Source organism: Tasmannia lanceolata, unplaced genomic scaffold, assembly GCF_043159265.1.
Source record: "Tasmannia lanceolata isolate RefF3 unplaced genomic scaffold, GAP_Taslan_0.1 ptg000006l, whole genome shotgun sequence".
Lineage (NCBI taxonomy): Eukaryota > Viridiplantae > Streptophyta > Magnoliopsida > Canellales > Winteraceae > Tasmannia > Tasmannia lanceolata.
This window is the reverse complement of record NW_027518683.1, coordinates 7,805,221-7,877,309: the sequence shown is the minus strand read 5'-3', so window position 1 is coordinate 7,877,309 and position 72,089 is coordinate 7,805,221. Positions and strand designations below refer to the sequence as shown.

Here is a 72,089-nt window from a genome sequence, read left to right as displayed (position 1 = left end):
GAAGATGAGCAATAGAAATCACATAGAAGAGAAGAGGCCACAAATGAAAATCATCAATGATTTTCAGTATTGTTGACTTCGACGAGTTCGTTGCCAAAAAATACGTCATTCCTGTCAAACTGTCAAGCGTCATCAAGAAGATCCTCATCCACGACTATCCATGCATTGAAATCTCAATAATTTTAAAAAAGCATGGTGTTGGAGCTTTGGTGAACAATACGGTCAGATCAGTTTGAAGAAAGAGCCGCCTCAATCGCTGATGACAACATATGAAATGGTGACTAGTTGCAAGACGAAGAGATGACAACCACTGAGAAACAACTAGTTATTGTTTCTACACAATAACAGTTACTAAAGAAGAAAAACAAGTGATAAAAGATGAACAAAAACTTTGGGGGACTTTTGAAATCAAGTAGAAGTGTTTGGTCCCCACAACACTTCTACTCCCTTTTTCAGAAGGCATCTTTTTCAAAATAAACCAACCGGATCCTTTGTCTTGAAAGAAAACTACCAGTGAACAAAATTGACACAAATATATAGTTGGAAAGCTTTCTCAATGTAAACAAATTGCTCAAAGAGATGAAGAGAACGACAAAGATCATATTTGTGTACCAAACTTAGAATGAAAGAAGTGAAAATGAGGAAATCTTAAGATTGAAACTGATTTGTTAGCAATGTTCTTTTTCCACATTCTATTTCGATTAGAGAAATTTATAAATATGGTAATCGTTAAATCGTAAAAAAAAAATATAAACGAAAAAAAAAAAAACTCTGAAAAACGGATAATCGAAAACCCCACAAGTAATAGGTCCATTTCGAGACCCACAAGCTCTAGAACCTTAAAACCATCCATGTGTGGCATGTGTACATCGTAAATGACCAGATCAAATTTGCTTTTGTTGTCTCTCAACAGCTCCAGCGCCCTGATCGCTTCATTAGTCGTTGTAACTACAAAACAACATCGCCCCAAGTCAAATCATGTAAAATTTAACCTTCTTCGCTCAACCAAAACGAAATTGAATATGAAACCATGAAAAACTGATTGGGAACTTTGATTTTTGGAAGGTAAATAAAAACATAAAAGGTCTACTGCTCTATGCTACAAAGGATCTGAAATGAAACCAAGAAAAAAGAGACAAATGCTGAAGTAAGAATGATTAAATAAGCTTTTGGAGTAATTGGTTGTTTCAGAATTAAAAAATTATTCAAGGTAAGAGTGGACCCACTTTCTAGGTAATCTTCACCTTCACATAGATTATAAAGAAGGGGTCCACCACTTTCTAGGTAAGAGTGGACCCCGCCAAACATCCCAGCTTCGAGGGCTCCACTCCCGAATGTGGAAAAGAAGGTCATGCATGCTAATTTCTATTGGCAATACACGCGTATTAAGAAAGAAAGAAATCACATGGAAGCTAAACAAGTCAATGTCGTTGAATCATAAGATAGAAGAGTCAGGTCAGTCGTTAAGGTGCATTGGTAAAGAAATTCGTCAATCATTTTGCACATTGTTCGATACTTTTACAATTGTTTTGTGATACTGGGAGATGATATTTTCACCCTCTCTACAGTACACCGTTGCCCCACTGATAACTTTGAACTATCAGCGGGCAACTTACGCTTTTGAAGTCAAATCACGGCAGGGGGTGAAAATATCATCACCCTTTGTAAATAACCGAATTCATGCGGCAAGTTGTCAATACCCATCCAAAGCGTTTGGTAGTGTTTGGATTCGGATATGGGCCCACATTATTTGGATGATCCAAAGTGTTCATTTGATGGTCCTGACATAGATATGGTGTGCCCAAAAAATCAGCTCCATCGGATCATCCTAACCTTTCAATCTATGGACTAACCTTCAGCTGAGGGGGCAAACCTTAAACAAATTGAAACTAGAGGGGATGTCTCTGTCACGTTTTAAACTATAGGGGTTGAAGTGGATGTGTCAGAAACTAGAGAGGGTGTAAATGTAATTATCCCAATAAATTAAGATAGATTTCTGCAAGTCACATCCTAAAGTTGGAAACCCAAGAAGATCAAACTCTAAATTTGCAATTTGGGAAATCTAGACCTTAATTATATACATGGTTTAAAATTTCGACCGAAATCTGAAATTTCGGTTACCGGTGGGGACCGAAACCGGAATTTTCCGAAATTCCTTTTTTCGTCCTTTATCGGATTTCGGTCCGAAATTTCGCTTTAATGACATTATTCATAAAAATAAAAATAAAAAGTGTTCCAAAATTTCGGCCGAAATTTCAAAATTTGGGTCCGGAATTTGGAACCAAATTACCAAATTTTGGACCGAAATTTTGGCGAAATCCGAAATTTCAGTTTTTGGCGGGGTCCAAAACGGTTACCAAAACCGAAATTTTAAACCTTGGTTATATATGATATGATATGAGGCCGCTCACAAAAAGAGTATAAGAGGCCACCAATCCTAATTTTCATAGAGCATCATCTGGAGAACAATAAATGTAGGGTGCAAAGAGTGAATTGATAGTGGTAATACCATTGGTACTCGTAATAGAACATTATTGAAATCTGAAAGGCTGAGTTGAGATTTCAATATACTCTGCCCCAATAGAACTTTTAATTTGTCAAAACAGGGATGATCCCATAATATGAACCCTACTAATCGTCTCCTAACTCCTAACTATGAGTCCTTGCGACCAAGCCACAGGTGACACGCTCAAAACTGACCCATTCTCCTTACATTAGACCGGTCTCACACTATCATTACACAATAGAAAACGCACTTCTTTAATAAGCGCACATGAGGCAGTCGCACGCATGTTTGTTCCCAGTCCTAACTGAACTCCTAAGAACAAAACTGGAAGTGGGCCCACACGTCTACGAAAAGCAGCAAGGAATATTCCCCCCAGAACTCGTCTAACGTGTTTTCCAGCTGTGCTTATATCAACTACACCGGGGCCCACTTTTCCAATCAATCACACATCGAAACGTGTCCTTAGTGTTTGCCTCGTAGGAAGCTCCATAACAGAAAACTACTGTGAGGGAAACAATACCCTCAGAAGCCTAACTATTAACGATTTTACCAAGCAGTTTAATCTCCCTCTCGGGACTTTTAAAATATTTTGTGGGAGACAGCTTGTCCTAAAAAGTAAATGACTGCCCCATTATTAGTCTTTTGAGCAGATAAAATAGGGAAATGTTATCAGCACAACGGTAATTTGATGAGGGCACTCCTCACTTTTAAAAGAGTGAGGAGTGCGTGCCTTGATAAATGAGGAGTGCATTTGAAACTCCTACAGTTCCCCCAAAACAAGCAACCAAAGTTAGGCTGCTGAGGGTATTGTTTCCCTCACAGTTCTCTGTTATGGAGCTTCCTAGGAGGCAAACACTAAGGACACGTTTCGATGTGTGATTGATTAGAAAAGTGGGCCCCAGTGTAGTAGATATAAGCACAACTGGAAAACACGTTAGACGAGTTCTCATATGCAAAAGCCAGCCGCAAAATGGCTTTCCGCAAAGTTGCCTAGCAAATCTAGCAAATCCCTTGATAAAATATTTATATCAAAACATAGTTGAGTTCACACTTACGAGTCCAAAACGGATGGGGATAATATTGATTATGTCTCCTTATTAGGCTGCGGATTTCATTTTCTGCATCCACTTTTTCTATGAGATAAGTGTGCAACATTATTTACCCATTTATAGTCTTTGGTCATCACCGATTTCCGACGTCAAAGTTGTACAATGATCCCTCAGGGGGCAGCCCCCAGGTCTCAAGAATGATTACATCATGGAGAAATAACAAGCCCTAAAAGAGAAAACAATATCAATGAGACTTTCATATCTAATACTATCATATCTAATACTAGAAAGTAGGGCTGCAACTCGAGCCGGGTTTTACCCGACCCGCATCCACCCGACCCGAAAATAACCTGGGTTGGGTTCAGGTTTCATGGGTTTCGGGTCGAGCCGGGTTGAGCATTCAAAAGCCCGCATGAATCTCGGGTCGAGCCGGGTTTGAAGGGGCCCGACCCGACCCGACCCGAGTTACATAAGTTATAGTATGTACATTTTTTTCTATTGTTAGTTAAAAGTTAAAAGTGAAAACCCACGCACCCACTGTTATTGTATGTGAGTGTAATTTCTGCTTCTATGAGTTGAGTTGATTCAAGTGTTTGACTCAGCATTGTTTGATTGTAATTACAACATTGTGTTGATTCAAGTGTAATGTGAGTGTAATTGCATCATTGTTTGATTCAAGTGTAATGTGAGTGTAATTTCTACTTCTATGAGTTGAGTTGCCTTGCCAAATAAGAATTTTCCTTAAAAAATTGCGTCAAAGTGAAAAAACCCGACCCGAGATTTATCATGGGTAGAGCCGGGTTTGGGAATCGTGGGTTTTCCGAAAAAAAACCCGACCCGAGATATTTCTCGGGTAGGGTTGGGTTCTCCAAAACCCGACCCGCCCGACCCGAGTTGCAGCCCTGCTAGAAAGGATGAAAGGTGAAAAACCTAATTTGTCTTTGTAGGGCATTGACCACTAACAAAGACCCTCTTTACTTCTCTTCTCTCTGCACACTAGAAACCTGTGTTGAACAACCCCTTTGTCCACACAATCATAATCATCAAACAGCTGTTTTGTTGATATGGACAAGTAATAAAAAAAATTTGAACAAGACTCCCTCATTCACCTTTCAATTAAATAGAGATGACCTGATCAATTGTTTTGTGGCCATAGATAAGGTGAGGCCCACCATCATGAAACGTCCAGCTTCATATATTTTTCTTTATTACAATGAGTCAAATACGTGGACAATTACCATAGGATCAATATCTCAATCACACATGGAAAAGAGAAAATTAAATGTAATTGCGACTGATGGTGAACTTGTAGACCACGAGGCATCCCACGTGCTCATGGTCCAACCCATAACGAGCATCTAATAAGTAACTTAAAGCCTTATAAAATCATTGATTAAGCTTTTCTTAGTAGAGATCTAAACGAGTCGTGATATATCATTTTGACATGGGGTCGGTGGGATCCAAAAAAATGGTTGTTAAGAAAGGGCCCAATAGCTACTTGTCATTTTACGTAAAGATTGCATGCATGACGGTGGCACACTTAAATTAAAAAAATTATGACAAGTTTATTTAATAAGTCCGGTTAAATTAAACGCCCTATGCTATGTTATGCTAGCAAAACGTCAGGTTTATTTTTGTTAAATAAGTTTTATTTTTATATTTTCTTACACAAACATATTATTGTCCTTTTTTCAATATGACTTAAAAAAAGTACTAAAGTTTGAAAATTCTTAAAAGACTTTGTTTTATATTCAAATTTTAAAAATACATTTCGAAAAAAAAAAAAAAAAAAACTTCCAAGTGGGCATATATCTCTCCTCTCATTTTTTAAAAATTTTCTCATTTCCTTTTGTTGGTTTTCTTTATGTTGCTCAATTTCCTATCAATTGGGCTCTTCTCATTGATAAACTTAATTATTATGATGAAGAAAAATGAGCCTATTGTATTTAAACTGGCCCTAACCCCTTGATCCATCAGGCTTCACCTAAGTTTCACTAAGGGCCCGTTTGGATACCTCATGCATTTGTATTTTGATTTGGATTTGAGTTTTGGATACAAAACACATCAATCATCTTCATGATCATGTTTTAAGAGAGAGAGTGAGGGAGGGAGGGATGTCTTGCTGCTGCCGGAGCAACGTCGAGGAGCAGCAATGGTGAGGGAAGTTGCCACAAACGTTGATTTCCAAATAATGTCTCGCAGAAAAGATTTGAAAATCAAAATTTTTTGCACTGTTGTAACTGATTTGTAAATTGTAAGGATCTGATCTAGTTCAAAATATCAACTAAATCCAAATCTAAACCTTGTTGGTATCCAAACGAGGCCTAAAAGAAGTTAAAACATTGATTTTTGTAGTCCTTTACCTTATAGTTGAAATGTGATCTTATAGAGACTCATTTAATTTAAGTTAATTTGATTAACTGAAATGTGAAGTGTAAAGACGCACAACCGGTACACACTCTCTGGGTGGCCAATGGGCACATGCTACTTGTCGTTTGATTGTTCATTAAAGCAACTAGTACATGTGAGGGATTAATCTTTTGAGAAAACCAATTATAATTACCTGCTCCATCCAGTCAACCAACATAAAATCACACACATAACAAATAAAGTGTTAAATAAATGAGATGAACTAGCATGGAGATCATGTCTTATTAGAGAATATTAAAGAAAGATAACGTTACTAAATTGACTCTATCTTTCCTTTTATACAAGAAGCATGTAATCTTTTGTAATTACACTCAACGGTCATTTATTTCCAAGCTGCTATAACCTTTCTATTTCTCATCTATGTAACGGTCATATTCCTCTCCAATCAAGGAATGTGATGAGGGGATTTATGATCATTTTTCTTGTATATATATTCAGGCACAATGTAAATACAATACAACTTTTCCAGAAGGTTCAATTTTATATGGTATCAGAGCCATTCTTGGTTTCTTTTCTTTTTTTTTGATCGGTAATTTGGGGTTAGGCAGACCCCCACCAGATATATTAAAGAAACAAAAGGATTACATACGAAAATAAATAGCTCCAGAGGAGTCTTCTAATACAATAGAGAGCAGATCCTGAGGAAGGTCGATAGCATTTATAGGGTGGCCTTTGAGAGGGCAAGTAGTCTTTGAGAGATAATCTGCAGCCTTATTCCCTTCTCTCCAGATGTGAGAAATGGTCCAGGACCTGAAGCTGGTTAGCAAAAGCTCAATTTTTTCCAGGGTTATGATTTTCCTCCATGGGCATGTGATTTCCTTCTGCAGAACTTTGACAGCTACGAGGGAATCAGATTCTATCCATAGGAGATTACAGCGATTCGGATCAACGAGTTGGAGGCCCCTGAAAATTGCTTCTATTTCTAGTTCAGAGATGGAGGACGAGCAGAGACTTGCTGCTGGATAATCAATAGAGTAGAGGCTCACATGGTTACCATTACTGTTGCGAAGAAGCCCTCCAATGCTTCCTTCACCATTAGCCAACGAAGCATCAGCATTTAGCTTAAGGGAGTCGGGTTGAGGAGGAATCCATGAGCATGATTTCAGTTGAGGGGATCTGGAGAAGCATGGCAAGTTCCAAATTTCTGAGATTTTGAAGTTTTCTTCAGTTGATATGTCATCCAGCTTGAGAAAAAGGATTTTTTCTCTAGCTACTCTGAATATCATGTTCTTGATGTTCTGCTTGTGAGTCTTCTTATTTTCATGCACTCTGCTATTTCTTTCCTGCCAAATGAAATGAATGGCAGAGGTGAACATAATTCGGATGAAGCTATATGATTGTCCTTTCGATCTGAATTTCCTTCTGAGCCATAGTTCTTCTTCAGGTGGGGATCGTTTCTGCTTCTTGCAATCAGATATACGCCTAAGGATTGCCCTCCATATCCAGGCAGTGAAACTGCAGTTGAAGAAGAGGTGATCAGCTGATTCGGGTTCAATATAACAGAGGGAGTAGGATTTGTTCCTCGATGGACCTAGGAAGTGAAGGTTATCTTTTGTGCTGAGCCTATTTTGCATAGCCAACCATTCTTGGTTTCAGTTTGTGCCTTAGAAAATAAATCTGATGGCTTCTTCAAACGAAACGATAAAGATGGGGTAAGTGATGCAGTTCCAACATTAGATATAGATGCATGTTGTCCATTGGGTAGTGAAACAGAATTAGGAGAAAGAGATGGTGAGATGGATGATAATAAAGAGATATTAGAGACCATACGATCAGATGCACCTGTGTCTATTATCCAATTATTTGAAGTATTGGACGTGGGGGTTAAAATGTTACCTCCAAAATTGACAGTGGGTTGTGAACTACCAGGAGAAAGGAAAGAGAGGAGTCGTGCATACTCGTCTGGAGTGAATTTGGGAGTGACGAGAGTTGGAGAGTCACCACGAGCTATAGCAGCAATAGCCTCAGTTTCATGAGCAACGTGATTAACATAAGGTTGAGCAGGACGTTGTTCAGCAGAGGGTTGACGCCCTTGTGATGCAACACGATTATTGCCTTGCCGGGGTGGATGAAAGCCATGGATTTTGAAACATTTGTCAATTGTGTGGTTGGTTTTTCCACAATGGCTGCAACCACTTTGTGGGGATGAGATGGAAGAAGTTTTGGGGTTTGGAGTAAATTTGTCTCCATATTGTGCAGCAAGGGCTGTTGTCTCAACCAAAGGCTTCGGAGAAATTTGTAGAAATTGTTGTCTTTCTTCTTGAAGCAAACAAGTTATATGCCCTGTTAACTTGAGGCAAAGGATCTATTAAAATTATATGACTTCGAATGGAAGAGTACGAGTCATTGAGACCCATAAGAAGTTGCATTAGCCTCTGCTGGTGTTCAAAATTAGACAGAGACTTGGAAGCACCACAAGAACAAGCCTCAATATTGGAAAGCATAGAAAGTTCATCCCAAAAAGATTTGAGCTTACTATAGTATACGGTAATGGACATATTGTCTTGTTGCAAAGTAGCGATAGAGCGTGCCAATTCGAAGATTCGTGGAGGATCATTGCTTTGGGCGAATCTTTCTTGAAGGTCAATCCACGCAACATAAGCAGTGGAACCGTGATGGATGCTGTCCGCAATATTGCCAGAGACGGCATTGAGTAGCCAAGACGTCACCATGTCATTGGCACGATCCCACCAATTAAAATTTGGAGATTTAACATCAGGCTTTGGAAGAGATCCATCGATAAATGCTAATTTGTTTTTGGCATTCAAAGCCATCCGCATAGCCCGAGACCAATTGTAGTAGTTGTCTGCACTCTGCAGTAAGAACTTTGGAGACAAGTATAGAACGAGGACTATCAGAATGGTGAATATAGTAGGTCAATTCATGCAAGAACCTCGAAAACCAATTCATGCAAGAACCTCGAAAACCACACATGTGAATAAGGTATTTGAAAGGCACACCTGGTCAAGGCATCTTATTATCTTCAAATAGCTCATTACACTTGACTGCTTATTGTGACTCTGATTGGGCCAGTTGTCCCATAACTAGGCGATCAACTACCGGTTATTGCAGTTTTCTTGGTCATTCACCAATTTCATGGAAAACCAAGAAACAAAATATTGTCTCTCTTTCCTTGGCTGAGGCAGAATACCGGGCTATGGCAAATGACTACTTGTGAGCTTCAATGGCTCAAATATTTATTATATGATCTTGGAATAATTCACACGGAGCCAATAATTCACAGGGAGCTAATGACACTTTTTTGCGACAATCAAGCTGCAATTCATATTGCCAACAATCCAGTATTCCATGAAAGGACCAAACACAGTGAAATGTACTGCCATTTTGTTCACGAAAAGATTTAAAATAGGCTCCTTCGTCCGCGATACATTTCTTCATCCAATCAACTTGCCGATGTTTTCACAAAATCTTTAGGCAAAGGCATTTCAAAGTATTGTTGGCAAGTTGGGCAGTTTAATTCTACACTCTCCAACTTGAGGGGGAGTATTGGAGAATATTAAAGAAAGATAACGTTACTAAATTGATGCTATCTTTCCTTTATACAAGAAGCATGTAATCTTTTGTAATTACACTCAAACGGTCATTTATTTCCAAGCTGCTATAACCTTTCTATTTATCATCTATGTAACAGTCATATTCCTCTCCAATCAAGGAATGTGATGATATATATATTAACAGTCATATTCCTCTCCAATCAAGCAATGTGATGATATATATATATATATATATATATATATATATATATATATATATATATATATATATATATGAGTTAAGTGAAGCTACACATACGTATAGCTAACTAAGCTACACCGACGGCTAAAAATACAGTGGGCCCACATTATTTGGGTGATCCAAATCATTCATTTGATAGGACATTACATTGATAGGGTGTGCCCAAAAAATCAGCTCCATCGGATGATCTCAACCCTTCAAACTGTGGAGGCAAAAATTGACAGATTTGTGAAGCTTTTTACACGTCCATATTTGCCTCCACAAATCGTAGGGTTGGGATGATCCTATGGAGCTAATTTTTTGGGCACACCCTATCTATGTGAGGGCCCATCAAATGAATGGTTTGCATCACCCAAACAATGTGGGGCCCACTGTATTTTAAGCCGTCGGTGTATATATATATATATATATATATATATATATATATATATATATATATATATAGCTATATGATGGGCTCTCATATAGATAGGGTGTGCCCAAAAAATCAGCTTTATAGGATCATCCCAACCCTACGATTTGTGGAGGCAAAAATGGACGCGTAAAAACCTTCACAAATCTGTCCATTTTTGCCTCCACAGTTTGAAGGGTGGGGATGATCCTTTGGAGCTGATTTTTTGGGCACACCCTATCAATGTGAGGGTCTATCAAATGAATGGTTTGGATCACTCAAACAATGTGGGCCCACTGTATTTTAAGCCGTTGGTGTAGCTAAGTTAGCTATATATATATATATATATATATATATATATATATATATATATATATATATATATATATATATATATATATATAGGGAAAGGTGTGCGTACTCGGTCGAGTAGATAAGCTTATCTACTCGGTCGGGTTAAAAACAGTGGGGGCCCACATTTTTGGGGTGATCCGAACCATTCATTTGAAAGGCCCTTACCTAGATAGGGTGTCCACAAAAAATCAGCCCCATAGGATCATCTTAACCCATCAAACAGTGGAGGGGAAAATGGGCAGATTTGTGGAGAAGCTGTGTTTATCCATTTTTCCCCATTTTTTCCTCCACTGTTGCATAGGTTAGAATGATCCTATGGGGCTGATTTTTTGTGGACACCCTATCTAGGTAAGGGCCTTTCAAATGAATGGTTTGGATCACCCCAAAAATGTGGGCCCCCACTGTTTTTAACCCGACCGAGTAGATAAGCTTATCTACTCGACCGAGTAGATAAGCTTATCTACTCGACCGAGTACGCACACCTTTCCCATATATATATATATATATATATATAAACCTTCACAAATCTGTCCATTTTTGCCTCCACAGTTTGAAGGGTGGGGATGATCCTATGGAGCTGATTTTTTGGGCACACCCTATCAATGTGAGGGTCTATCAAATGAATGGTTTGGATCACCCAAACAATGTGGGCCCACTGTATTTTAAGCCGTTGGTGTAGCTAAGTTAGCTACACGTATGTGTAACTTCACTTAATTCTATATATATGAGAGAACGGTTCCTACACACATGCTTAAAATACTTATCTACACACTAGCTTAAAATACAATGGGGGCCACATTATTTGGGTGATCCAAACCATTCATTTTTAAGGCCCTCACATAGATAGGGTGTCCACAAAAAATCAGATCCATAGGATCATCCTAACCATTTGAACTGTGGAGGCAAAAATTGGACTAATTTGTGAAGGTTTAAAGACATCCATATTACCTCCACCAATCGTAGGGTTGGGATGATCCTATGGATCTGATTTTTTGTAGACACCCTATCTATGTGAGGGCCTTTAAAATGGATGGCTTGGATCACTCAAACAATGTGGGCCAACACTGTATTTTAAGCTAGTGTCTAGAGAACTCTCTACACATGTGTAAGAACCGTTTTCTATATATATATATATATGAGCATGCATTTGCTGCGCTCGAGCACAGAAATAGGATGGGGCCACATTTTGGGTGGGATCCAAAGCATTCATTTGATGGGGCCCTTTCATGGGCAGGGTGTCCACCAAAAATCAGCTCCATTGGAATCACCTTAGGGTGTCCATTGGTGGGGCCAAAAATTGACAGATGCTGTTTGTCCACAAATCTATCCATTTTTGGCCCCACAAATGGACACTCTGAGGTGATCCAATGGAGCTGATATTTGGTAGCCCCCCCATCCATGATGGGGCCTTCCAAATGAATGCTTAGAATCAACCCCCCCCCCCAATGGCCCCACCCCCCTGTTTCTGTGCTCGAGCGCAGCTACCCTTCTCTCTCTCTCTCTATATATATATATATATATATATATATATATATATATATATATATATATATATATATGCACAATGTAAATACAATACAACTTTTCTAGAACGTTCAATTTTACTTATCTTTCTTTAATATTCTCTAATATGTCTTGATTGCCGAAAATGGCTATGACGCAGTGTGGCATAAGTGCTTTGTGATTAGGACCGTTGATCTGATAGTCCATCACTGAACTGAGATCTCATTTGCAAGTTTGAGGCATCCAAAAATCAATAGCTTAAAGATATCTTAAAGGATTGTCTTTTTTCATTATGCTTGATTGAAGGTCTTGAATCATTTGATTAGAGTGGAGACCAAGTGCAATAGGCCGGATTTGATTATCTTAACAAATAGATGCTCGTCACAAAAGATTTCCTAAACAAATATACGTCTACTCCTCTTCTTTCATACTTGTTTTATTTTTCTCCCAAACGGAATGCATTGTGGTTTTCCCTCGAGAAGCTTTTGAAAGAGGATCTCTTGATAGTCCAAAAGGATTCTTTCTTTCCCAGTGATAATTTCGAAGTGGGCCTCTAACTACCCTCTGATGTTAATTTGCATAAACGACGTGAGAAATCATTGGCTTTGATAGAAAAAAATATATTTCAAGTCTAATAGTGGGTGTGCTCATAATCATATCTTAATTGATATTCATTATCACTTTCTAAGAGATGATTAATCCTTTTGTTGTACTGGATGAAAAGGAAAAGTAAAATCATCAAAAGATGGTTGCACTACAAACGCATTAGGGACTGAGTGGAATTACACTATTTCATAATCTAAGCATGGTAAAGAAACAAAAATACCCCATCTGAAATGGGAATTGCATGGGGGCAAAGGGGGATAGATCTTGGAAAAGTACATGGAAAATCTGATGGAAATTCATGGTGGGAATATTGGAATATTGTGATGAAAAATAAATCACTTTCTGTAAAACACCTTGTAGCAAAGTAGGTGGTGGGTGGGGCCCAACCTCCGGTTGAAAAAAAGAAAAGAAGGAAAAAAGAATAATGGAATTTGGTTTCGGCCCAATCTGGCCCAGGACAGTAAGGCCATGTCTGTTGCCAGGAACTTTTTTCATGATAAATTAGTGTGTGATCGTGGTGAGAGAGGGGTAGGGCGGTGGGTGGAGACTTGACAGGGCACAGATGAGTTAAGGGTGAGAACTGAGAAGTGGCTAAACAATCAGGAAAAAAGTCGATCATATTGACTAGACATTGAAATTGAAAAGGATTTGAATCGGGCATTACAACTCTTGAAGATTCATCTGGGTGAATAGTATTCAAAGATTCCTTGAATTTTCAAAGACGTGCACACCATTCTCTATATGTTTATCCCCATTAGGATATCTATCCCTCTACATAAAAAACATAAACCACAGGGCCGCTCCTCGTTCCTCACATGCTTCCTTTCTCTTATTTAATGCTTGAAATCTTCCATAACATCCATAAGTTCCAATTCACAACCCCTAAGATACATATATTCTAAAGAGATGGCCATGTGAGGATTATAAAGTTATGGGTTAAAAATTATCTTTTCCATCATATAAACTGATTTGAAGGAATGATATTTATCAGTCGCGTGGCCATTTTTAGCAACACAAGAGCCTTGCACTTGGCGTGTAGTGTGGGTCCCCTCACGCACACCAACCACTGGGCATGGTGAATGTATATTTTTCTATTTGCTCTACAATTTATATTTTAATAATTTAAATTCTGCACGATATTTACAAGTAATATATGAGAAATTAATTAATTATGCATAAAATTTGCATTTAGTTGAAAAATGTAGAGATATTTAATTATTTAAGAATTTTAAGGCTTAAAAGGCATGGTTTTAAATTTCGGCCGGGACCGAAACCGAAATTTGCCGAAATTTGGAATTTTACGAAATACCAAATTTCGGAATTTCGATAATTTCAGCCGAAATTTCAAGAAAATGTATATATTTTAAAAAAGAAGAAGAAATATTTACAAAATTTCGGCCCTAAATTTTGAAATAAATTCAATAATATTTTTTAATTATTACCTAATTTCGGCCCGAAAGTTCGGATTTCGGTGGGGTGCGAAATGGGCACCGAAACCGAAGTTTAAAACCTTGTTAAAAGGGTATCATAAAGTCGGGATTTTTAAAGAAATTTTCATTTTCCGAAGAATTTTGTAACTATGGTTTTGTAGACCCGGTCCACTTCCCTTTTCATGGGTGAGAGAGATGGGATAAAGAAATATTCATTTTCCAGAGAATTTTGTAACTATGGTTTTGTAGACCCGGTCCACTTCCCTTTTCATGGGTGAGAGAGATGGGATAAAGAAATATTCATTTTCCAGAGAATTTTGTAACTATGGTTTTGTAGACCCGGTCCACTTCCCTTTTCATGGGTGAGAGAGATGGGACACACGACATTAAATGGGACAAATTGGCCTGTAAGTTTGGAAGGAATTAACGATTAAGGATTTGTTTCGGCAGTTGAATTTTAAGAATCAGAGTTTACTAATCGAGATGTGTTTGAATTGTGCTCCATTTCTTCAGTAACACGATCTCACCCATTTTGAGAAATGTAAGTAGCCTTGTTTTATGTTCGATGCATACTTTCTGGCAGCAGAAGGGTAGGATATGAAGGAAGAAACATAATAGTAAAACAATAGGTTCAACCTCACTCCCTTTCTAGCACGGAGTAGAAACAGACAGGGGCTGAGACATGGGACCCATCTATGGAGGGATATTTTTAGCTAAACTTTGATGATCTAGCTTGGGAAATCCTGGGTCGGTAGGAGTAGACTCTCTTTTTCGTGACCATGGAGGTAGTACGTATTGGGAGTTCTCAGGCCTCATTGGGATTGCAGACTCTCCAATGAGGCAGAGATTAGAGCCATTCATCAAGGAATAAAGTTGATTGATGATAACATCCTTAACCAGGTCATTGTGGAAGGGGATTCACTTAATGTGATAAAGTGGTTGAAAGGGACTCCCACGTCCTTAGCAGTTTGCACATTGGATTGATGAGATCTTGGATCGAGTGGAGGGTTCCGCAATCTCTTTCCATCACGTAAGAAGATTGACAAATAGTGAGGTGGATACGCTAGCGAGGGAGGGAGCCTCCTGTGTGCGGCATTGGAAGCATTTGCCTTTTATCCCTCCTTCATGAGCTTTATCTTGTACTTCTGAATTTTCTTCTCCATCTGGGCTGTACATTGATCATCTCGATTGCCCCCTGATCTTATTTCAATCTAATCCAATTCTATATCATTCAAAAAAAATCCTCCCTCCCTTTCTACTGCTATAAAGTATGCATCGAACAGAAGACAAGGGTACTTAAATTTCTCAAAAGAGACAGAAAAGAGACGGGTACTTACATTTCTCAAAAGGGACAGAGAAGAGACAGTATCACCTTGTCAAGGCCAAAAGAGACAGTTTCCAGGGAAATAAGACATTCAATTCAAGAATGAAGAAAGAAAATCCATATATTTGATTTGGAATCGGTGAGTTTTTACAAAAGCGATAACTCTGGCAAATTATACATCACAATCAGATTTAAGACCACATAAATTAATATCCAGCAATGATAGACATTGCTGACATTAACACTTTCTTGGGTGTAGATGTTGAATTTGAGTCTCTCTTGGCCCTTGAAAATTGACATTTGAACCCATATGGAGCAAACACCTATATCATTCCTATCTCTATCTGTACTCTTTAAAATCCATTGCCAAAGAAGCTTGTCTGTCCAACAGTGCAAGCAAGTTGCTTACCTTCTTGAATATGGCTACCTTATAAGGACCCAAGCTGCTTTTGAGCATCCTTTCAGAGATAAAAACTAGTTATCTCTTGCTGAATCTCAAGCATTTGTTATGTTTTGCTTCAGTAATGCTCGGGTTTGGTGGGTTGCTTTGCTTTTCCTGTTTTATGAAAGAGAGTTTCTCCATTGCATTTACAAACTTACGCAAGTGCTTGATGTATTCAGGGAAAGTTTCCAAGTTGCAGTGACCACCGCCCTTGACCCATAGTGGGTCATATTTTTCCTTGGCCAGTTCCCAAAGGCGTTTCCCGTGAGACAAATCAACTATATCATCATCTGTTCCCTGCAAATTATCAGTGTAATAAGTATTGCATAAAAATGTGAGTTATGTGTAATTTCTACAAAAGGAGGATGAATCTAATTTCACTTGGAACATGGGATAGAGCAGACCACCTCTATTTAATATACACTTTCGATAATTTAGAATAAGAGCATTAATTGAATCATTCAATGCCTGGTAAATAGGTCAGCCTTACAAAATGAACATAATCCCGGTGAAAAAACAGGGCCAAAAGATGCAGTTGACAAGAAGAAAAGGATTGAGAGAAGTAATAGGGAAAGCAAAAGGAAACCGGTGCCATGGAGAAGATTGTTGTGAAGTGTGTTGTCGAGAACTCGAAGAAGGAAGGGGAGAGGAGACGAGTCATCGATGAGAGGGGCAGGAGAACCTGGTAGATATTTTTCGGCGATGCTGAGATGTTATTTTCAGGCAAAGCAAATCCTAGTCGATTCGTTACGACATGGTCAAGTATTCAGACAAGAACGCAAACTCAGACAAGAAAGCGGCCAAGGTAAAAGGGAATCGATTTGGGGGAGTCCACAATGACGCAGGGGAGTTTTGAAACTATGTCATAAACCATGGACCATCAGTCCATCCTGGCCTAACCATGACCATAAACCATGGAACATTGGTCTACGTTAGTCAACCACAACCAAGTAACCATGGATCTTCGGTCTTCTACCATGGTTAATCTATGAAAATGTAATCATGACTGATAATCAAAGGTCTTTTCTTTTTCTTTTTATCTAATAAATGTAATTAACAACTATTGGTGGGAGAGTTATAGTGTCGTACTTATATCATGATTTATATCAATGAAATGCAATCCACTCTAAGGAAAATTTGTCGTCTTCTTTCATTGTGTGAAATTTTATTTTTCTTTTATGTTTAATGTTAGGTAACAGAGGGTGAGCCAACGGTAAGGTTGCTCCATTGTGGCCTGGTGGTCACGGGTTCGAGCCACGGAAACAGCCTCTCTGCAAAGCAGGGGTAAGGCTGCGCACATCTAGCCCTCCTCAGACCCCGCAATGGCGGGAGCCTCGTGCACTCGTATAATGTCAGGTAACATAATCTATACAAACACAATCATAATTAATAGAAATAACAGACACTAATTTATTCCATTAAGGTATACCCATTAAAAAGTTAAATTCTGCTTCTTTTCTGGTCTTGTCTAAGGCTATAAATTCCAATTCCATCGCGGGGAAGGGAGATATGATCAGATTCTGGACTGATCCCTGGATAGGGGATATCCCATTGTATATGAAATTCCCAAGTCTACAGGATAGCGATGAATTGCGATGCAAAGATATCGGAGTATTTGATCAGGGCGTGGATCAAGGGCGGGTTTTTTGGAACATTAGACTGAGAAGGAATCTTAAAGACGAGGAAATTGAGTGCCTTACTGATTTGCTTGAAACATTAAATGCCGCTTATTGCCTAGTTTTTGTACCGGATGGAAGAATCTGGGTCCCAGACCTGGGCGGTTGCTTCTCGGTGAAATCCTTCTTCAGCATCCTCAACAACGGAAAAAGGAAAGCCAAATGGAGGGCAATCATATGGAAATCACGTGCGCCACCAAGAGTGGTAGCTTTTGCCTGGATCGTGGTATTTAAGAGCACACATACTTGTGAAAGATTAAAACAGAGACATTTTCACCTGGCAAGTTGGTGCATACTTCGTAAGCAAGCGGAGGAAAATTTGGATCACCTTATGTTAAAATGCCCCTTTGCATTTCACATTTGGACTAGCTTTTTGAGTTCGTTCGACATCTCTTGGGTATTTCAAAAAGGTATCAGATCAGTTTTACTGAATTGGTGAGGTGGGATCTTTGGGAACATGGGACAATCGCTATGGAAACTACTTCCATTCGCGGTAATATGGAACATATGGAAGGAAAGAAATAGGATGATCTTCGAAGAAGAAAAGGAAAGGACAGCGGCTTGGGTTTCACTTCAAACTAAGATTGAGTTAATTTCTTGGATCAAAGCAACAGAAGATATCCATCATGGAACAGGGGAGATACTGAGAAATTGGAAAGAAATCGATTGCGAGAGGAAGATTAAAGAAAATACCCCAAAGTGGAAGCCCCCACCTGATGGATGACTGAAGTTGAACTTTGACGGGAGTTCCATTGGCAATCCAGGCAGAGCGGGGATGTGGTGCGGTTCAGGATTCAGGTGGAATGCTATTAATGTCATACTCTGAACTGGCTAGAATTTGCGACGCTAACGAGGCAGAAGTGAGGGCACTCCTCTTCGGACTCAAGTGGTTCGCCTCGAACAAAAGGGAACCACTTATCGTCGAGGGGGATTCATCAGGCACTATTACTTGGGCATCCTCCAGCTGGAAAGGGCCTTGGCGGATTCGACACCTCATTTCGGAAAATTAAAGATCTTGTGGGGATTGTTAAGCCTGTAATCGAACATAGAAGGAGATCTGCAAATGAACTGGCAGACCAATTGGCCAAGGAAGGTGTCTTTAGGGATTCAGTGTCTATTTATTCGGTCAGTGTCTATTTATTCGGTAAGAGACATGGGGGATAATGGAATGTAACACTTTTATATTCTAACTGTAAGCCTTCTGGCGGATGTAATCATGGGTAATGGGGACATCTTGTCCCCTTCCTGTTTTTGAATGTTCATTCAATAAAGTCATCTTTCAAAAAAAAAAAAATCCATAGTGGATCAAGTAAAATGATTTTGCGTGGTTGACTTCTAAGAAACTGTAGTAGAGTGAAGACATTCACTCCTGAAGTAATCATTGGGATGCTTTAATTAATGTGTTTAGTTACATATCACTCTTACTAAATACACCTATATGAGTATAGAAGTAGGGTTGCTTCCTATGAGAATTTAGCCTAATTCTCCATAGCGCTCACAGAAACAAGGAAAAAGCATATGGCCAGAAAATGTTAACCAACGAAAACGCTTATACATTGAATTTTTTATAAATGTGATGGGTTGACTTGGTTTATTATTCAAAGTTCCTTCTACATTGAATTTTTTTTATAAATATGATGGGTTGACTTGGTTTATTACTCAAAGTTTTTGGTTCACGACTTAGTTCACTAAGCACTTAAATAAACCTGGCACATCTACACTAAGTATAGGTTCACATCCACAAGACACCTTTGCTGATGCACAACAAATTCAATATCTGCCCGTGACATTTGTCTGTGATTTCTATTTTACATTTTGAAACCAGCGGGGGATTGCAAATTTAAAAGCCTACAATATATTAAAAGCTATAAAATATAGTTTTAAAATTATAAGCATTTGGAAGGGACTTTGAATTTTTCAAAGTCTTGTGTTTTTAATGCATGGTAAAGTGTTTCATTAATAAATAGCAAAGGAGAGAACCCCACAACTGAGATGGTCATTACATAAATAAAAACAATAAGAAACAATGAAAGAAGCTCCAAATCTCACAGGAGGAGAAATTCAAAAACCTTTAACAGGGGCCTACCAACCTAGACCGAGGAATCCTATCCGCATCATTATTAGCAGATCTCCTCACATCCTGGGAGGAAACGGAAAAGTCTCCTATACAATCCGGGATCTCATCTACCAAATGAGCAAATCCCCAAGGGCGAGGATGGATCTCAAGCATCCACCTTATGACATTTTGGGAATCACCCTCCACCACCAAAGAAGGCAGCACTCTCTCCTTTGTAAGTCCGAAGTCCAATACCCTGAAGAACCACCCTTAGCCCTCCTTCATTAGAGTCACTTATCCCTATAGGGCCAGTAAAATCCCACTTAATGCCACCCATCTCATCTCTAAGAACATCTCCTACCTCAGCCAGCCCCAGATTACCAAGACTCAAGGCATCAAAATTCAACTTGAATAGCCTCAGGTGGGTGGAGTCCAAGTGGGCCAAAGGGTTTCCTTCGACTCCTCACAATGGTAGATCTCTCTCCATCGGCGCCATAAATCAGAGCTGGAAATGAATCTAAAGTACAGAAGGGATTTAACCCAAAAGATTGATAGGGGTGCTTTTTGTGAAGGATGAGTAAGCGCTTTTAACCGAACTGCGGAAAACCCCGTCATTTCTTTCCTTCAATTAACAATATCACTTTCCATGCGATTCTTCCCTTTTCCTCCAAGGAGCCATGAACCAACAATCCAGAAGATCATCCATCCGATAAGGGAAAACGCACAGGATCCCAAATCTCCTGAGGATATGACCCGTGATATCTCTAGCATACTTACAGTGGATAAAAATATGGTCCACTGTCTCCCATGTCTCTATGCATAGTGAGTAGTGATCTATGATTGTGGTTTTGCTTTGTATCGCTCAAAAGTTGTCTCACATTGGAATGGAAGACTGAACTTCATGGTTATAAAAATGGAGGATTTTTCTATGGGTTTTAACCCATGAGAGAGACGCTTTGTCAAGTGACTCTTTAGTCTTTTACAAGTGCGTGCGCTGATCCATGCCAAGATGTGGTATGGCATGGTGTGGGCATGTGCATTCTTGGGCACATTCTTCTTTTGTGTTTTTACAATTTTATTTTAAAATTTACTTAATGTGATTTATAGTTTTACCACTATTTAATTATAGTCTTAATAGCCTAAGTAGGTAACCCTACTTCCTAGTCATTTTATAATGTTTCCTAATCCATTCCATGCAAGTGGATTCAGTTACGATACAAGATTAGGAGTCTATAAATAAAAGACTCAACTCAACTCAACTCAACTCAACTAAGCCTTTGTCCCAAACTAGTTGGGGTCGGCTGAGTCTATAAATAAAAGACATTGGCAAAAAAATGATCGAAGACAGAACATCTTCCTTTCTGCAGTGCAATAGACAACATTTTCTTCTTCCTACAACTTCTATTTTCAAGTGGGCAAATAATGTGTACGTGCTCTCTGCATGGCAGATTCATAAGTGCAAAATTCCAATGCGGCAAATTGATGTATCTTGTGAGATAGAAGCAGAGAAGCTCTTCTGCACCGAGAACCACTCTTTCTAAAATATTTTTCCCTTTATTATGGAAAGTGGGTTTATGCATGTATTTAGGCTTCTTTTCGGAGCTGATTTCCGCAAGGTTTACCTTCAAAACTAATTTAGATACATGAGACCTTTTGTGTCTGGTTCTGTTTCCTTCTATCTATGATGAATTATGAGATCCTTAAGTGGCATCAGACTACGTTCATGTTTGAGAGTATTTGTAGCTTTTTTTCTTTTTTTTTTGAATGATTGAGTATTTGTAGTTCCTTCTAGAAGGCGGTAGTTTCTCAATTACAGCTGCCACTTGAAAAGCCTCATCTAGACTGATTCCAACAGCTACAAAATCTCATGTGCTATCCAATAAACATCATACAAAGTCCTTTCCATGGAACTAAGTATATTTCCCTGACATAAGAAATCATCTGATTCCTTTTCTTCAACATTTCAGATCTAGTAGGTTCATGTTCAAGATTCATGCATGTTAAACTGCGTTCCACAAAAGCATAATTTAGATTCAACGAACCAAGGCTAAGTAGTAATATCTGTTTCCATCTCTTAAAGTTGTTCTCGTCAAACTTTTCAAACCTAGAGTGACCTTGTTAATTTCTGTTTCCATCTCTTAAAGTTGTTCTCGTCAAACTTTTCAAACCTAGAGTGACCTTGGCTTTTCGAAATGGTTAACCTCGAATAATGAAGGGAACAGAAGGGAAACAAATGAGGAAGAGAGCTTTGTTTTACCTTGCCTTGTCTTAACTGAGACGGAGGTGGGGATTGGCCGAAGAAGAACCAAAAATGGAATTTTTGATCGGAGGGAGTAGATCCAGTTGATGCAACAGAGGAGCCTAGCCTAGAGATTATTTTAATTAGTATATATGGCGAGAACATAAATGTGACTAGTGAAGAGAAGTTGACTCATCAAACCCATACGGGTGTGGCTCTTTGGCTTAAAGTCATGGGTTTGCTCCCCATTGACTCGAGTTCGAATCCCCTCTGGCTTACCCGATGCTCGTGGTTTACGGGTGATTGCGCACATCCATAGGGAATAGTCCTGCCCTAAAATTGGGGTGGGGATACCCTATGTCATAAAAAAAGAAAAAAGAGTTGGCTCATCAGATTGAGGTATGTGATGCACACGCTTCCCCCCATTAAGGTAGATTTCAGTCTTTAAGATCGAAAATACAGTCAAGGTTTCAGGTTTAGGTTTCAGTATGTGTTTTGATCCCGACGGAAGTGAAAACATGACAGTTTTGGATGAAATTTCAGTGAAAATCCTATAAAATCATAAACACATATGCAAAATGACTGACATTTAAGATGAAACTTCAGGAATTGCTAGAATAAAAGCGCAAGTACACAGTAAAAACCAATTACAAAAGCAAAAAAAATAAAAATCACCCATAATGGTTTAACAACATTGAACACCTAGTGACATGCGCAATAATTTTATACCATACCACATTTCACATGTAATTCATATAAATATTTACTCATGATACGTATGCCGTTTCAATTTAATTACTGTTAATTTTCAAAAAGAAAAAAAATGATACGTATGCCACATTTCACATGCAATTCATATAAATATAATTATATAACACATATTGATATAGTATACTACTTATGATTTGTGTTTCGTTATGTGTTTCGGGTTCAATATGCGCTTCACTGGGGATGGAAATGGAAACATTTTGGTCTTTTCATGTTGGTTTCAGTGGAACTTTAAAACCGTGAAAGAAGAAAACAACACTAGATAGAAGAAATCTCTCGTTTCGAAGGTAAACCTTGTGGAAATCAGTTCTGAAATGAAGCCCAAAAAGAATCATAAACCCAATTTCCACAATAAAGGAAAAAAATATTTTAAGAGTGGTTAGAACTTCAAGAAGAAAAGAAGGGATTGTTTTGTGTGCGGAAGACTAGACCATCATGTACCAATATCCCGTTGTGTTTTCCTACCATTCCTTGTCTGAATCCAATAATAGATTGGATTGGAGGAATCAGCTTTGCTCCGTTCACGCATTCCGTTGACGATTTTCTCCCCTGCAGAATAATTTTTTTTTTTGATGGGTAAGCTGGGGTTTTGCGGGGACCCCTACCGATTTATTTCAAAATAGAGATGATACAAGGAAAGCACAAAGCATACCCTAACTTGGGAAATGCAAGGAAGGGATGAACCAAAGCTCAACACACATATGAGTGAGCAGACACTAAGCCTAAGAGATCAAGATGCTCAATACTTCTAAATTACATAATCGGCTAATTTGGATGGGATATGTTGGGCTTTTCGAGAGCGTTTTGGCCAACTTTTCTTACGAACTTCCTGCCATGTTTCATTTGGTTCAACTTCTGGGATCACTTTGGCGGCCTCTTTATCCTTCTTCTCAATGGAAAATTTTTCCTTTTCAGGATTTGAAGTTATCCCCGTGAGACCCTCAAAGTGGCATTCTGAGATCCTTGATTTGAGCTTCTTCAAAGCATCAGCCATGAAGGTGGCATCATCTAATTTCTGATATAGGAACTGGTTAAAGGAGAAGTCATCTAAGTACAATGGATCTAGAGGGATCTCCCCTGGAATTTGAGCCTTTTGATGGGCCTTTTGATGAGCATCACTTTCTTCTGTGGGCGAGGAGTGACCCGAGGATTGGATTTCTTCATTCTGTTTTTCATCACATCTTTCTTTTATTTCATGAGGCTTATCCTCTTTTTCTTCATTTTTTCTCTCATCACTGTCCTCTCCATCAGATCTTTGTGGGGGTTCTGCCAGTATACTCTGCCCCTCTTTATGATGCATCAAGATTATCTCCGCAGCCTGTGAACCCACCCCCTGAGACAACCAGGTCAGCAAAATTACCTGCAAATCCCCTAGGACAATAGAGCAATCTGTTCTCCAATGCGGAAGACCATAACCCAACCTCAGAACTGGAAGCCTATGAAACAGAAAAAACAAGAAGATGAGATCCTCACAACCATGATCCCAGATGAAGACTACACTGAAGCTCAGAAAGATGGACTCATACTTTGGTGGGTTATCTAATGGGGAAGAGACCTTATTTTCTGGCCTTGGGAAACTTTTTGCAACGAAAATGGAACCTGAAAGGTGACTTCAGAATGTATGGGCTTGCAAATGGCTGCTTCTTGTTTAAATTTGGGAACAAAGAAGATTGCATCCAAGTGCTAAAATCGCCTTCAAATTCTTATGGAGGAAGACCTATCATTCTGCAGAGATGGGCTGCTGAGTGTGCTCTAGAGAGACTTAAGCTGTCTACCATTCCTATATGGGTCAAGTATCCTGGGCTACACCTTAAATTTTGGACCAAAGTTGGTCTAAGTAAGATCACAAGCCTCCTAGGCAGACCCCTTTACATGGACAAACAGACAACAGAATCCACTCAGCTCAGCTATGCTCGAGTATGTGTAGAAGTCAGCGCTGATGCTGATCTTCCAAGCTCTATCAGAATTAACACATCCTCTGGTCCTGTATATCAATCAGTTGAGTATGACTGGAAACCTTCAGCCTGTAAGAGATGTAAAGATTTCAGTCATACTCCAGATAAATGCCCAATGCCTAATCTCAATCCTCCGTCTCTGCCAGCAAAGAAAATATGGATTCCAAAGAAGAGCAATGACGGAGACCGGATAGCAACTCGACAGAGGTATCATGACAATGAAATTTCTGAAAATGCAAAGCAGTCTCAAATTAGCCAATATCAAGAGAAAAGGCCTGAGAATTCTGGGCTCAAGAAAAAAGAGAGTGGAAATTCCTCAACAGAAGTCAATACAAAATACAGCACCCCAGAAGTATGTAGCATCCCCACCTCAAATACTTTCAGCATTTTGGAGGAGGAAGAGAAAAAGCCATGGAAGGGTAAAGATGAAGAAACAAAGGATACCACTGAAACTCCCACAAATCCTGTAAACACTCTCAATGTTCCCTCACCTATTTGCATCTCTGAAGACCAAAAGGAAGATGAAGAGATCAATGAAGATCAAAATACTGATTATGAGGAAGATGATGAGGATGACGAAGATGATGCAGATGTGCAAACCAACTCTTTTGAAATGCTAGATTCTGATGGGCCGGGTAAGAATCAATCAGAAAAGTGTGATGCTCTGGTCCACATTGGTGCTCAAGATCCCCCATTTTTAGATGACCTCTCCTTCAACCAGATTCTATCTAAAAATTAGATGGTGCCACCTTCCTTACTGAGAGACTGGCAACACTCAAATCAATGATCTCAGAAAGAAACTTTGAGGGGCTGGAAATCCATACCAAAATAGAGATTCTAAGAGAAGTTGAGGAGGAGTTAGCAAGCGCTACAAGCAAGAAAAGCACGTCCTGCCAGGCGGGGATAGTTCATAAGAAAATATGACCAAAAAGCTCTCAAAGAGCCCAACATATCCCTTCCAAATTAGCCGATTATGTAATTCACAAGTATTGAGCATTTTGATCTCTTAGGCTTAGTGTTTGTCGCTCATAAGTGTTGAGCTTTGGTTTTCCCTTCCTCGCATGTTTCCGAGTTAGGGTTGGTTTTGAGCTTTTATTGTATCATCTTTATTTATGAAATAAATCGGTAGGGGTCCCCGCTAAACCCCAGCTTACCCATAAAAAAAAAGAAGAAAGACTAGACCATCATGCTTGGCAATGTCGTCAAAGTAAATGTAAGGGGACTTGTCTTCAAAGTTGAAACCTGAAAATCCCCAAGCGAACCTAACATAAGGTGAAATAGTTGTAGCGACTTGCAAGTGGTATCTGAAGTGACCTCCTGTGCCACATCAAGGATTGGGTGGTGGACACTAGGCCGGACACATTTGTTGTGATCGAAGCATGTTTACATTATACGAGCTAGTGGTGGAAGGTGACAACTATTCATGGGGAACACATCGTCATAAACAATTCTTAGCAAATGGAAGGTCCTTCTGAAGCTTACTTCATGTAAGATTTTGGCAATGCACAAGGTTATTCGTGTTCCAGAGAATCAAAAGAATCTTGTCTCAGGCTCTCCACTGCCAAGCATGGTATTAAATTAGTGTTTGAGTCTGAGAAGGTCATTATGACAAAAATGGGAATTGTTTGGAAAAGGTTACTGTAATGAGCGGTCTTTTCAAGTTGAATGTACTTAACTTTGTAATTTATAAAGCATCATCTTCTTCTTTGTATTTTGCTGGCTCTACAGATATGTGCCTTGGTAGATTAGGGCATGTAAATGTCTCTTCCATCAACAGGATGGAAAGCTTATATCTTATTCCTATTAATCACTCTAAAACAAAAAATAGAACGGTCTCCTCCTTTCTATAACTGCTTTTGTCTCCATATTCCTCCTGTAACTTCTATTTTCAAGTGGGCAAATCATGTGTACGCGTTCGCTCAGCAAAGGATTTGTAAGTGCACACTTTCAACGTGACGAAATGATGTAACCTGCGAGGTAGATGTTGTGAAGCCCTTTGCGACTTCGATCTAGAGAGGGAGCAAAATCTACCCTAAGGAAAGTATCTCCAATACATGCCTCAATATGAAAAGTGTATTTTTCTTCTCTACATTCTGTTTTTACTGTTGTCCCTTGCTGATTTATACTCCATTCTTATACACTTGAAAAAACATAGAGTTTTATGTCAGGGGGAGGGGAGGAGGGGTTAACCTTTATAAGTACCTCCACATTCACCACCCTAAAGAAGCAAAGGGAGAAAAGGATATTTGAGTTGTTAGTTGTTCTTAATTAAGAGTTTGAACCTATCCGTGCTCAGATCCTCAGGAATCAGAACAAACATACATGTACTGATTTCCACGATGCTTTGACTGAGAGGTCTCTTTTGTCGACGAGTTAAAGGGGCAAGGTGGCAATCCCCAAGAGGAAATGTAAATACTGTGGTAAGATGAACCACACTAGAGAGACATGTATGCAATACTGACTAGCATGGTAAGCCCCGGTGGTAGGTGCCCATAACAATTTTCTGCCTTCTAGTAATAGGAAAAAAAAGAAGCAAACAAGCTTCTACGTCCAGTACAACTCATGACTTTCTACGAATGTATAATAATGGTGATGAACTTCATATTCCCTACAAGCCATACTTCAATATAAGAATCCCTTGAGGAGTTTTTTCTTGAACTGCCTCTCTTTCCAAATGAGGTACCTGCACCTAGGGATTCAAGGAAAATGATGAATGCCACTGCATCAATGCATAGAGTGAAGAATGAGGATCAAGGATGTCCATGTCTATGTTACAAAGGCTAAATGTCACTACCACACACAATCATTGCATAGACTGAAGGATGAGGATCAAGGATGCACATGTCTATGTTACAGAGGCCGAATGTCACTTCCACACACATTCAAGTAGTTTAATATGATATCCACATAAAAACATGTACTTTCACATATTTCTACATGCAATCCAAATAAAGTATGAAGTACTTTTTCAAACAATTGTGAGTGCTTATGATCTTGACCCAACTTTTGTCTACCACTTCCCAACACCACTGAGTGGGAACATCCAGTTTGGAGAATGAACCTTCCAAAGTAGAGTTTTATGAGTATATATTTATGTATTAAAAACGCAGGGCAGCCTTCCCTTTCCTCTCCACATGACCGAGGGAATGAGCCCCGAACAACCGCTTAGTAGTTTGTTCTTGCCCGAGATGAGTTATTGCCATTTCATTTTGATGGATGAAACGAACAGACTTTAGTTGACGGAAAGGGAATGTATATCGATATGTAATTTATTATAAACAAAAGCACGAAGCTTCAAACGTTCAAAAAAAAATGCAAGAAGCTTCAAAATGCTCGGAGAAACCTCTAGCTACTACTTCTCATGTAAAATGGTAATAAAACCTTCACTCCGCCATCACAGAGTGAAGGATTGGCAGAAACATGGTAATATGAACAACAACCAAAAGCCCCACTCAAGCTTTTTCCAAGAGGCCCACATTTTACCAAATGAGAGGGTTGTTACTTTTTACTTTCTAAATCAGTAGACATCCAGTCCCATAATAGTTGGGCCTAGAAGAACTCTTTATAAAAAAAAAATCCAAGAAGAACATAAGATATGATTACCCATAAGGACCATCACGCAGAGTCCTAATGTTTGCTTGTAAACTTACATTTTCATGTGATTCCTGAACAAGCAGGCTGTTGAAAACCAAGTTAAGGCCAAGTCAGTAAAGCAATGGGCCTCTGAAAAAGAACCAGCATTCTTATTTATACAATTACACTATGGTGATATCCTGATAACCATAGAATAACGAACTGAAGCAATAATAACACATTGATTCCATAATGAAACACTAAAGCAATAACGAGAAACTGTCGTGGCTTAGAAGTATGGTTGGAAAACATGATTAAAGTCCTTCCACAAGCTATCATGTCTTTTTTTTTTGGAAAGTGCCAGTTTTCTTTTACAAGTATTATCTTCAGTGTTCAATCAATCAGGAGATGGAATCTACATTTTAGTAATATAAGGAAGATGCCACATAACAAGATTCACAACATGCCATTGAAAAAGAAAAAGAAAAATATTCACAATGTGAAAAGATGCACAAATAACATTTGAATCATAGTCATGACAACTGATTGTCTAGATGCTAAAAAAATGTAAATTACACCAATATATTGAAGACTTAGATGTAAAACATGAACAGGACTTACATGTATAACAAGAACTGGACAGTTGACATGCCGTATCTTATCAATGTTCTGCAAATACAGATTGGAACTTTCTAAATAAATAATTGAGAACTCAAACATGCACTTACATCAAAGCAGAACAGCAGGGCATAATCAAGACTTACTTTAAAAATGTCGAACCAGAATGTCATTTTAACCGGGTACAACACCCGTATTCCTGACAGAATTGCACTATGAAGAACAACAGCCCTCAGTCTTGGTAAACGTGCCGCCAAGTGTAGTGTAGGTCCGCTACCAACAGATTGGCCATATAGAATCACATCTTCTTGCCTTATTCCATACTCTCTCTTCAAACAATTGTAAATGGCCTCTATATCGTAGTATGTGTTGAACTCGGATGGCTATTGAAAGATTCAAAGTATCAAAAACGACTATTACCAGAATGGCAATGATAAAGCTGCTATCGGTTGAATTTCATAGCCAATTCGTAGATATTAGGTAATTAATTATATAACAGAACATATATAACAATATCAGCTTCTCTAGTTTGTATTGATGCTCTTGCTGCTGTTGATGATGGATCAGATTACTTGTGAATTTTTTTGAGCATACCAAATGATGAGAAATCCGACCCCTAGATTAATAATCCACTAAAGCCAAGAGCAATGAATCAAAGGCTACATCAGATAGATGATGCAGTACAAGGAGTCTGATGCCCTATTAGTGAGGAGATAAGAAATTCAAACAAGATGAGAGATGAGTACAATTGATGGTAAGAGTAAAGACTCTTCCCTGATGGGGAAAACCCCTTTATCTCATCCGGTTGTGAAAATGGGCAAGGAACAAAACGTTCTTCTCTGTATTGCTTTGCTCTGATACCAGTGAAAACCCACGTGACAGAGAAGATCTAAAAGCAAGATGCAATGCTTGGATGTAAACAGTGCAATGCAAAGAGATGAGATGAATAGTGAGGAGAGAGCACAGAGAGATTCCAATAATCAATTGTTTGGGCTACAGTGGCAGAGGGACTTCTCCTCCCAAACAAGGGGCTGTTAGTTGTGTGTTTTACAAGAGTTAAAACTTTTCACAAATAAAGGGATTAGCATATATACTCCCTTATCCATAACCGTTTCGATCCAATGGCTAATAACACACCAACGTGGTTTTACATGTATAACAATTGAGAGATTGAGAGAAAGATCAAAAGATAGATACATAAGTACATAAGGGAGAGGATTTATTTCGTTTTTCTTTCTTTTGTTCATAAATTGCAAAATTGCAAACCATTCTGTTGCAAGTTACAGAGTATTTTCACAGGTCAAAGAAATCTAAGGCCAGATCAGGTATCATGTGCAGCTTACCTTACCAGAAGAGGCTCCATACCCCGAATAATCGTAACTGCGAAAGACAAAAAAATCCTCATCAATAACAAATAAAAACCCTTTGAATTGCATCAAAATCCAAATCCCAGAAAACATAACTCTTCATCAATCATCCTATCCTTGAACAAATATAACAAAAAAATTCAGGATGCCAAAAAAAAATTGACATTTTGGAAGCTTTAGACGCAAAAAACTTGGACCCATCTGAAAATTACCATTTCAAACAGAACTGAAAATGAAATATTGGGGATTATACAGAAAAATCTATATGGGTCTTAATCCCATTACACCAACATGCTTCACAAACAACAAATCAAAGATAATCAACCAATTCAAGTAGATAAAAAGCTGAAAAAAAAATCACAATCAAAACCCATCTCAGCAAAAGCAAAACAAAAAAAAACATTTCCAGTTGGAAAATCCTAAGAGCAAAATCCACAAGGTTGTGAATTCATGCTATCTTGCCTATAAAAAAAAAGGCCATATCCAGCAAAACAAATCAAAACCCAGATTCCAAACCAGAAGGATCAACCAAAATACCACATGATTTTATTTTTTGTTTTTGTTTTTGTGAATGATAAAAGAAATATATACCTCATGATATTGACACGCAAGTGGGCTCTGAGCTCAACAAAGAGCTCAAGCATCTGACCCAAATCAGCAGCGTTTCCATGGGAATACAAAAGAGTAAATCTAGCAAAAGGGTGTCTCCAAAACGTAGCCACAATCTTATTACCTCCCTTTGTATCAAGCAAATGTACATCCACATTCTTATCAGCTGTAATCCCAGAGAAAAAAAGCTTCCCATCTCCTTCTCTAAACACATCATATGTTGGTGGGTCTGGTGGAAAAAATGCAAATTTTGCTGCAACACTCGATGTTACGTTGCCCATTAAAACTCCACCATGAATTCTCCTTCATTCCATTGAACAACAAACATTCATTCTCCTTCCACACAAATACAATAAAAAATCAAAGAAGGGATTTTTTTTTTTTTCACCACGTTTGATGCAATCCAAGTGGCGTCTTGTTAAGTAAATTGTAAAGGGTGGCAGAAAATTGATCCGATCTAACTGGCAATGAGATGAGCTGGAAGAACTGACAAACATAACCAGGAGCTTTAATAAGGTAGAAATAATAGGGATATATTCAAACCCTTTTTTACCTGGGACAGCCTCCTCTAGTGTAAAAGAGTAGCCATAAATACACTATAGTGGGGTGTCCGAAGTAAAACAGGAGAAAATATATCACTTTACAAAAATAAAGATAAAGGGTAGAAATAAAGGAAGGGGATCGAATCTCGGGCAGAAGAATCGACGGTTGAGATTCGGTCAAAGGCTGCTGAAATTTTCAGATTTTAAGTCAGAGTCAGACATTCCTCCATATATGCTTTGCTCAGCGACCCATGGTTGGGCGTTTTAGCTGTTAAAATCTTACCCTTGTTTTTTTGGTTATATTACGGACATACCCTTTATATTGTTTTGCTTTAATTAGCTACCACGTGAATTGCACGTGGTGATCTTTATGCTATTTATGGGGAGATGGTTTGACATGGGCCCACCCGTATGAGACCGAATGATCTGGATCCTCCATTGAGGACTTCCATCTTGTTCAGCATTTATTAACAATCCGATTTCTTAACTGTTCATCTGCTGGGTATTAATTGCCACCCGTGATTTTGATATTTGCACACCTTCTCAATGGCAAACGTTTGAAATAAAAAAATGATGCAAAATATGAGGCTCCTGTGGAGTTTTTGGGAGATGCCGACAATATGCATGGGGAGAGGAAAGGGTTAAACCGTTAAAGTGGTGGAAAAGAAGCCAAAATCGAATTCTAATTGGCTAAACCTGTGGGCCATCCTTTCCGGTCAGTGCAATCTGTGGGATATATGACAATAAATGGGGCCCATCATTGTGCTGATCTCCACCGTACGTGGCACAGACACCATGATTGGGCCCACCCATGATTTCATCTAGCGGCCCCATTATAGAGATGCCATACCTTGAAAATCACACTAGTGGATCCACTCTATCAGTGGTCTTCAATGTCGGCCCTCTGCTTCAATCCCCATCAATGCACTTGGAATCAGCATGATTCCAACTCTTGATTTAGTGGGCCCTATGTGGAGATGCCGTAGACCTAATATCACTCCGATTGGGTAATTCTACCTATGTAGTTTTTAATTTCCTCACCTTCGATTTAGTTGCCACAATTTGCACGGTTAGGATTGTCCCATCAAGGTCAATATTTCTCCCATAGCCCATCCATAGCAAGGCCTAGAAAATAAATGCAAAATTATTTTGCAATTAGACTCCCTTTAATTATTGATGATCTTATGAGTGTTGTAACTTTCTAATTAAAAATAGAAAATTTTTAGGCAGAGACATGTGATCATTGGATCTAACGGCTTAATTCCATGTTCATGTGATTGTTATTGGATCAAAAGTATCCGACCCACCAGATCAACGATCCCAATTGATCCAACACCATGCCAAGAAAAAAGAGATAAGGATGTTTAAGAAGGATAGAAACATCCAAACTACCGAAAAGGAAACATCCACACCACCCAAAAGCATCTTGGCACTTGATGTTGTTGGCTTTAAAATTAAAAGTGAAAGTGAGATAACAGTTAAAGCTCAAGCCCCTCTTTGGTCAAAAAAGAGAAAAGAAACTTTCTAAAATAGTATTACAGAAAAGGATTAAAGGATGTATAGATAAAGGCAGATGATATAGGCACAACCCTGCTTTGATAAAAGGCATGAAATCCACTTGTCCTATGTGCTTTAATCTGCCAAAGGCTGCTGACTGCTTCTTGGGAATTGTCACACATCGTTAAAGGATGGTTGTGCTATATCATTTCACTAGTTGAGAAATTATATGGGTGTGGATGATCCAAACCGTTCATTTGTTGGGCCCCAACATAAATATAATGTATCCTCCATAGGATGATTCTAATAACCCTCCGATTTGCAGAGGGACTGCACATTATAGAGATTTCCGTAATGTGCAGTCCTTCTAAATCATCCTATGAAAATTATTTAGGGGGCCCGACAAATGAACGGTTTGGATCATCCTATGAAGTGGGCCTTACTTTACTTTTTGAAAAATACGCACCATATAAAATTTTGTATCCTGCATTGCAACTCCTCGAATCATTCTCTAATACAAAGGAAATGATATCCACACTTCTTTTTAGTAATTGCACTTTACTTCTTGGGATTTGCTAGCCAATGTGGCTGTTCTCACATGCAAAAGCCAGCTGAGAAATGCCTTTCCGGGAAATTGGCTAAGCAAACACCTTTCTTCCTTATTATATATAGTTGAAAAAAAGGATACGAAGACACTTCTATTGGGATTGTTTCAGAAGATATTCATTGGGGATTCGCTAAGGACCATCACAGAAGGCATTTCGCGGACCGGTTGTTGCATGAGAGAGCAGCCACATAGGATGGATTAAATGAATGAGAGAGAGAGAGCCCTATGTGGCTGCTCTCTTATGAAACAGTGAAATGCTTTGTGCAATGGTTCCTAGCAAATCCCTATTGTGGCATGAAACAAAGTAAGCAGCCGCATGTTTGTCATTTATCAAAAAGAAAAAGTAATTCTTGTCACGAACAAACTGTCGTTATTGTGGCGTTAACAGAATTTCCGTGAAACCACGGTCGTATAATTAGTTATTGAAATCTAATTCAATTCCCCAAAAGTTACCAACAATCAATCAGAAATGTGTTTATTAAAGTGATGAACGTCATAATCCAAGATACTGCAGATATCACTAAAAAGAGGATTTGCTAGGCACTTTCTCGTGGAGCCATTTTGTGGCTCACTTTTTCAAAGGAAAACAGCCAGATTTTGTCTTATTCATTTGTTCCTATCCTGAATAAGTGAGCCACTAAAATGGCTTTTTTGCAAAATTACCTTAGCAAATCCCACTAATTGTGGATGTAATACACATTTTCTTTGAAAAAGACTTGTCAATTATTGAGAATCTTTTCAAATTGTTGTCCGCTAATACGACAAATTAAGAGGTTGAGACTCTAGCTCAATTGGTCATGGCTTTTTTCTCCAGCCTTCTAGTCTGACGTCCAATCCGACTTACCTAGCTACCAAATGATAAAATAATAATATGATTGATTGCTTAAGATTTGTAGACTCTCATCAAATGCAATCGGAAGAACTAGTTAGGTAAGCAAAAACATTTGAATTATCAATGAAATGGACCACACTATCTTATTTTTAGGAGTTGATTTTCAATTGATTCTTATTGAAATGGATCCTAGGTTATTCTAGCACATGTATCTATCCACCAGGTATTTCTAGGTGCATCTACAAGGAAAGATTCATGACAAACAAAAACTGAATTATTACATTTCTTATGCAGCCACTATTCATACTTGGAGCACTCTTTCTTTATGTGACCAAGTTTCTTACAGAAATAGCACCTAATGCGACTTTTTATCCCACCGGTCAAGCCCTGCTGAGCCGAACCATTTGCTACCTTCTTCTTGCCTTTCCCAAAGCCCTTTCCTTTGGTTTTCTTCTTGAAGTGACCCTTCGATGTTCCCTCTGTGGTGTAATGAGCACTTTCAGGTTGCTCGGTCTTCAACCTCTCTTCTTCTTGAACACACATGGCTATGAGTTCACTCATTTCCCACTTCTCTTTCTGCGTATTGTAATTAATTTTAAATGGAGTAACCTGCGCAGGAAGAGATGTCATGATGAAATGAACAAGGAAACCCTCAGAGATCTCCATGTTCATTTTCTTTAGCTGGGAGGCCATATCATTCATTCGCATAATGTGCTCTCTCACACCACTACTACCATTGTACTTCATAGTGATCATCTTCATCATCAGTGTACTGGCAAGAGCCTTAGACGATCCCTTAAAGTGATCCTCTACTGCCTGTAGGTACTCTCTAGCAGTAAATTTCTCATTTTTCTCTGAGTCGGGAATGCCTCCTAGGGTAGAGGTAGAGATCGTGTTTTTCATAATCATAAGGCTCATGCGGTTTGACCGTTCCCATTTTTCATAGGTAGCCAAATCCGCAGCAATACTTTCATTAGAAGGCACTTCAGGTTTGTCATTCCTAAGTGCATAATCTAGGTCCAAACACCCTAAAACTATGTGAATATGATCCTTCCATTTTTCGAAATTAGACCCACTCAAAACCTCGATCCCGGACAAATAACTAGAGGTAGAACTAGGGTTCAATGCTGTAGACGAAAAAGACAGACAGTTACAATTTTGCTTACTATCTAAGACATCATTTAAATCCACAAAAAGAGTTTATTCAGTAAAATCTACGATTTAATGTAATCCAACTTTAAAATAAATGACTAAAGTAAACAGAAACACAAAATACATAAGTGTGTTCTTGATGGAACACCCGGTGTGTCACCGTGGGATGTCCGTTGGGCCATGCCACGATACACAATTGGTTCCATTTTTAAATCAATTTATCTTTAGGGAAGTCAGTTGGATTGCCTAGAATCACAGAAACACATAAATGTGATTCTAGGGAGACACCAGCGTATCATCATGGGTCGTCCGTTGGGCCGTGCCACGACACACATTTGGCTCTCATCTATGAGACTAACTAGGGCCAAATAACTCTATACTTAAGGTACACATCACCGTTGGGCAGAAGCGCAACTCCAAACCAAGTTATCTAGGCCTAGCCCCCTCACACCGCCTATTTGTGTAAAGCAACAATCATCCGTTGGGCTGAGTGTTGCTCTTGGACAAATAGATGCAACTTAAAGCGGTTTTGTAGTTCATAATATGTCACTATATGCGACACTGTTCTTTATTTAAACCACTAACCTAAAGCGATTCCGTTTCCCAGACGGAATCAAGTTTCATAATATATCAAAATCAATGCATAAGGATTTTGAATGCATAAGGATTTTGAAAGATATACATAATCAATTTACTAACCAAAAGACAAAGGTTTTAGGTATATTTGACAAAACCAATGTGTTTTCAAGTCAAAATTTTGACTCAAAACCAAACTTTAAAAAAAAATCCAAATTTTTGAAAATTATACTGTAACTTTGAAAACCGGGTCTCAAATGCAAAAACGGACCTCAAAATGGGGTTCAAAGGGGTCCAAAAACTCCAAAAATGGCCAAACTAGGCCTAAAAAAGGGATTGGACGGGTCTGGGCCGGTTCTGGTTGGGTCTGGTGGGCCCAGACGGGTTTTGTGGACCTTATCGGTCAACTGGGCCTTTCTTAAAATCGCGGATCCTTGATGGATCCTTAACGGGCCTGCGCGGGCCATCGGCCCATCACTGTTCATCGTCTTCTCTAACAGCAGTAATAAATTCCAGAAAAATCCAAAAAAAAAAAAAAACAAATTTTGATTTCATTTTCTGGGTTCGTTTGACATCGGATTTAGGCACTGTTTGTTGCATTGGACTCGTTTCTCGACAAACTTCACATCCATACAGGAAAATCATCGGTCGAAGCAACCGTTTTCCGGCGGCACGATGTTTTCCGGCGATGTCAAAAAAATCCCAAAAAAAAATAAAATAAAATTTTCACAAACTCTATTTCAATCTGATTTTCTCGCTAGAACCGTGGCTCTGATACCACATGATAGTGTTCGATACAATATGAACACCGGCAACGGATCTTAGCGATTCAACATTGAGAAAATCACAGATAACAATATGGAATAAATTGAAATGAGAAAAAAGACATACCGGAAGCCATGAATGTTGTTTTTCTTTCTCTTAAGGTTTCTCTTCGCTACACAATAGTCGGTGATGGGGACCGGTTTCCTGTCTCTTCAAGCGTGGATTCTCAAAGTTTGGAAACAAATTCGTTGTGAGCAAATAGGACCCAAGAGTTCTTTTTATAAGCGTTTGTGGGAAGAGATGCGACTCCTCATCGCGCCGATCCGTCTCCCCAAACGTCTCTTTTTTTCAAACGTTTATACATTTTCACACCAAATGATCTTGACCATCGATCTTGCAACAACCATATCCACCGTTAGGATTATTTCCTAACACTAGATTCTTGACCCCATACTGAACATGGCCGTTTGATCACATTGTGATGGTCCATCAAATCAATGGTTACGATTACCATATATGTCCTATGTGGACTGCACATCTGCTTATAGTGTTAGCTGCTTTTGTTTGCCCAGGGTCCATTTTTCTTTGCTCCTTTTATCAGGACCAGGGTAGAAGTCCCCCTTAAAAGTTAGCCGTTAAGGGGAGGGTGTCCAAGCCCTTATAAACCAATCCACATCTCCTTATTTATCCAATGTGGGATCTTTTGCTTTTGCTTGGAACCCCAACAATCTCCCATTCAATGAGGAAGCAACGCGGATAATCTCCCCCCTCCACACGGCAGCAACGTGGAACTACAAGATCTTCTCTGAGGGAATTCACCGTACTCAGAGGTACACCGGGGTTACCGAGATCCTTCCCTGACGGACTTTCACCGTCCTTGAGTGCCCACCAGAGTTACCACACCCCGGCTTTGATACCACTTGTTGGGACTCGGGTAGAAGCAACCCTTAAAAGCTAGCCATTAAGGAGAGGGTGCCCAAGCCCTTACCCATCCATATCTCCTTATTTATCCCATGTGGGATCTTTTGCTTTTACGTGGAACCCCAACACCTACTTCTTTTTCCTTTTCCCTATTATGTCTTTCGTTTTGTTGTTGGACCGCATTACAAATGTGATCATTAGAACCTTCTTTTGTCTTTCATTTAGGGATAGTAGCCCTAAACTTTGGTCCCAAGAAAAGGATATGGTAATAACGATTCGCATGGCTTTGAAGTTTGGGCGTTGAAAAGTTAAAAGGGAATGACGGTATGAAGATAAGAACATAGATAAGCCAATTGCTTCAAATTGATGTTCATTTTTGTGGTCCAACTGTGGGATTTCTTCTATTCGAGTGATTTCCACTTCGGTAATAACATGAGGCCTTCCAGATGAGTAGCCCAGATCAAACTGAACTGTTAGATTTGAAATAATTAGGGGTGCAACTTGGGTCGGGTTGGCCTTTCCAACCTGAACCTGACCCGATTTCCAACTTGACGAGGTTCAACCCAACCCGATCTGAGGGACCCTTTTTCCAACTTGAACCCGACCCAACCCGAATTTTTAAGCTAAGAAGAAAAAAAATCATAAAAATTGTCGGGTTGAACTCAGGTCGGGTTGCCCAAACCTCAACCTGAACTCAATCCGGGTTGGGGAAAACTCGACCTGAACCCGAACTCAACCCTACTCTTTTTCGGGTTGAACCTGACCCGAGTTGCATCCCTAGAATTAACGGAAGAATGATACATCTTTGGAGAGAAAATTTGAGATTTCTGGTGAAAGAGACGAATAGAAACTCCAGGTAGCACTTTCAATATGTAGCCCTTATGTGGCAGCCATTTTGTGATGCTTTCACTCCGAGTGCTTTCACTTTCACATTTTTTTACCGGCTGCCCTTTCCAAGACTATAAAGAATGATGTAGTGACTGCTCTGATACCAAATGTTAAGAACCTAACCAATACGCTAAAAGCCCCAGAGCTATGGAATTGTTTAGATTTTAGCCCTTTAAACCTGTCTCTTACCAAGCTAGGTCCCATCTAGGACTGTAACATTGGCAGGCCCCCACTTAGGACAGTAACACGGATATGGGATATCTTCCACTGAGGACCATGAATAAGGTCTATTACAGCTAAGAACAGCCCGGCATTCCTTATATATATTGTGAAGGTAGAAGATGGCATTCACAGCCAAAAGAGAATCTGATTCTATCCAAATTGGCAAAGTAGAAAAGAGATAAGAGAGATATTCCAAACCAATAAGTATCCCTTTGAATTCAGCAACTGTGTTGGAGGGGGGACCAACAGAATTGCAGAAGCCCACAAGAAAAGAAGCGTTGGAATCACAAATAAGACACCTGGCACCCAAATCATACCGATACAATAACAGAAAGATGTTGAACTAATCTAGTGAAACCCAGTTCAATCAAGTGCTTCGCATAGAATCATTGCCTTAGAAATTCCAATAGATGACAACATCTCACTCTGATCCAGTCAAACGAATAAATTTTTCAAATACATAATCTCAAGTTTACATGTCACTAGAGATGGCAACCTTACAGAAATCCAGTTCAGTGTTTTGCATGTGGAAGAAATTTAAGTACATCATATACATAACCAAAGAATGAGAACATTCTTATGCCCATTTCCAAACTCATAACTGTATTTTAGTGTTACTATCAATACATGCCTAGCATTTCTTTTGTCTGAATAGACAAGTCAATTTGAACAACTTATACATGTAGTTTGGGTAACTAATTTACAACAACCAACTTCTTCAAGAATGTGTTCATGAAAGAACTGCGACTCACAGATAACTTCTATAAAAGAGCTTCAAATATTTAACATGGGTTGCAATTCAAATTGGATTTAATCATGAAGCAATCTCATTAGCATTCCTATAAAGTAGGTGCTCCTCTTTTAATGTTGTTTCATCTCCAATAATTGAAACCCAACTCTCTGTTATCTTTGCCAACCTCCCATCCAGAATTTCGATTACAGTGAATGCCCGCGAAGTGCCTATAGGATCGTGTGAACCGGTTCCTTGTTTGTTAACCAAGTGTGTCACCCTTGGTACAATAGCTCCATTCAAGTAAACAGTGTTGTCAACCCCAACCACAATCATCTTCCTAAGACCGCTTCTATATGCCAACTCTTTATGCATATGCCCAAACACGACCAAAGGTATAGAAAATTGGGTGCTCATTTGCAACTCGGATATGGCTTGTGCTAGATCTGTATCATCAGATATGTCCTTCTAAACATAAGACTGGTTGTTCTACTGAGGGGAAGTATCCAACTTAACAGAAGCATGGTTTGCATAACAAAAAGTTTTTACCTGGATCACCATGGTCGCCACCTCCAAACACCCAATCTCTTCCACAGATGTCATTCCTTTCAGATCCCAGTCCTATAGAAAACATGCAAGTTGAATTCTAATTGAAAAATGACCAATTTAGTACTTCTCATAAGGATGATTATTCTTGAGGATAATTAAAACTTGAGAGCCTTATACACCTGTAGGTCCATTGTGTGCAAGAAAAATAATCGAATAACCCTCAGGTGTCCCTAAAGCAGCTTCATATATTTTTTTAGCACTTCCTTCCATGTCACAAACTCCATACCTACGAAGAAGAACAGTTGCATCAGATAAACCAGAAATCAAGCTGAACATAAAATCAGAGGGTATAGCCCTGAATTCAATAATCCTCTCATGCATGGCATGTGGCATGATATTATGATTTTTATTCAAGAAAAGGATATATCACAAATATGGAAGATTCTAAGAAATTGAGGCCATATAAATAAAGTGTGTGACGGAATGTTTGAGAAGGGTTTTATGAATGCAAAACTGAAATATTACTAGTTTAAATTTAAAGCCATTATTAACATAAACAATAAAACTATATCTAGGTGGCAGCTCCTTGGCAAATTCCAGAAACGTTTGGTGGCATAACCATCTGCGATCAATAGCATTCATGTCGTTGGCCAAGAGAAGTAAGACTCTGATTGACGTCTAGCTTGAGGAAAGGAAAACCAATTGTGATTAGGGATTATGGTGTCGTGAGCAGAGAAACAGGAAAAGAGGTCATCATCTGCTCCTACAGCGCCCTCACACACAAGAGTTTTGGTCCTTGCCTTCAGTTAATGTTTAAATCAGTGCTCTTTTTACTACACTCTTCGTATAGTTTCAGGAATATGTAGTGTCAAGCACTGAAGAGAAAGAGAGCAAGGTATTTTTAGATAATCCTGTTCTTTGGTATGATGTATGGGATTTGATAATTGGGAGAAGGCCAAAGTTTTCTAAACTATCTGATTTAATGGTCGAAATTGTAGTCAAGGAAATTATTTTCGAGGTATGGGGTTGGGGCGTTGGGCTACATAACCAACGTACTTCTCAGGCGTGGTGACTCTTCCATTACTGAAGGATTTGAGTTGGCTTCTATCAGAATTCAGAACTTCTTGGTGGATAGGCCTTGAGATGTATCATGTATGGTGGCTTCATTTAGGGAATGTCAAAAACTGAACTTCCATAAGCAAAGAGAACCCTGATTTGGAAAGATCAATGAGAATCATATCATACAAGGGATCAACTTAAAGTCTACAACCGTATAAGTGAGAAGTGGGAAAATGATCATTTCTATGACACCTGAGGTCAAAGAAGTCAGCCCAAGCTTTGATTTGAAGTTTCAATGAAGGGATGGGCCATCTTTTTGGATATCTTATGTTTATGAACGAAAAAGAAAAGCTAGCTTGAGCAACCATGGAAGAGCCTTCCGTCTCTAATTGATCTTAAAGTAATTTCATGATCTCCTGTTGGTGTAAAGCCATCAGATCAAGTGGAGAGAAGTCCTCGAATTCCATTTCTTCTCTTCTTTCAATTTGTTGAGATAATATCTACATCTTTTCTCTTTCTTTTACTTGTTCGGATTTTAAGAGCTCCTAGGTTTTTTTGAGATTTCGATTTCTATAGTTTTTGTGGATTGCTAGCTTTTATTGTAGTCATTTTGGGAATAATATTGAACGGATATGATCTTAATTCTGATGGTCAGATTGTATTAATCCCAATCATTAGATTAGAGATTGATTTGATCTCAAGATCCAATGGTCGGATTTGAGTAACTTTTTTTATTAATCATTACGATTTTACTATGGATCATTGTGGTTAATCTAAGAATTAGATTTAATGGTCAGAACTGATTCTATTTTTGAAAAGTTTGTTAAAACATTGATCAAACATGTTATGGTGAGTTTTACATGGCCAATAATTATAGCAAATTTCTCTTCTAGTTCTACATCACACTCGAAGGTGACCAATGCTGTTTTGCTTATTTTGGGCCAATTGGGAATACGGAAGCCACAGAGAGAGGTTCCAACTCTGCCAACTAGGATCAAAGTTCTTGCAAGATTTGTATGTTGCTAAATGGTGTCATGGATTGAGGGTCCAAAACACTATTGAGTGTCATGGTGGGGACTCTCTTCATCCTTGGAATTTGTATCCTAGACACCAAGAGATGGAGCACATTTTATCCCCATTCACAATAAGGAAAGTACTTGTATCAGGATAATTGCTTGATAGTAAAGAGGTAAATTCGGGATTCATATAGAAAGCAAGAACCTGGCTTTATACAATCAAAATAAAGGATTTGTCGTCGTATCAACGTAACAAAACCTGATAAAGAAAAATGGGTCCAGTTGTCTATACAAATGGGTTCAGGGCAATTGTGCCCATTGTTACGGGAAAACCTTTGAAAACTTTGCTAATGACAAAAGGTTGAGTAAAGGGCATTATAAGATTAAACTAAGTTAAATCTCGACTGCTAACTTGGGCCCTTGCGGCATTGCTGGTACCTTCTTCAGTGTTTTGGCCCGTATTATAGTAGAGGGGACCCCTAAACGTTATAAGGTGAATGGATGGGAGCCGACCCCATCCTTGGGGATTCGCTTCTATCATTGATGAGATTCAGGGTAGAGTAGCAGGCTTCTCGGTTCAGTTTCAGCATGTGCAAAGATCAGCTAACAAAGAAGCTGATAAATTAGTCCACTCTGATGCTAATAGATTGACCATGGAAATCTTTGATGATTTCTCACCTTGACTCTTCTTGCCTGCAGTGCCCTTTTTATTGTTCTTGTCTTTTGTCTTTGTATTAAGTCGACCATCTCGGTCGTGGGCTTTCTTTGATTTGCTTAATAATATTCCAACATTTCAAAAAACAGATAACTTATTATTTATCAGGGCCAGTAGGGATGATAAATATCTTGTTGTCAGATTCCTAGAAGTGCAAATGATCTAGCTGAGACTCGTGAAAAGAGGTGTTTGCAACTCTGCCCAATGATGCTCTTCCATAATTTTTCTTTTAATAAATCTTGTGACCTTCTTAAAAAAGAAAAGAAAAGAAAGAATCAAAGCATAATACTAGCTCTACTCCTCAAAAACCATGCCAATACGAACCCTTTGCAACAATAAAGAAACTACATCAATATCAGAAATAAATAAAAACAATAAACGTGCTACCCACGATGAAAATGAAAATGATAAATACTTCTGATATCAAGAAAACACAACAGTCAGTTCAGTCTACTTTACCCACCTTGCAGAAAGAAGTTTTTGTCGAAACAAACTATCACCTCCGCAAGAAAATGGTCGTCCACCAACAACACTGAGCTTTAATGACGGAAAATCCAAACGACAATAACCAACATGCTGGTCGCCGAGACTGATCATCAGCAAATGCAATGTATTAATCGCGATTAAGAGTTGATCAAAAAATATTTCCTTAAACTAATCATCATTTAGATTACCAGCTTAAACTTTTACCATTAAATCATATAACAATGTGATGTTCCCCAAATAACCAGCACAAATTCCATGAAAATTCTGCAGAAAAAAAAAACTAAATACATCTGATAAGTGATAACTAACTACACAGCAGTAATCACCCAGCATAGAAGAGAGTTACAATAATTGTGTGTCAATAACAGCATTCAGGATCAACCATGAGCATGTCAAGCAGTAATACAATCAATCAATTCATAGAGGATCCATAACAAACGTGAACATACATGCTGACAAATAAGAAGCAGTACCTATTATGAAATATTTTTGGGACTTCAGATGCAAAGTGATAAAATCTAGATAATCTTGATTTTTCTTTAGGGTAAAGGCCCGTTGAGAGTAGTCTTAACAGTAGGAACAAGGTACAAGTTTGATCTTGTTCTCAAAAAACATATGGAAGTATTGTTATTTTGTATCTTCGAAGTACAGACAAAGCTTTCATTCCTGATTGAATGGCTGCAAACTAAAGATGAGACTGACAACATCAACCATCTAACAAGTTTAAAAGTGTAAACTATGCAATACTTTCACTTCAAGCTTTAGTGTTGGGACTAAGAGCATTTGAGTCCTCTAATATGCGGGGAAGACAACTCTATCAAAACAGAAATGTTTGGATACTTGACCCCATGAAGGCTAAAAACCTATAATAACACCACAAACACAAACCCCATGTATACTCTATCATAATGCAAAGCCCCCCTCCTGCTTTTTAGGGTGTGGGATGAATAAAAGAAAAGGGCCAAGTTTTGATTTTGGTTAGATGGACTGACCATCCTCCATTTTCAAGAAAATTAATGGGAGATACCAATGTTAGATCTTTTCAGATGTTAATTGTTTCTCTCAAGAAATTGCGTTCCTCTCTAAGACCGCATCATCTCAAAAAGGAAAATAAAGAGCAACATAAAACAATAATTACAAAAAATTTTAGAGCTCTTCCAGAAAGAAAAAAAGAGAGTTAAAGTCAAATAAGAAAAATTTAAGCTCACCATTCCAGCTGGAGTTGGACGCGGTCTTTCTTCCTAAAAATCACATAAGAAAAAGTTAACATTGGAAACATGTATCTTCTAAGTTAGCAAACAGTTATCATAGTATCTATATAATGTCCTGAATCATCAAGTCTAAAAGATCACCGAAGTGCACATAGCATATGATATTGAAGATTACTTTGCAGAAAATTGATGAGTATTCCAGCAATCATGGTTCCCTAGAATAGCTGCTTTTGTCATTTGAAGGTCTGCAATACTTCTAACAAGTTCAACATTCTCATTACCAAAATCACCTAATATCACAAAAACAGAAAGTGTAATAAGTAGCTTGCAACATTGCAATATCAGGCAAAAAAGATGAAAGAAGTTGAGAAGACTACAATACTAAATCAAATGGCAAGCCCTTTTAGTGAAATCAGGTAGCGAAAACGCCAAGTGGAGAAAAGGGACATGCCTGTAAACAGCACCAAATCAGGCTGCATTTCCACATATAAAACCAAATCAGGTCAGTATAGCTAGACAAATAGTGACAACAAAGCATATGAGACCAAACAAAATCAAGGGTTTGGATGAAGTAGAAACAGAGAATACAAACAAATTCATTCACATACAAAGTTATTAAGTATGTAGTAAACTACTAGCATTGGTAAGTAATTGTGTCCAATTAGGAACACTAACCTTCTTTTTTCCTCTATAAATTTGCAAAGAGGAGCTAAATTATTTATACCTGTAAGAAATGAAGGGCTTTTGAATCTTGTTGTATGTCCCAATCATCATGCTTCCACAACAAATAGTAACAGACAAAATTAGGGGAAAAGGAACGAATTGGAATCTGTACCCATTTTTGGATTGCAATTGCTGCAGCCCAAATTGTAAGCAAATAGCAATTTGGGTGTGTTATTATCAAAACAAGCAGTGGAATTTAATGGATGGGTTTTGTTTATAATACTCACAACATCTCCGACTACGGCAATTCGAAGGGATCGACTCACGGAGAGACGAGGATTTCGCTCGGAGGAACGAGAAGGGAGAGGCGTAGATACGTGCATTCTAACCCGAGCAGGTAACATAGTAGCGAGAGATACCCTCCCTTTTCTTTTCTTTTTTATCTCTTCGGCCACGCAGGATCTGAGGGTCAAATCTCAACTGTCATCTTATGATAGGCCAGTGAAAATCTCCCCATGTTTTTTTCAGTTTTGAAATATAAATGATTAGAAGCTTTTGGGGGTAATATGTGGTTTACACACTGTGATTCCTCATCTAAGTACCGATGTGGCTAACCTCAATTCTCCCTCGGAGTTTTATATTAGTGACGAAATTCGCATGAGTAATTGATATGTTTGCTAATTGTACACATTGGATTCTTTATATTTCACTCTCATGTATCTTCCGTAGTAACGCTAGTAGCATTTTACATGTTCCTCGTGTTTAAAGACACTTTTCTTGGGTAGCAAGTTTACAAGAGATAGTGACGTTATTTAGGCTTGCAAATGGGCCGGTGGAAGGTAAGAGTGATTGAGCAATAATCGCCTGGGATGCACGTTATCAAAGCCGTGACGGAATCGGACACGGATTCCCTTTGGAAGTAGGACTATTCCCGTTTTAGACTTTTTAACCTTCTAGTAGCAGACTCAGCCGGCCTTTCGGACACAGTCAAAAGTAATGCATGAGGGGTGCACACTTCGACGGTGGGCCCCACCTTCAATTGATCTGAGCAGTCCATCTGATAGCCCAAAAATACAAACTTTCTTGCAATCCTAAACATCCAATAGTGTGCACTTTTAGTCCTTGATTGTGAACCGTTGGATATAGCTAGATAGACTTTGAAGCCGTAGTCAACAACAAAAATCTAACCCAGTGAACGGTTCAGATCAGTCAAAGGTGGGTCCCACTTTGCCTCTAGTTTGCATTAAAGTTTCGCCCCACCTAAGCATTCGTTTTTTTTCTTTTTTATGACGCAGGGTGTCCCCACCACCTAAGAATCATTCCTCCTCTTCTACCTACATTATAGATATGTGGTACAAGCTTCAATCTTTTGCATAGCTAGCTCTTATCTTGTTCTCTAAAATGGCGCTAAGAAACCTCCTCTTCTTCTTTCTATTTCTTCTTCATCTGCATTCCTCCTCCGCACAATCGTCGGTTAAAGCAGCTTACTGGTCTTCGGACAGCGGGTTCGCTCTAACCGACATAAACCCCACTCTCTTCACCCACCTCTTTTGTGCCTTCGCAGGTCTCGATCAATCAAACCAAATCACAATTTCCCCTTCCTTCTCCACCTTCACCCAGACTCTACAACAAAAGAACCCTTCTCTCAAAACACTCCTATCCATAGGTGGAGGAAACTCGATGGCATCAGCTTTCGCTTCCATGGCGAGCCAATCCTCGTCTAGAAAAACCTTCATTGATTCTTCAATCAAAACCGCTAGAGCAAATAATTTCCATGGCCTTGACCTTGATTGGGAATACCCATCAACTTCTTCTGATATGACAAACTTGGGCACCCTCTTTGACGAGTGGCGAACCGCCATAACATCCGAGTCGACCCAAACGGGCAAAACACCGTTAATTCTCACCGCCGCCCTTGGGTTTTCTTCAATTCATGACTCAGTAACTTACCCTGTCCAGTCCATAGGGAGGAGCTTGGACTGGGTGAATGTAATGGCGTATGACTTCCAAGGACCGGGTTGGGCACCACAGGCTACGGGTGCACCCGCTTCGTTGTACACCCCAGGTGCACCCAATTACTCCAAAAGCTTAAGCCGTTAGACTTGGTGTTATTTAATCGTTTATACTTCAACACTCCCCACTCACTTGGGTCATAGACCTGGCAAGAAGAGAAGTGACCCGGACCACCCGTAATTTCCTGGACCAGGTCCTCAAGTGGTGACCCGTTTCAATTTGACCCGCGAGTCTACACCGCCCGTCAAAACTCGTCCGGCCGGGTGGACTCACGGGTGCTAAGGGTAATATTTTTTTTACGTTTTAACTTTTTAGGAATGCCAAAACCCACAAGAAAGTAAATGACAGCTGTCACTCCAGTAAATGTTTTCGTTGAGAAACAGCAACTTTTGGTATTCTACAGCTGTCATCTAAATTATATTTCCTTTACCACCAAATGATATTTCCACCCCGTTGTTCTGCACTCGACGTCTTTTTTAGAAATTTCTCTAGTTTTGGAAAAGACAACGAAAAGGAAACAAGAATGCATCATATTTTCGCCTTCCAGAAACTAAAATCGGGTGAAAAAACAGCTGGAGAAGGTTTAGAAAAGCTTTTCTCATTTGCAGACCCTTGGCTTTGGATGTGGCATTAATGGGGGCTGGAATATTAGCTGCTGTTTGGAAAAAGGAAAAATTGCCAATGGGGGACAGCAAAATACGAGAATTGCCAACCGAGGACACACTTTTGAAAATTGTTAGAGGGACCAAATGGGGGTTATTAAGTCTCTAAAGGGGATTTTCAATCCTCTTTAACAATTTTTCAAAAGTGTGTCCACCGTTGGCAATTCTCGTATTTTGATGTCCCCTATTAGCAATTTTTCCTTGGAAAAACAACCAAAAATCTTGAAAAAAAAGGGTGACCCGCGCGTGCGGGTGGGGTCCGGGTCCACCAAATAGTGACCCGTAAAATTCCGTGTCCTTTTTGACCCGGCCCACATGACCCGGACCCGTACGGTGAAACCCTACCCGGCCCACCTGTTTGCCAGGTCTATACGTGTGGATCTTTAACCTTTTCTTTTGAGATTATGACAATTGATTGTGAGCCCCAAACCTGTTATTATTGGACTCAAAATTACAATTAAATTTGATTCCAATAATGAGTTCAGGGCTGACAATTGGTTGTCATAATCTGAAACGAGCAGGGCCTAATTCGTGTCATCTAATCATTTATAGTTCAACCCTCCCCCTTTCATGTGTGGCCCCTCTTTTTTGGAGTGTTGGCCGAACACGTGGATCTTCAATAAGGGGTTGTTGGGTTTGAACGAGGGACCTTGTGGGTAGGGGTGGCAAAATTGGCCGAACCGAACCGGAACTGAGCCGAAACCGAACCGAAAATTCAGTTTCGGTTTGGTTAAACCAAACCGATTCAAATTTCGGTTTGGGTATCAAACCGAACCAAAACCGAATATTTGCAATTATTATGAGTTTTGGTGGCAAAATTGGCCGGGCCGAACCGAAACCGAACCGAAAATTCAGTTTTGGTTCGGTTTTGGTTTGGTAAAACCAAACCGATTCAAATTTCGGTTCGGTTCGGTTTGGGGGTCAAACCGAACCGAAACCGAACCATTGCCACCCCTACTTGTGGGGCAATAGCTCCACGTGAAACAACCAATTGCTCCAAAAGTTTTACCTATTAGAGTTGGTGTTATTTAATCGTTTATACTAACTTTAATCGTTTATACTTCAATAGGAAGCCGATTCAGTGGAAGTGCCGGAATTCAAGCTTGGATCGGAGCCGGGTTGTCTAGTAAGAAGCTCGTGTTGGGTTTGCCTTATTATGGTCGTGCATGGAAGCTAACAAACCAGCAAAACAATGGGGTGGGTGCACCCGCGAACGGAGCCGCAACTGGGACCAACATTGATACTGAGGGCGCCATTGGTTATAAGCAAATCAAAAGCTTCATTCAACAAACAGTAGCTACTCAGGTGTACAATGCAACCTATGTAACAAACTATTGCTACTCTGGTACGACGTGGATCGGTTTCGATGACACCCAGTCGATAGCTGCTAAGGTTTCGTTCGCCAAAAACAATAATCTGCTTGGTTATTTTGCGTGGCAAATCAGTGGGGACAACGATTGGGCACTCTCCCAACTAGGTAAGGTTTAGGGCCTCTTTCCATACCTCATAAATTGGGATTCTTTATTTCTTGGTTTTTCTTTCTCTTTGTGCTCATGGATCTCAGATGCCCCCCCATTTTCCCAATTTTTTGTAGATCGTTTCCTCTCACAGTCATCTCCCATTCTTGGTTGGAAATAGTTCTACTTCTACTTGCTACCAAATATTCAACAAAATCCCCCAGTTAATAGAATTATGTGTTTAAAAGGCCTTAAACGATTCCTTAATGGGGCATTTTTTGGTTTTGATTTGTTAGTTTGCATATCCTTTTGAATACAATTCAATAAACCATTCAACCTAACCAATAGACCAAAATCCATCCGACTGATGAAACACCCCATATCAGGCTGCGTCCCACCTAGTCCCATACCTAGGCCATCCCCACTTACAACCTTAACATTCTGCATCCTTCATTGCTGCCATTTTTAAAGGTAGTCCGTGGTAGCCCATTCCAAAGGTGGCCCCTTCCGCAACAGCCCACTCTGTGGTAACTTCACTCTATTTTTGTTTTTTTAATCAAGTAACCCTTCTCAGGTAATCCTTTCCACGAGTCACACTGTAGTGACTCCAATACGTGCACAGTGGCTGCGCTACTCTGATACCAAATAATAGGAAGAAAGAAGAAGACTCAGAGAACTTAATCCCAATTTTCTCTTCAAAGGAAAACTTCAGAGGTTACTGAAATGAATGAAAATCCATCACGCACATCTCTCCTTTTTATAATCCTTCATCCAATACTCAAAGCAGACTCGTATACGACTCAAAACTCTATCAACTAACCAACTAAAAATGGGCATAAACATGCCTGCACGCTAGGTACGCTACCCAAAAAACCCGGCTTAAAAACTATTACAATAGGATGGCGCACACATAATCACCATCATCATTGCCATCATTTATTACATTAGTTTTTTTTTTTTTTCATAATTTTATCGTATCATAGCTCATTTAGGGCGATGAATTTTTCACCCCCCATAGGATTATGCGCCCCCTTTAACGTGATTTGACTTCAAAAAGCGTTAAAAGAAAAGGGGGCGCATGATCCTACCGAGGGCAAAAAAATCATCTCCCCTCATTTATTACCGGTAAGAAAAAAAAAAGGAAACTATGAAGACAAAATAATATTAATTTGATATATAAGCTTAGATCAAGTCCAGATGATGATGTTTAATAACTTGCCTGGTCAATCGTCTCAATTGCGCAAACCCACTTTCAATAGCTTGAAGATCCTAGGGGTGCAACTTAGGTCGGGTTCAACCCGAACCCAACAGGTTGAACCCGAATTTGGGTTGGGTTGGGAAAAATCAACCCGAATTGGAAATCGGGTTGGGTCGGGTTGGGGTGTCGGGCAACCCGACGCGACCCGAAACCCGATTTCCAATTCCAATATGTATAAAATTTTTACTTCTATGTTTGTTTTATCATTCTATAACTCAAATCTAGAAAGAAATAAAAAACTTGGTGAAAGTTGTCTTAATTAACCCTCTTGTTGGGGAACATCTAATGACTAGGATGTGATGGAAATACAAGAATAAAATAGAGACAAATGGTGAAATCGGGTTGGGTCGGGTTGAGAAAATTACAAATCGGATCGGGTCGGGTTGGAAATTGGGTTGGGTCGGGTAGGGTTGGAAAAATGGGTTCCTTGGGTTGGGTCAGGTTGGCCTCAACCCGACCCGAGTTGCACCCCTAGAAGATCCGAGCCAAATCAATAAAAAGCATAGGACTGAGAAATACTTAGTCGCTTAAATGAATAGACATGAGAAATGTCCTCCTTCCCCTTTTCTTTCTTTCTCTTTTTTTTTTTCAAACTTTGATTGCTAGTTACATACGCTTGGATAGAGTTTGTAACTATTAACGTCCTAACACTTTGATCGTCTTCATGTTGCAGCATCACAGACTTTGGGATAGAGATTTCTCTTGGTTTGAAGCATAAGGCGCATGGAAAATATAATATACAATGGCAGAGCATACGTTATAATAACTGGTGCGGAGATTGATTTGTACCGAGTCTTTGTACTACATGTTTTCAACTGATATATTAAAATAATGAAGTGACACTTTCACCTAGTCACTTTGTCTCTCTTTTCTTTTCTTTTTCTTTTTTTTTTTGTGAACATGATGATATGCTAAATCCTAGGGCTGCAGTGCGGGTCGGGTCGGATTTTTTTCCAGAAAACCCACGATTCCCAAACCCAGCCCTACCCATGATAAATCTCGGGTCGGGTCGGGTTGGGTTTTTTTACGTTGACGCAATTTTTTAAGGAAAACTCTTGTTTGGTAAGGCAACTCAACTCATAGAAGTAGAAAAACTCAAGCATGACAAACTCTTTAATGCATTAACTAATAACTAGTCCAAAGAGAATAAATTGATGCATTGCCAAATGAATATGATTATACTCATATGAGATAAACAACAAACTATTTAGTGCATTAACTATTTAGTTGAAACTTGAAACCCTAGAGCTAAAGGGGGGAAATGAACAGAAGATGGAAAAAGCCCCTGTGATTGCGTGCGTGAGTTTTACTTTTAAGTTTTCACTTTTAAAATAACAAAGTTTTAGAAAAAAAACATACATAATATAACTTAAGTAACTAGGGTCGGGTCGGGCTCCTTCAAACCCGGCTCGACCCGAGATTCATGTGGGCTTTTGGATTGTAGATCCGGCTCAACCTGAAACCCTAGAAACATGAACCCAACCAAAGCTATTTTCGGGTCAGGTCGATGCGGGTCAGATTCTCCAAACCCAAGTTGCAGCCCTACTAAATCCCATGTCTCACTCTAGTGAAATCATGTTTCCACAATTTACACTCCTTTTGTCTTTTCTTGAAAAACAAAAAACAAAAAGGGGACGCTAATAGATATACCCTGATAAAAAAAAATCAACAATCAAAACACTTGAGAGGAATTTATGAATACATCTTTTGTTATGGGCTCAATTAAGGGTTTATGATTGATGTAGGAACTATGGCTTTAAATTTTGGATTTTGGGTTTCGGTCGAGACCGAAACCCAAATCGGGTACACCCGAAATAGTAGAAATTTTGAAATTCCATCCAAAATTTAAGGAATTTCACGCAAAAATCTCGATTTTATTCATCACTTGATATTTTCCTTAAATTTGATTGATGTAGGAACTATGGTTTTAAATTTTGGATTTTGGCCGAAACTGAAATCGGGTACACCGGAAATAGTAGAAATTTCGAAATTCCGTCCAAACTTTAAGGAATTTCACGCAAAAATTTTGATTTTATTCATCACTTAATATTTTCCCGAAATTTCGGCTGAAATTTTGTACGAGATAAAATATTATTTTAATTCATTTCCTAGGATTTCAGCCGAAATTTCAGTTTTGGTGAGGACCGAAACACATTCCAAAACCGAAATTTGAAACCATTTGTAGAACAGCATCTTGAATAGTTTTTAAACGTGCAAAGTCAAGAGAAAGCAATTTGAAGAGCCAAAACATCAAATCGGTTGTGGATCACCCCTCCATCTAAGATTTCGATTTCTTACCCAGCAAGATGCATGTGCTCCTTGCATTTTCTTGACTTCTGTATGTTTTCTTTTTCACTACTCTCTCGTCGAGGCTCTTCTTCTTTCCTCAATAAAATTCATCATTCCAAAAAAAAAAGACCAGACTTGTAAGGATGTCTCTTGGTTAATCATTGCATGTCCGCTGATGTGTCACCGTTGTCTAGAGAGGGACATATCCTTCGTGTCCATCCGGCCCACCCGTAAGTTATGGGTTCGGGTCACCAATCAATGACCCGTTTGAAATTGACATGCGGGTCCACCCGGCCCGTCAAAATTGGGCTACCAGCGGGTGCCCTCCGGTGCCCGTAGAGAAGTGCAAAAGGTTTTATTTTGGCACCTTTTGGCTTTTTTTCCGTAATTGTCATAATTTCCCGTAATTGTCATATTTTAGAACATTCTTTTGGTTTTTTTTTTTCATAATTTTTCTACTTTGATTCCATTTTTCCGTAATTTCTCATTTAAAACTTAGTACCCGATGATTATTATTATTTATTGCTAGCCACCTTTTCACAAATCGTACTTCTCCCAATCTTTGCAGTTTGCACCACGTCGATAATAAGACAAATCTCTCAAGCAGTCAACATAAATGGTTGGTGAAGGTGACTAGAAAATCCTTATACAAACAAAAAAAATCTTAAAAAATATGTCAAAAATTCGGGTGACCCACGGGTCGACCCGGCCCATACGGGCCGGGTGCGTGTCCAAGCTTAGTGACCCATAAAATTTTCCGGGTCATTTTGGCCTGGCCCGTTTGACCAAGACCCGTACGGGCCGGGTCAAACCAGGCCCGTCCCGGCCGTTTGCCAGGTCTATAAACAAGGGTCGATGAATCAGTGAGTTAGAATTGTATGATTGAGATGTTCTCAATGGTATTTGGCAATTGGGAGGACTTCTGGTTGCCGTTCAGATCCATGATAAGGTCACATAAACAAAGCCGGAGTGGGGCCTAATAATTGTCTTTCAGAATGGAGACCAGAAGTTACTTTATAGCCTTGTTTTACCCGAGACAGCATTCTCTCAACCCTAACCAACCCAACCCGAGCCTCGGGTTGAGGATGTCAACCCTAACCCAACCCACCTCCTTAGGGTCGGGTTGGGTTCAGGTTCATCTCGGGACAAATAGAAAAATACAAGAAAAAAGCATAATCCTAGAAAAACATGCAAAAACTAGAGGATAGAAGTCGGGTTCGGGTCGGGTTGCCAATGCCTCAACCCTAGCCCTTAAATCGGGTTGGCTTTTCCCCATCCTAACCCAACCCAACCCGAGAAAATGCCAACCCAACCAGCGCAAAATCGGGTTGAACCCGTCGGGTTCGGGTTAAGCCCGACCCAAGTTGCACCCCTAATCTCAATCGACTCATCCACTCACTTCCAAGTTGAGTTGTTTCGGGGGTCCTAAAACATTGCTAAAGAGGTCGAAAAGGTTTTCTCACTGAGTGTCATTAATAAGAAAGCGATTTTAGTTAGGAAATGATATTTACACCCCGTTTCTTAGTAATTGCCAAAACTATCTGTAACAGACCGTAGAACAAGCCAAAATGCCAGTGGTTTCTACATTCCATCCCCGACAAAGTCTGAAATCTGAAACTCTTATGTGATTGATAAACACAACGACCCCAAGCAACACAAAGCACCACCTGTAAGACTACATAAATCGATACATTCGGAGCTAAATAATCTCTATATATGCATACAATTCATGTTCGTGAACTACAAAATAGTGTTTATATTCTTTCTTCAAACCTTAAGCCATGGCAGGCACACAAATTATGCTACTGTTTCTGTTAATTACACTCTCGGTGATTTTCAATCGAGTCTCTCCCGCATTTCCTCCAATCAAATCAGGTTACTGGCCTTCATCCACAGCTTCAACCTTCCCAATCTCGGCCGTTGACACATCCTACTTCACACTCCTCTTCTATGCATTTGCTCAACTGGACCCAACCACAATTTGGCTGGCAATATCAAAATCAGACGACAGCTTGCTCGCCGACTTTACCCCCACTCTCCATCACAAAAATCCTCCAATTAAGGCAATCCTCTCTATAGCAGGTGATCCAGACCCGCCATCTTATCTAGGATGGTTTCGACACCATCATCTCGCATAAATTTCATCAAATCCACTATTGAAGTCGCGCGTAGATACGGACTGGACGTAGGGCTGGCAATTTCACCCGGGAAAGCGGGGATCCGCCCCGCCCCGCTCGGGGAGGGGATTCCCCGAGTTGAGTGGGGAAGGGGAAGGGGAAGGGGAAGGGGATTTAAAAAATTCCCCGGTGCGGGGAAGGGGAGGAGAAGGGGATGGAGTTGGCCCCGCCCCGCCCCGCTCTGCCCTGCATTAATGCCATTTTTTTCTTGTATTTTTTAAGTGTTTTTTTTTTTTTTTTGGGAAAACTACTAGAAACCCCTTGGATCAAAACATATCTACAAGATTCCCCCAAAATTTTCATAAGTTTCATTAGTATCGCTTTGTCCCTGAAATAGCTTTTTATGTTTTCTTTTACCCATAATCCATTGGGCATTGTCCCTCATTATATTAGTATATTACTCTTAGAAACCCCTAAAATCTCTCCATCGAACCATCACTGTAAGGCAACATTAAATTCTTTGAAAATCTCCCTCTCCCAAATAAAGGTAACATCTCTCTGATGAGTGATGAGATTTTATATGGTGTGCGCTCGTATAGTCCATTATTTTTCAAAAAGTAATGTATGGGCTACGCCATAGGATGATCCAAACCATCCATTTGATAGGCAACAATTTAAAAGTACTTTACAGGCCACACCATAGATCATCCAAACCGTCCATTTGATGGGCCACAACGTAAATAGATTGCGGCCCAAAAATCATTTCCATAGGATGATTGCAACTCTCTGATCATAGAAGGTATCATAATATGCAATTCCTCTATAGATTAGAGGGTTGGGATTATCCTATGGAAATGATTTTTGGGCCACAACCTATTTACATTGCGGCCCATTAAATGGACAATTTGGATCATCCTACAATGTGCCCATCAAGTGGAAGGTTTGGATCATCCTATGCCTATGGTAGTATGGTGTGCCCATCAAATGGACGGTTTGGATCTTCCTATGGTGTGGCACGTACAATACTTTTTGGCAAGTGGGATTGGGAATTAGGGATCTGCTAGGGACTATTGATCAATTAAATGAATCTGAGAGCAACCACCTTTGTCCCCAGGTTAATAAAATGAATAAGACAAAATCTTAGCCTATGTGTGGGTTGTGTGGCTACTCTCGCATGCAATAGACAAGCCGCAACATGCCTGAAGTGATTGTCCCTAGCAAATCTTTAGTTTTAAACCTAACATTTAACAAAGTAAAGTGAGAAAGTAAAGTGATTGTCCCCGAAGGATGCAGGGCGGGGAAGGGGAGGGGATGGGGATTAGATATTCCCCGTGGGGAGGGGAGGGGGATTCCCCACCATCCCCGCAGTGGGGAGGGGAAGGGGAGGGGGAAAATTCCCGGGGAAGGAGTAGGGGACCCCAACATCCGGCCCCCACCCGCCCCGCTGCCAGCCCTAACCATCTGGACGGCCTTGATCTTGATTGGGAGTTTCCATCTAGCACACAAGATTAGATCACCTCCTAGCGGAATGGCGATTAGCGATTGACCAAGAGGCACGTACCACTAACCGGCAGCCATTGTTGCTCACGGCCGCTGTCTATTTTGCGCCCATTTCCTATCTGGGGACCAAATTCAGTATCCTGCTACTTCCATAACTAGCAATTTGGACTGGATCAATGAAATGTGCTTTGATTATCATGGGTCATGGGACACGTCCGAGACCGGGCCCATGCGGCCCTATTTGATCCTAACAGTCAAATCAGCACCAGCTTTGGGATCACTTCTTGGATCAAGGCTGGGGTGCCCTCTGAGAAGATAGTGATGGGCTTGCCACTCTATGGGCATACATGGAAGCTCAAGAATTCACAGGCCCACGGAATTGGATCGCCAGCTGTCGGTGTGGGCCCGGGCGACAGCAGTGGCCTAATGACTTATGCTGAGGTGGAGGATTTCAATAGGAAGAATGGGGCTTCGGTGGTGTTTGATACAACCACTGTGTCCACATATTCTTATGTTGGGACTTCTTGGATTGGATATGATGACACCGTGTCGGTGACTAAGAAGATAGCTTTTGCACAGGCCCATAGGCTTGGTGGGTATTTCTTCTGGGCTGTCACGGTGACAAGGATTGGCAGATCTCTGAACAAGGTAATGGGTATTTCTGTTTTATCTATTTACCCTGTAATTTTTTTATGACCCAAATTATATCTAAGATCCTAGGTGGTCACATTAAATTTGATTGATATTAAGCAAATCTTTGTATTATCTTTGTTCCTTCAGGACCACCTCGGTTCTGTTTTTACATATATATATATATATATATATATATATATATATATATATATATATTCTGTTGCCCTTTTCAAAAAAATATTAAGCAAAATATACACCTCAAAACCCAAAAAAACAAGAAAGAAATCACTTAGACTGAATATAAATGTGCATCTGAAAGTGTTTAAAGAATGATAGTATTTCTTGTGAGATTATTATGATATTATACTCTTATATTTCTGATTCTTCACTAATATAATTTGTTTTGTGTGATTTACAGCGTCAACAGCATGGCGTGGTTGAGATGGGTGGTTTGTGTGAGCCGTCATTAAACCGCAGCTTATCTAGCATTTTAAGAAGGAACCTCTCCATAAGCTCTCAGATTTCTTATTTTTGACGATTCTAAGCTTGGCCCAGAAAATTGCTTTCATTCTTTTCTTCTTTTTTTGTTCTTGTTATCAATGGGCCAGAATATTGTTTTCATTCTTTTCTTTTTTGTCCTTGTTATCAATGAAACTTTAGGTTCTTTCAGTACACCGAAATCTTAAGCACAGCTCATTTTACATATAGATGGGATCCTAAAATGGTGTCTTGCTACGACTGAAGTAATAAAAATGGCCTATAAATGAGCAAAATTCTATATCCTCCAATAGATAACTTCTAATGGAGGAGATCGAACTTCTATATTCCACTTTGGTCCAAAGCATTTCGAGTGGAGTCAAATTGTCCTCAAGGGATTTACTAAGCTCCATCACAAAAGGCCTTTCGCGGCTAGTCTGTTGTACGTCAGACCAGCCACCTCGTGAATGAAGACAAAAGACGGGCAACAGACCAGCAGCAAAAACCCTTCTGCGATGGACGCTAGCAATTATCTGTCCTCACTATGGAATAGCTACAGTTGTATTGTAGTGGAATTCCTTTTTCCGCTTTCATATCATATGGTGACCACACATTTAATGAAAGTAACCTTAAGCTTCTTGGCCTCCGAAAGGTCTACATGAATTTAATTTTAATTTCTTTCATGGATATTCACCCAATATTCAATCACACACAACATTTTTGGAAACACTTTGAAAACAGGATTCCGTTTGGAAAATTAAAACGGAACGGCCCTTGACTTGACCCTTTTAAACGTGTATTTATTGATTTTATGGGGATTTGAGCTCTCCATTTGGCTCAACTGCTCAAGTGGTTGAAGCCCCTAATTTTTTTTCTTCCCAAAATGGAATCCCGTTTTCCTAGCAGTGCTCAAACATTTTTTGTGGTAAGATCCTTAGCTACTAAATTTGTGGGTTCAAGCCCACCAATATATGGATTTTCATCCATTGAGTTGTAGTTTACACTCAACTTAAAGTCGGATCTCTCTTTAAGTGGTCATGTGACCACTTGTAGTGGTTTTTAAAATTGAAAGTAAATTGGTTTCTGAAAGTAAAAAGTTATTTGAAAAGGGGTATTTTCAAAATGATGTAGAACGGCTCGTGGGAAGGCTAAAAAGTTTACTCTCTCATTGGAAAGTAAAAGTAAGACGAGTGAATAGGGATTAATAAGTATCACTCCACTCTTCCCTCTTGCTTTTAAAGCAAATGCCATTTTGCATTTGATTAAGCCAGAGGGCGGTGTGTACCAGCCGTGCAAGCGATAATAGGCTGTAGAGCGCTACTTGTGCTTTTTGGTGTACTTTGCACTTTTACCAGCAACCAGAACTCAATCGGGTGCAATCCAAACAACCAGAACTCAATCGGGTGCAATCCAAACTACAGACTCGATTGTGATCCAATGGTTAATTAAATAAACTTTATGGACGGGCCTACTTTAACACTAGCTAATCTATGGTCTGGATCGCGAACCCATATAAGTCCAAATATATGAACTTCAAGGAGATCCCATCCTCTCAACACACCAATTTATTTTGGGAAGTGATATTTACGCCCCTTTTGATTACTAGGGACATCCAGCGCCAGTGTACCAATGACTAGAGGGGGCCTAATGTACTTATGTCAGAAGAATCTAGTCGGTTTGATTGCCCTGACACTGGCGTTGGGTGTCCCTGGTGATCAAAAGGGGCGTAAATATCACTTCCCTTTATTTTTCATGTAGGCTCTGTTCACTTGTTTTCCCGGGAAAGGAAAAGAAAAGGTTTCTCGGGAATCTGACGTGGCATTAGGAAAAGAAATCCAAGGAAACTGTGCAGGAAAAGGTTTCTCGTGCCTGTTCACGTGCGTAGGAACTGTGCGGGAAAAGGTTTCCCGAGAAACTGCTTGCCCACCTTTTTCACTAGTTTTCCCGGGAAAGCAAATCCGACCAAAATAGTTGGATTTGGTTTCCCACACTTTTGAGAAAAGAGACATTTCCACATCATTTTTGCCAATTTTCATGTCATTATTTGACATTTTCCACCTAGGCTTGTTACTTTCTCAGAAAAGTAAGTGAACACCAAAATTCAGTCTTGTCAAGGGAAAAATAGGCTGTTTTCTAGGGATTTGCTTTCCCGGGAACGGAAGTGAACAGAGCCATATTGAATTTCAAGTGTTCCTCTGCATGTGGTGAGGTTCATATCAGTCCAAATATATGAATTTCAAGGAAATCATATTCTCTCCCCCACACCAATTTATTTTTCATGTGTAATGAATTTCAAGTGCATGTGATAAGTCCAAACATGTGAATTCCAAGGAAATCCCTCTATCAACAAACCAAATTTTTTTTTCATTCATGTAACAAATTTCAAGTGCTCCTCTGCATGTGAGGTTACATACTTACATCAAATAGCATATAACTAAAGCTTTCATTACCAATTCGGGAGAGATTAGGCACCGATTCCCCAAAAGTCCCATGCAGTCGAAGCTGCCAATAATCGAACAAAGAAAAAGTTAGAAAATTTATGCACTCAAAGCAGCAAATAATCTTGCAAAGACATAGTTAGACACTGTAAAAAGGTCAGAACAGGAGTTCAAAAATAAGGAAAAGGGTTGAGAATATCAAAATAAGAAGGCGTGAATAAATTAAATGAAGTGCTTTTCTTTTCTGTTACCTTTGCTAGATATGGTCCAGTTCTTATCGTAGCCAAGGGCCCAAAAGAAATACCCACCAATATCTCTAATCTGACCGTAGCTCATCTTGTGAAAGACCGAAATCTTGTCATCATAACCGATCCAGGTAGTCCCTGCATAAGAATAAGTAGAGCCAGTGTCCCTATCATAATGGACCGTGGCATTATTAGCCACATTGAAATCGGCCACCTCCGAGTAGATCATGACCCCTTCATCACCAGGGCCCACACTAACAGCAGGCGCTCCGATCCCGTGGACCCCAGGATCCTTAAGCTTCCACGACCGTCCGTATAGAGGTAGGCCCATGAGAATCTTATGAGATGGCACTCCTGCCTTAATCCAAGACTCAATACCGTAACTAGTGCTAATATTGCTGTTGGGGTCGTACAGCGCTGCGTGGGACCCAGTCTCAGATGGGTCCCACGACCCATGAAAGTCATAACACATAGCGTTGACAAAGTCAAGACTCTCCCCCATGGTCCCACCAGGGAAAGATTGGTGGTTGGTGAGGAAGAATTCCGCCGCAAAATAGACGGCGGCGGTGAGGAGGAGCGGCTTTCGGCCGGAGGCGCGGGCCTCCTTATTTACGGCCGCACGCCACTCGGAGAAGAGGAGGGCGAGATTTTCCATGTCTTGTCGGTTTTTGGGGAATTCCCAATCGAGATCGAGACCGTCTAGGCCGTACTTACGGGCGGTGGAGATGGTGGAGCCGATGAAGGAGTGGCGGGTGGTGGCGGTGCTGGCCATAATTGAGAAGGCCGTGGAATTGCTACCGCCACCCCCGATGGATACAAGTGCTTTAATTGGAGGATTTTTGGCGTGAAGGGTGGCGGAGAAATGGCGGAGCTTGGCGGCCTCTTGGGGAGTGATGGTTAGCTTGTAGGTGGTGGGATTTGGAAGGACGAAGGCGTAGAAGATATGGGTGAAGTATGAGGTGTCGATGGAGGATACGGGGAAGATTTCTGATCTGTATGAAGGCCAATATGCGCCTTTCACACCTGCCGGAGAAGAAGGTGGGGACATGGAATAATATGGAATTTCACGCATGGAGAGGGTGGAGCAGAAGAATGTGAGAAGGAGAAGTGGGGATATTTTCAGGGAAGCCATGGTTAGGGAGTTTGTGGTTGGATTATTTGTATCCATTGGTATTAAATAGTCATGTAAATCCACCTAAATGGAAATCTATGTCACAAATATCTCCGAATTTTATTTTTTTTCAAAATAGAGTGATTTTATCGCGATATTTTGATAAAATGATAAAAGCGATAATTTAATTACTGTGATAATATCATGATAATGTCGTGATATTTTTACGACATTTTTTTATTGAAAAAATTATTTAAAAAATGCAAAGTTTTAGTGAAATTGTGAATTAAGAGTAGACATTTTAAATTCATGAAAAAGAGGTGTCACGGTCAGAGTGGAATGGCATGAAACTACCATTTTATATTATTAAAATAAGCCGTCATTTTTGCCCTTTCCTCTTACCCCTCTTCAAACCCTTCTTTTACTTTCCTCCTCTGTTGATGACGTAGTATGTCCCCACCCCCCTTGAATCATGTTAGTGCACGTCTCTCTCTCTCTCTCTCTCTCTCTCTCCACAACATGAACAGTTGATGGGCCCCCAAAACTCTTGGTGCCCAAATCCAACCCCGCACTATGACATTGTACCGTCAAGACCATAGGATGATCCAGTCGGTCCATTTGATAGGCCACACCGTAAATAGGTTGTGTCCCAAAAAACCATTTTCATATGATGATCCTAGCCCTCAGATATAAAGAGAAATTGCTTATTATGGAAACCTCTATAGATTGGAGGATTGTGATCATCCTATGCAAATGATTTTTGGGGCACAAGCCATTTACGTTATAGCCCATCAAATGGATGGCTCGGATCATCCTATAGTCTGGACGGTACACTTCATTTTCAAAAATATAGGTGGGGCCTAAATTGGGCCTTAATGTTACTGTAGGAACCACACCATAGGATGATCCAAACCATGGACGGCTTGGATCATCGTATGTTGTGGACAGTACGCTTCAATTTGAAAAATATCTGTGGGGCCTACTATTGGGCCTTAATGTTACTGTACAACCAACTCTATAGGATTATCCAAACCATGGATCATCCTATGTTGTGGACTGGCCTTAATGTTATTGTACGACCAACTCCATAGGATGATCCAAACCATTCATTTGATAAACCACAATGTAAATAGGTTGTGCTCCAAAAATCATTTCCATAGGATGATCACAACCCTACAATCTATAGAGGTTGCATAAGATGTAGTTTCTATTTATATCAGAGGGCTAGGAACAGCCTATGGAATTGATATTTTGGGACGCAACCTATTTATGTTTATGGCCCATCAAATGGACAATTTGGATTATCCTATGGTGTGGTATGGGCAGGGCCTACGTTGTTCAAAGATGGGCCCACCATTTACAATGTTACAACCACTTTAGAATGTTAGAACTACTATTGAACCTCTCGGAACCACTAAATTGTGGTTCCAAGGCCTACATAATGGTTCCAAGATGTTTAAAACATCAATGATACACTCATGATCAATTTTACAACCAATACAATACTAATACAATGTAAGAACCACTACTTGCACTTGAAACCATACTTTACACTCATGGAACCATTATTTAACCCCTCGGAACTAGTAAATTATGGTTCCGAGGCATACATAATGGTTCCAAAATATTTAAGACAGCAATGATACATTCATTATCACTATTACAATGTAGGAACCACCACATTCACTCTTGGAACCATATGTACACTCTTGGAACCACTATGTAACTCTCGGAACCACTAAATTGTGGTTCCGAGGCCCACGTAATGGTTCCAAGATGTTTAAAACACCAATGATACACTCATGATCAATTTTACAGCCAATACAATACTATTATAATGTAGGCACCACTACTAGCACTATTGAAACCATATTTTACACTCATGGAACCACTCTTTAACCCTTCGGAACCAGTAAATTATGGTTCCAAGGCATATATAATGGTTCCAAGACTAATCAGCTTGAAATCCTATGCACTCTTTGACCCACCCCTACTATGACATTCCTCTACAACTTTCATCAAGTCAACACTCTCTACAACAAAGCTTCCTAGCAAATCGCAGTTCTAACCAAATGATGATTTTCACGGATGTAGTGAGCAAATTCAAGTTTCGCCAAGTTTTTAATATCGGGTTGAAGCAAACTGTTAAGGCCTGCTAGCACCGAGATGAGTGTAGGCTTCCTAGGTTCATTGTGAGTGTTGCCCAAAAAGGACCACCACACCCAATTATTTTAGAATGATTCTTCGGATAGCATTCCACCTAGCGTTGTAGTGCACACCAAGATTTGTAATCCTAAAAACAATAATATCTACATGTGAGCGCATTACTAATGGGCGTGGGGGGAATGATGAAGCTAATGATAGTTTCCTCAATCTGTTTGCCATCCTCTAAGTGCTTGTCAATCAATATGCAATTAATAACATCCTTACATCTTCGAGCTGATGCCATATTATGAAAATATGGACTTTTTTTTAGCACTAACAATAATTTTATTTCAAGAAAATCGCAATATAAAAAGAGAGATGAGTTATCCCAATACAACTAAAGAAATGTCACATAGGGTGATACAATTTAAAGAGGAAATCCATCTCCTACAATTAGTGAGTCTCATTCTTTGCCACCTGTTTTTTGGAACATCTCATATAGCTCCCTCAGACACGACGTCCCGTTTTTCAAAAGTTGAATTCAAAAGCGAGAATTTCGACAGGGAGCTTTTCCTTTCCAAAACTCCAACCAAAATGGTTTTTGGATTCTGATTTCCCCACTATCAATGAGGAACTTAGCATCACGTGCTTTGCGATTGCAAACCCTTTCCTCCACTGATCTGTTTGTGGGAATCAGACCACTCTTCCTAGCATCATTTATTAGTGTCAAAGTATAAAAGATAAATACTGCATTTCTCCAACAGCTTAAGCTTTTGGAGGAGTTGGTAAGTTAACATGGTATCAGAGCCAAAGGTCTCGAGTTCAAACCTCCCGAATAGCAAAAATCCACATGCGATGGTCGGCCCAAAGTGGGACCACATGTGCCACGTGTTTGCCAAGTGGGCCACACGTGCGGGGGAGTGTTAAAGTATAAAAGATAAATAACGTCTTTCTCCAACAGCTTAAGCTTCTACAGAAGTTGGTAAGTTAACAATTACCATCAATCTCGTAAGAGTACTTGGTCCCATCTCTGTGTCTCTATCACAGCATCCCACATAATTGGCCCCATCTTGGCCCACCGCCCTCATTGTTGACCATCATGCCTTCGTCTTCAATAGTTATCCGGATCATGATTAGGCAGTGTTGCAATAGTTATCCGGATCATGATTAGGCAGTGTTGCATCATGTATGAAAACAATATTATGTTGTACATCTATCATCGGAGGGAGTTAAATGGAGAATTCCTTTGTAATAAGATCTTCAAACAGATGTAACAGTCCTTGGATCTCTTGTAGAAGCTTTTCTCGCACAGAATCCCCTTCAATTACTACCTTCCAAAAGGGATCCTTATCATCTTTGCCAATAGAGAAATTAACTAAGCAATGTGTATTCTTAGAGGAGTCAGGTCTCCTTGCAGCTTTTGGGAGTGACGAGCGATCATTAAAGAAAACTGACCGTTATGTGCGCTGCTTTCCTCAACTAGTTCATCAACTTTAGAATTCTTTTCAGGCATATGCATTATATCTTGGTAGCCTTGACTGTCCTTATGGTGTGCAAAGCAAGGAAAAGTAAAGGCAACACTAGGAAAAGGCTTGGAATTCACCTTGGCTGAATGTGATGGTGGAGAAGCAGGTCGATTCACTCTTGGGCTTGATTTCAATTGAGGATGATCCCTTGGTTTCTATTTCAACCCCTTGCCAACCCCCTCCCCTTGTTGAAAAATTTTCTTCTTCATTGAAGAATACCGGTATTGTTGAGCTTTAGTCTTATCCCGATTTTGGCTAAGGTCACAGACTTCTTCAAACATTGCATCTTGTCTTTTTACACACTCCAATAATCGATCTTGTCCATTCCTATACTCTAACAATAGGTCAAGTAGCTGATTGTAAGTCATTTTAGCCATGCCAAACAAATGCAAACACAAAAAAGTCAGTCAACACAAGATATGCTATATGCGAACATGCAATGGAAGCAATGTGCAGATCAAACTATCAACCACATCATGGAAGCCATTCCTGAAAATTTTGATGTCAGTTGAAAGTATTTCTAGTGCAGAACTATAGGACAACCACAATTCACATCAGCCAATAATAAATGGTGCAGCTCATGAAATGAACCTTCTTCAGGTTGAATGGTTCTTGGGCAAATTTTTCTTTTTTCTTTTTATAGTGAACTGAACTGCCAATGTTGGACCTCCTTCCAATTTAGTCCAATTTGAAAATCTGTCTCCTCAGTTTAAGGGACAATAGCTCATGGCCTTAACAACTTGTGCTCACAAATTGTTAGTTACTTACCCTCATGATCACTATTACAATGTAGGAACCACCGCATTCACTCTTAGAACCATAATTTACACTCTTGTAACCACTATGTAACCTCTCGGAACCACTAAATTGTGGTTCTGAAGCCTACATAACAGTTCCAAGATGTTTAAAACGCCAATGATACAGTCATGACCACTTTGACAACTAATAAAATAGTATTACAATGTAACAACCACTTTGGAACCATAATTTACAGTCTTGGAACCACTATGTAACCTCTCAAAACCACTAAATTGTGGTTCCGTGACCTACATAATGGTTTCAATATGTTTAAAATACCAATGATATAGTCATGATTACTTTTACAACCACTAAAATACTATTACAATGTACTAACTACTACTTGGACTCTTGGAACCATAATTTACACTCTTGGAACCACTATATAACCTCTCAGAAGTACTAAATTGTGGTTCCAAGGCCTACGTAATGGTTTCAAGATGTTTAAAGCACCAATGATACAATCACGATCACTTTGACAACCAATTAAGTAGTATTACAATATACCAACCACTTTCGAACCATAATTTATAGTCTTGGAACCACTATTTAACTTCCTCGGAACCACAAGGCCTAAGTAATGGTGCCAAGAGTCCAAGTATACATACGATCTCCATTCAGACTTCTCTCTATACACACACACACACACACACACACAGAGAGAGGTCAAGATAAACATGGTAATAACCAAACAAAGAGGCTGGTAGAGACTATAAAAATAAACCAAAGCACAAATAACATGAAAACATAAAAAGGAGATGTAAACCCTATTCAAGTAGAGGAGCATGGACCTACTTGGAGCTATGTTTATCACCCAAGTTTAAATTTGTGACAAGTAATGGTGTTTTTTTTCCAAAATACAATGGGATTGGAGCTTGCAAAAGATGGCAATGGCTGCAATGACTGTTTTTCACGTTTGGATGGGTTGGGGAAGAAGAAAGAAAAAGGGGAAGTGGGTAGGTGAAAATAGCTTAGGGATTAGAGCCTAAAAGGATGGTGGGAAAAAACAAGGGGGGTATATTTGTCCTAAAAGCCATTTTCTCTCACCTGACAACCCTTTTTTTATAAAATTGAAATGTCTACCCTTTATTTACAATATAACTAAAACTTCGCATTTTTTTAATAATTTTCCCTTTTTTATTTTATATTTTTTCTCATTTATATATATATATATATATATATATATATATATATATATATATATTTAAATAGAGGAATGATAGAATAAAGGGTGCCCTTGCAAAAATCAGCTTCCAAGGTACCCTTATTGGCTTATTTCTGTGAAGTCAACAAGGTTTCCACTTTTTTAGGCCCCATCCACTTTTTTCGCTGTTATACTTTGCAGAAATTAACCAATAGGGGCGCCCTTCAAGCTGATTTTTGCAAGGGCACCATCCATTCTATCATTCTTCATTTAAATAATTTTATTTTACCATTTTCCCCATATAAACCTAAAAAAATAATAAACACAATATATCCCAAGATTGATAAATTCCCGAGAACAATATTTGTGACATAGGGTGGAATTGGCTCTGTTTGTATTGACTTTGATTGTTTGTGTTTGCATGGTGTTTGGAGGCTTCTTTTTATAGTTTACATATGGATGGAGAGAGTTTGGACGAATTTCTAGTGCTAGACAGAGTTCTGATATGGTTTTGTTTGGAGAAACTCGGTTGTTTTTGCTTGGCCTGGTTTGTTCTTTACATTGAATAATCTTAACCACTCTTTACAAAGTTTGTCTTTACTTGTTGGAACGATTGATGGCAATGATAGTCAAACAAATGGAAAAACCAATAGAAAGTTGGAAGGAAGCCATTGCATTGGAATATCATTCTAAACCCTACTTTCAATTCCATAGTTTCTTTCTTTCTTTATTCTCCATCTTATACTATGATTCCTCCCGAAAAGAGTACAATATTTGCATATAATACTCTCTTTTTCTAATAGTCTGAACTGGTCCCGCAGGAAAAGATTATATTTGCAAATAATCTAGAACGTCGGTAGTTGTTGATTTTCTCCTAGAGGTTTTACAGTAAAAAATTCACAAGAAGACAGCACACGCTATGCTCGATTGTGACTCATGTAAAAAATAAATGCATACTTTTATTGGTTTGAAAATGGTGACAGTCAAAATCAAGAGCTTAAATTTAAGGCCCCGCTGTGGAAAAAAATTTCCTATAATTTTTTTTTGTTTCCATGATTCATAGAGAAATGATATAGTTGTGGATTGTTTAGAGGTATATCTTTATAAACTCAATGTCCTTCAAAATAAAACTTGTCCTACAATGGTAAGAGTTACTTTTTTTTTCTGTCCATTTTTGCGGGGGTTTATTTAATTCATCTATGGTGTTCTTCTCTCATGATTTAAATTATTTATCTTCTGTATCATCCAATTTATCGAGTCATGTTGATTCATTCATACTGTTCCGTTGCTTGAAAAAGTGGTTGTTGTTCTCTCCTGAGAAAGTGAGTTGGAAATGGCTTTCAGTGAAATTGCCTAGCAAATCTCTGTACATGTTATCTATTTTAACTAGTAATTTTAAGGCCACTTTTGGATACCCACAAGACTTAGATTTGGATTTCTCACATTTGCAATTGAGATTTGCAACTGGTTCAGATCCTTAGATTTCCAAATCAGTGAAAAAAAATCCGATTTTCAAATCTGATTCTATTGTATTTGGCAATCCAAGATTCGACTCTGTTCTGTGCATTTTCTTTCCTTTTGTACTCACTTCTGAACGGTTTGAGTGAAGAAGATAATAAAACTCTAAAAAAAAAAAATCCGAATTCCAATCCCTTCTTTGAACAATCTTTATAAATAAATGCATCTGATTCCGTTCAGCGTGGGGAATTGCTTTTATTTCTCCGCCAATTAAAAAAAAATCCCGAATATATTTCCATTCTTTTAGATACAAGGCTTCTACTATTCGGCAAAAAAACTTATTTACTGTGGATCATTTGATTGAGCCATTGATAATTTTCATATTGCAATTGGTACAATCCGAAGCTTAGTTCCTTTGTTGTGGGTATTACATCAATATTTCATTGAAAATGGATGTGGGGTTGGAGCAAATGGTCTAATTCTCAAGCATCATGACACCCAGAGATCCTTTGGAAGGACGAAGGCGAAATCTATGTCACAAATGTCTCCCATTTTTTATTTTTTTATTTTTTTTTCAAAATTTAGTGATTTTATCGCGATATTTTGATAAAACAGTAAAATCTCAACATAATCCCGAGAATTACAATATATAGCAATATTTTCATTTACTGCGATAATATCATGATAATATCGTGATATTTTTAAGATATTTTTTATTTTATATTTTTTTCTCAATTTATATATTTAACTAATTTTATTTGGGATTTGCTAGCCTCCTTCGCAGAAAGCACCTTTGTGCCTGTCCTTTGCATTTGATGACAGCCGCAGCAGTGAATAAGAAAAAATCAATCCAAAGGATGGGCACGAAGGTGCTTTATGTGAAGGAGGCTAGCAAATCCCATTTTATTCTACCATTTTCCCATATAAACCTGAAAAAATAATAATAAAACAATACGTCCGGAGATTGATAAATTCCCGAGAATAATATTTGTGACATAGGGTGGAATTGGCTCTGTTTGTATCGACTTTGATTATTTGCATTTGCATGGTGTTTGGAGGCTTCTTTTTATAGTTTACAGATGGATGGAGAGAGTTTGGACGAATTTCTAGTACCTAATATGGTTTTGTTTGGAGAAACTCGGTTGTTTTTGCTTGACCTGCTTTGTTCTTTACATTAAATAATCTTAACCACTCTTTAGAAAGTTTGTCTTTACTTGTTGGAACGATTGATGGCAATGATAGTCAAACAAATGCAAAGTCCAATAGAAAGTTGGAAGGAAGCCATTGCATTGGAATATCATTCAAAGCCCTACACTTCAAATTCCATAGTTTCTTTCCATCTTTATTCTTCATCTTATACTATAACTCCTCTGGAAAAGAGTAAATTTGCATATAATACTCTCTTTTACTAAGTAGTCTGAAGTGGTCCCTAGGAAGAGCTTATATTTGCAAATAATCTAGAATGTCGGTAGCTGTTGATTTTCTCCTAGGGGTTTTACAGTAAAAAAACTCACAAGAAGACAGCATACGCTATGTTCGAATGTGACGCATGTAAAAAATATATGCATACTTTTATTGGTTTAAAAATGGTGACAGTCAAAATCAAGAGCTTAAATTTAAGGCCCCGTTGTGAAAAAAAAATTCCCATAGATTCAGAGAGAAATGATATAGTTGTGGATTATTTCGAGGTATATCTTTATAAACTGAATGTCCTTCAAAATAAACCTTGGCCTACAATGGTTAGAGTTAACTTTTTCTTTAAAAAAAAAATTTGTAATCAGTAAATGGAAATGTAGGAAATTCTCAAAAGGTTTTTCCTTTCCAAACTTTTCAAAAAAAATTCCTGCAATCCAAACAGGGTCAAAGAGCTTGTGCCCAAATGATCCTTCTTTTCTAAGATGTCCTGCCATCCCCATATGTCTTTGGTCAAGTAAAGAAAAACTTGGAACGGAGATCAAACTAATTGAAGTTCATTTTTTTCTTTGTGCTTGCATTGGAAGTTTATATATCTTGACTACCATGAAAATTTGAAAATGGTAGTAATTGTTGGTAATTGGGGGAGAAAGTTATGATATTTGTAGATATTATAAAAGAAGTATGCAGGGAGCTAGATTTAAAGGGGTTTTTTTTTTTTAGGTATGCTAAACTCAAGGGCTCCCTTGCACAAATGGGCTGAAAGGGCGCCTCCATTGGCTGCACGTCGCTATTATGCATTTAGGATGGCTGCAAGTCAAAGAGACCATTGTTCACTTGTAATAGCTGCAAGTCAAAGAGTTGTAGCCAATGGGGGCGCCCTTTCAGTCCATTTTTGCAAGGGTTTATTTAATTCATCTATGGTGTTCTTCTCTCATGATGTAAATTATTTATCTTCTATATCATCCAATTTATCGAGTCATGTTGATTCATTCATACTGTTCCGTGGCTTGAAAAAGTGGTTGTTGTTATCTCCTGAGAAAGTGAGTTGGAAATGGCTTTCAGTGAAATTGCCTAATAAATCTCTGTACATGTTATATATTTTATCTAATAACTTTAAAGCTACCCACAAGATTTAGATTTGGATTTCTCACGTTTGCAATTGAGATTTGGAACTCGTTTAGATCCTTAGATTTCCAAATCAGCTACAACAGTGGAAAAAAAATAATTCCGGTTTTCAAATCTATCAAGTTTGCAATTGAGATTTGGAACTCGTTTAGATCCTTAGATTTCCAAATCAGCTACGACAGTGAAAAAAAATTCCGGTTTTCAAATCTATCACATTTGCACTTGAGATTTGGAACTCGTTTAGATCCTTAGATTTCCAAATCAGCTACAATAGAGAAAAAAAATGCGGTACTTTCAAATCTATTCTACAAGACATTATCTTGAAATCCATATTTGTGGCAATTTACCTTCACCCTCGCTGCTCCTTTACCTTGCTGCAGCAGAGCTTGACGTCCCTCCATCTCTCCCTCTCTCCCTCTCTGTTAAAGTATGAAGATCCCATCGTTGGATCATCTTGGTGGAAGATTAGGAAAGTTGATTGGATGGAGCAAGCTTAATAAATTAGGATTTAAGATTTGATTTGATTTGGTGCTAAATTGAGGTAGGTAAGCTTATTAGGTAACTAGATTAGATTTAAATTATCTCTTTCCCTTCTCACTTAATCTCTTTCCATGTTTATTATATTCTTCTTTATATGTTCATCATGTAAGTGCTCTATATAAGCACCATTGATTCTCTTTGTAATTTATCCAAGTTTAGTGAAATTACTAGAAAATTTTACACTCTCTCTTGTACAACATGAGCAAGAGGATGATTCATGTATTTTGTATCCAAAACTCAAATCCAAACCCAAACCCAAAAACATGAGGTATCCAAACGTGGCTTAAAGCTTGAGCTTGGCTCCCATAATTTCTTCATATTTTCCTCTCTTATTTGTGTCTTTTGGTTCTTGAATTTCTCTAGCTTCTTTTTCTTTACTCTTCATGATCCAAATACCATACATAAACATAAACATTGTTCTGGGGATCCTCGTGATAATGGTCTCATGCCACATTCACCCATAAGATGGGTTTGTAAAAACTGAGTTTTTATAAGGTGCCCCACGGTGAAGTCCTGTGTGGGCGGTACCACCCTTGATAATTTGATCCAACAGCAGCCTACCTTTTAAGAGATCGTTAATATAGAAGGTCAGAGATCGTTTGGATTTATAGAAGGTCCATTAGGTCCCTGGGGTTCAGTTGGGTTGAAATTACT

General features: G+C 39.1%; 4 protein-coding genes and 1 pseudogene across 6 annotated transcripts; 2 read left to right on the top strand and 3 right to left on the bottom strand.

Annotated features, from left to right (window-relative positions):
* Positions 1–15,452: 15,452 nt before the first annotated feature.
* Positions 15,453–31,142, bottom strand: LOC143879513 (alpha/beta-Hydrolases superfamily protein). Of its 2 annotated transcripts, XM_077381943.1 has the most exons (6): positions 30,635–31,142; positions 30,020–30,056; positions 28,823–29,059; positions 28,680–28,727; positions 28,136–28,163; positions 15,960–16,088 (listed from the first exon to the last, which is right to left on the bottom strand). In XM_077381943.1, the coding sequence occupies exons 1-5, from the start codon at positions 30,931–30,933 to the stop codon at positions 28,140–28,142; spliced, it is 645 nt and encodes a 214-aa protein (XP_077238058.1). In that variant the 5' UTR covers positions 30,934–31,142; the 3' UTR covers positions 15,960–16,088; positions 28,136–28,139. The 2 variants fall into 2 exon arrangements, with proteins under 2 accessions (XP_077238057.1, XP_077238058.1); XM_077381942.1 differs by lacking the exon at positions 28,136–28,163 and having other exon boundaries at positions 15,453–16,088; positions 30,635–31,141.
* Positions 31,143–39,089: 7,947 nt separating this feature from the next.
* On the bottom strand, positions 39,090–45,773 carry LOC143879512 (Calcineurin-like metallo-phosphoesterase superfamily protein). 2 transcript variants are annotated; one of them, XM_077381939.1, is made up of 9 exons: positions 45,371–45,773; positions 45,145–45,195; positions 44,872–44,893; positions 44,596–44,710; positions 44,418–44,450; positions 43,187–43,312; positions 40,113–40,219; positions 39,934–40,005; positions 39,090–39,830 (listed from the first exon to the last, which is right to left on the bottom strand). In XM_077381939.1, exons 1-9 carry the CDS (start codon positions 45,485–45,487, stop codon positions 39,469–39,471), a joined length of 1,005 nt encoding a protein of 334 aa, XP_077238054.1. In that variant the 5' UTR covers positions 45,488–45,773; the 3' UTR covers positions 39,090–39,468. The 2 variants fall into 2 exon arrangements, with proteins under 2 accessions (XP_077238054.1, XP_077238055.1); XM_077381940.1 differs by lacking the exon at positions 45,145–45,195 and adding an exon at positions 45,096–45,144 and having other exon boundaries at positions 45,371–45,764.
* A 662-nt stretch (positions 45,774–46,435) lies between these two features.
* Positions 46,436–51,325, top strand: LOC143879511 (class V chitinase-like). Its single transcript, XM_077381938.1, has 3 exons — positions 46,436–47,148; positions 48,828–49,235; positions 51,147–51,325. Exons 1-3 carry the CDS (start codon positions 46,485–46,487, stop codon positions 51,164–51,166), a joined length of 1,092 nt encoding a protein of 363 aa, XP_077238053.1. The 5' UTR covers positions 46,436–46,484; the 3' UTR covers positions 51,167–51,325.
* A 3,218-nt stretch (positions 51,326–54,543) lies between these two features.
* Positions 54,544–57,453, top strand: LOC143878165 (class V chitinase CHIT5a pseudogene; annotated as a pseudogene).
* A 2,377-nt stretch (positions 57,454–59,830) lies between these two features.
* Positions 59,831–61,344, bottom strand: LOC143878304 (nod factor hydrolase protein 1-like). The gene is made up of 2 exons (XM_077380608.1): positions 60,179–61,344; positions 59,831–59,991 (listed from the first exon to the last, which is right to left on the bottom strand). Exons 1-2 carry the CDS (start codon positions 61,338–61,340, stop codon positions 59,954–59,956), a joined length of 1,200 nt encoding a protein of 399 aa, XP_077236723.1. The 5' UTR covers positions 61,341–61,344; the 3' UTR covers positions 59,831–59,953.
* Positions 61,345–72,089: the final 10,745 nt, after the last annotated feature.

Coding starts and splice junctions, on each gene's coding strand:
- LOC143879512 (XM_077381939.1), bottom strand. CDS start 45,487: ATGTTACCTGCTCGGGTTAGAATGCACGTATCTACGCCTCTCCCTTCT. Junction 43,313..44,417: donor GTCCAACTCCAGCTGGAATG/GTGAGCTTAAAT, acceptor GCTGATGATCAG/TCTCGGCGACCAGCATGTTG. Junction 40,220..43,186: donor CAAAAACTTCTTTCTGCAAG/GTGGGTAAAGTA, acceptor TCTTCTTCGTAG/GTATGGAGTTTGTGACATGG.
- LOC143879511 (XM_077381938.1), top strand. CDS start 46,485: ATGGCGCTAAGAAACCTCCTCTTCTTCTTTCTATTTCTTCTTCATCTG. Junction 47,149..48,827: donor CGCTTCGTTGTACACCCCAG/GTGCACCCAATT, acceptor ATACTTCAATAG/GAAGCCGATTCAGTGGAAGT. Junction 49,236..51,146: donor TTGGGCACTCTCCCAACTAG/GTAAGGTTTAGG, acceptor TTCATGTTGCAG/CATCACAGACTTTGGGATAG.
- LOC143878304 (XM_077380608.1), bottom strand. CDS start 61,340: ATGGATACAAATAATCCAACCACAAACTCCCTAACCATGGCTTCCCTG. Junction 59,992..60,178: donor CTGGACCATATCTAGCAAAG/GTAACAGAAAAG, acceptor GATTATTGGCAG/CTTCGACTGCATGGGACTTT.
- LOC143879513 (XM_077381942.1), bottom strand. CDS start 30,933: ATGGGCAACGTAACATCGAGTGTTGCAGCAAAATTTGCATTTTTTCCA. Junction 29,060..30,019: donor ATGGAGCCTCTTCTGGTAAG/GTAAGCTGCACA, acceptor ATCTTTCAATAG/CCATCCGAGTTCAACACATA. Junction 16,089..28,679: donor GTCCAGTTCTTGTTATACAT/GTAAGTCCTGTT, acceptor GATAATTTGCAG/GGAACAGATGATGATATAGT.